This window comes from Diaphorina citri, unplaced genomic scaffold (assembly GCF_000475195.1).
Source record: "Diaphorina citri unplaced genomic scaffold, Diaci psyllid genome assembly version 1.1 scaffold1851, whole genome shotgun sequence".
Taxonomy (NCBI): Eukaryota; Metazoa; Arthropoda; class Insecta; order Hemiptera; family Psyllidae; genus Diaphorina; species Diaphorina citri.
In genome coordinates this window covers 1-59,931 of record NW_007379277.1, presented here as the reverse complement: position 1 = coordinate 59,931, position 59,931 = coordinate 1, and the positions used below count along the sequence as shown (strand labels likewise).

The following is a 59,931-nucleotide window of genomic DNA, read 5'->3' as shown; positions in this document are numbered from 1 at the left end:
TCTTTACTTAGGGCTCAAAACCACAGTCTACAACCATCCTACCCTTTTATATTATCAAGAAAAAGAGACAATATGAAAACAATTATGTTGGCACCATATGGACCAATTTTGTCTATTAGATTAGAGGAAGGTACCAAGGATTGTAATTTAAAGCAAAAATTTGCAACCCTGACTAACGTTCGTACCTAGATTAAACTTTGTTTTTTTTTTTTTTTTTTTCAGAGGTTTGATAGAGGGAACTTTAACATCTAAGGTAGTGAGGTCTTATCGTCTCGAAATTGAAGAGAGAAGAATGACAGGATAGGATAGGAGGATAGCCAGCTGCTCCAAGAACGAATTTTTCTTCTGAGAAAAATTTGCCCAGGGTGGGAATCGAACCCACGACCTAGGAGGTGCAGAGTGCTAGTACAACGCGCTAATGGCTGGCCCTTACGACGATACAGAGTGTAAATAATGTGGGGAATCGAACCCACGACCTAGGAGGTGCAGAGTGCTAGTACAACGCGCTAACGGCTGGCCCTTACGACGATACAGAGTGTAAATAATGTGTATACCTACCTAAAACTACCTAAGACCTGAGTAAACAGTGTAAGCAATGGGTGCATTTTACTAAACTTTAATAATTGGAGATTTTACGGTCGACATCGTCCATTACCACACTTTTTCCAATGTAAAAAAAAAAAAAATCGAAACTTAGATTACATACCTATTTACCTACATCTTCGGTTAAAGTTTGGTGAATGGTGATACGCACTATGTACCTTTATGTTTGTTAGAGGACGACAATAAAAATCCCATGTAATTTCAATCGTCCTCAGGGTATTTTTTTTAATGGTGGGATTTATAGCAAAATTCCCACAAAAATCTCGTCCTCAACACGCTCCCCTGTGCCAGATCCCTTTTCCTCACCCTTTTCCGATTTGATTTTTTATTTTTTTTCCCCACGAAGAAGAGTTTTGAGGAAGTACCATAACAGATGATCCAGGCGGTATGAGGGAGTGGACTATTGTAATAAGTGTACCACTTGTATTAAGTGCAGCCTATTTTTACATGTCCATTTTCTCTCATGGAGGCATCTTGTAAATTTTTCGTTAACTCCTCAGGGCTGAGGACAGTTTCGGATCAAATGGCAAGCTCCCGCCCAAAGGCAAGGAGCTTAAGGAGTTTTCAAGCTAAGGGCCCGATCATCATCATCATCATTCATAATGTTCAGTATGATAGTCTTGGATTGAGCATTTTAAGTGGTGAAATCCATGGGAAGTATAATAGTATATCTATCTATTTTCTAAAGGGAATAGACTGGAGAGACAGAAGGTTTATATTCAAACTATATAAAGATCAACTAACAGAAATAGATATAAATGGATCAAATTTCATACCTAATATGGTTTTCGTCAGAGCAGAGAGAGGAATGAGCGTGATTTCGACTGCAAATACACTGTCTGATAAAGTAGATGTGTTGGAAATAAACACCTCATGAGACGTATCATATTTGCTTTCCATTGAGTGTCTGTTGGAATGATTTGCAAGGTTCCGAGTCAGTTTACTGATATATTTTGCCTGGATCCCATATGCATCTAACAGGCCGTGTTTACACTGTTAATATAGTCTAAAGGCGCGTTTACACTATAGTTTGACCTAGTAGGTACATATCGACGATCGATGTCGAATCATGAGACGTATCATATTTGCTTTCCATTGAGTGTCTGTTGGAATGATTTGCAAGGTTCCGAGTCAGCTTACTGATAGATCTCACATTTCAGGTCCAAATGGGATTTGTTTACTCTTTTTTTCATCCTGAAAATTTTAAGCTTAGTTGATGATGGTTAAGGGTAAAAACGTTCAGAGAGTGTCAATTGTCAGAGCATTTAATCTGCTGTAGATTGTAATAAAGCTCTGATGCTTACAATTACAAAGCTCCAATGCTTTCTGAATGTATTATACTCTAAGGCTAAAAACAGAGTGGAGGGCATAGCACATAGAGCATCAAACACATACTTAAAGGTCAGTGACAATAGAGGTTTAGAGGGAAGCAACAAATTCAAACCACATAAAGTTGATAGCAAAAAACTCTGTGCTCTCAGCTTGGATCTGTGTTTAGTCTATGGCTTCTTACCCATGATTTGTCATGACATAGGCTTATTCTAAAGATGGGATTTGTTTACTCTTTTTTTCATCCTGAGAATTTTAAGCTTAGTTGATGATGGTTAAGGGTAAAAACGTTCAGAGAGTGTCAATTGTCAGAGCATTTAATCTGCCGTAGATTGTAATAAAGCTCTGATGCTTACAATTACAAAGCTCCAATGCTCTCTGAATGTATTATACCCTAAGGCTAAAAACAGAGTGGAGGGCATAGCACATAGAGCATCAAACACATTACTTAAAGGACAATAGAGGTTTAGACTTTTAGAGGGTAGCAACAAATTCAAACCACATAAAGCTGATAGCAAAAAACTCTTTGCTCTCAGCTTGGATCTGTGTTTAGTCTATGGCTTCTTACCCATGATTTATCATGACATAGGCTTATTCTTAAATAGGGCCCCAATTAGTTTAACTATGTAATGACTGGACTAGAAGAGGCTCGTAGGCAGTCCAGAAAACCCCAACAGAAGCCAGCAGCTTTACCAATACTTGTCTGTCTCAAATCAACCATAGCGGAAAACAAATAAACCATGTTGTTAAACACAAGCAAAAAATGAACCTTCAAGCTAGTCAACTTGGTTATACAATTTAGTGACCCATAACTCACATAGATAAACAGATCTTATGGGCCTCATTGAGCCAAAAATCTTTTTTTTTTTCCTCTGTAATGTGTGGAACAAGTTTGCCAGATTTAATCAAAATTGAACTAGTTGTTCCAGAGTCATGAAACAAACAAACATACAGAGGTAACTCACTTCCTTTGTTCAAAAAGACAATAGGAAAGGATAAAATCCGCCCCGGGTGGGAATCGAACCTGCGGCCTAGCGCTTACAAGGCAGACGCACTACCAACTAAGCTAACTAGGCTGGCTGACATAGGCTTATTCTAAAGCTAGGGCCCCAATTAGTTTAACTATGTAATGACTGGACTAGAAGAGGCTTGTAGGCAGTCCAGAAAACCCCAACAGAAGCCAGCAGCTTTACCAATCCTTGTTTGTCTCAAATCAACCATAGCGGAAAACAAATAAACCATGTTGTTAAACACAAGCAAAAAATGAACCTTCAAGCTAGTCAACTTGGACAATTTAGTGACCCACAACTCACATAGATAAACAGATCTTATGGGCCTCATTGAGCCAAAAATCTTCTTCTTCTTTTTTTTTTCCCTCTGTAATGTGTGGAACAAGTTTGCCAGATTTAATCAAAATTGAACTAGTTGTTCCAGAGTCATGAAACAAACAAACAAACATACAGAGGTAACTCACTTCCTTTGTTCAAAAAGACAATAGGAAGACAATTTAAAAACATGTCTAGGATTTTGAGATTGATACAAAATTGTGTTTTGAAGTACCTACTTACTTAAACCAAGTGAATAACCATGTATAACATAAAACAACACACTTCCTTTGTTCAAAAAGACAATAGGAAGACAATTTAAAAACATGTCTAGGATTTTGAGATTGATACAAAATTGTGTTTTGAAGTAGGTACCTAAGTACTTACTTAAACCAAGTGAATAACCATGTATAACATAAAACAAAGCTATTTACTTAGAATTCCAGTCTTCTCCATTATAAAGAGGAAATTGAAGTCATGTCAGAGGAGACATTTCCTTGATACATTTACCTACCTAGAAACCTATCCAATATAGTCTAATTTCTAGGTATGTCTAAGTAGAAGTGTAAAAAAAGTGTTCCACCACCATTTTTATTTTGTAGCAATGAAACAACTGCTACATTAGACTCATGTGGTCTGTGTCATAGCATGTGTATCCCATAGTATGTCCCTCATCAGATGGGTGAGAAGAGACACATTACCTACTTCCCTTTTAAGTGCTGGGTCAACACGAGAGCACCAGAAAGTAACCTGCTCAAGTATTTTCGATGGACATATTTATGAGTGCAAGTATTTTGTCATTGGTGGGGTTCGAACCCAGGACCTTCTGTATGGCAAGCAAGTTGCTGGGGTTAAGCAACTTTTCAGTCCTGAGAAGATCCCAGGTAACAAGGTCTCTAATAGAACAATCTCGACATGTCACACTTGATTAGACATCCTAGGCAAAGTTGCAAAACATCATAATCATTCTATAGGTGTTTTGGACAATAGGTAATATGGTTTATATTATAATATTATGTACTATCAAATACATAGACCATTTCCTCTGCCAGATATAATAGTAAAGTGGGGTAACAAGTAACATTGGATTCAGACACATATTTTTTTTTTTTTTTAAGATATTTGATTGAGGAAACTTTAACAACAAAGGTCTTGTTGTCCTGAAGAGATGAGGACAGGCTGGACAGGATAGGAGAAAGCCAGCTGTTTCAAGGACGAACTTTATTTGTTTAGGACAAAGTTCTCTCTGGGCAGGAATCAAACCCACAATCTAGTATTTACAAGGCAGGCATGCTACCCTCTAAATTAAGCATTTTTCCCTCAAGGCTTATTGTGAACACAATTAAGCATACTTACTTCAATGTTAATTTTATTGGGAATAGTTCAATAGATTTTTTTTTTTTCAGTACCTACCTAAGTACTCATTGTTGCTATGAAGTCTCAACAATTTCTTAAATATTTTCTATGCTGGGTCAAATTAGTTTAATACCCAATTACTTAAGTATGTCACTCACTAGAGCTTACAAGGTTACAACATAATTATTTACCCAAGTACCTAAATTACATACCTATACTTTGTGTTTTGAATAAGTAGTTCCATAGACCTTCCCTCTGTGACCCAGCAGTCCCAACACTAATAACTGGGGCCACAGTCTGAGTTTGTACTTAGTTAGGTAAATAGGACACTTCTTCCATCATACTGTTTTGAGGCAATGCTCCCATGGTCGAAGTTGCATTGCCTCTTTGATAGAGTAAAAAAATTGGACTGATTGCAATACTTTCATTACTAGTATAGCTTGCTATACTGTAGTAATAGAAAGTAAAAATTTACAATCAAATCAAACAGATTGGTTAATCCCAAAGTTGAACCTTAATTTTATTGGGGATAGTTCAATAGATTTTTTTTTTTTTTTTTTTTTCAGTACCTACTTTACCTAAGTACTCATTGTTGCTATGAAGTCTCAACAATTTTTTAAATACTTTCTACACTGGATCAAATTAGTTTAATACCCAATTACTTAAGTATGTCACTCACTAGAGCTTACAAGGTTACAACATAATTATTTACTCAAGTACCTAAATTACATACCTATACTTTGTGTTTTGAATAAGTAGTTCCGTAGACCTTCCCTCTGTGACCCAGCAGTCTCAACACTAATAACGGGGGCCACAGTCTGAGTTTGTACTTAGTTAGGTAAATAGGACACTTCTTCCATCATACTGTTTTGAGGCAATGCTCCCATGGTCGAAGCTGCATTGCCTCTTTGATAGAGTAAAAAAATTGGACTGATTGCAATACTTTCATTACTAGTATAGCTCGCTATACTGTAGTAATAGAAAGTAAAAATTTACAATCAAATCAAACAGATTGGTTAATCCCAAAGTTGAACTAAGTTTAAACTTCGAACTTGGATTGTGGTTGAAGCCCTAGATTCGTATAAGCGTAACCTAAGCCTCAGAGTGAGCTAAGTTTAAACTTCGAACTTGGATTGTGGTTGAAGCCCTAGATTCGTATAAGCGTAACCTAAGCCTCAGAGTGAGCTTTTTGTGTACTGTCCAGGTCCAAATAATGTGAGCCAAAGATACACAGTGACTCAAGTCACCCCACGGTACAGTACAATGAGTAAAGTGTTCTTCCTATTGAATTGAAGTTTTTATTATCAAGGCATCAAGGTGTGTCATTTAGTCTAGCATTAGAGTGCTGGGTTGTGGTACCAATAAATTGTGCCAGCAATGAGCAACATAAAAAAAAAAGTGTTGCATCAATAGATTTGAGTCTTGTTGTCTGTGTCTTACTGTCATAGTATGCCCATATTGTATGACATTGCCCACTGTCGTAGTATGCCCAAATGCCCATCGACTTGTGGTCCTAACAAATTTTGCCAGCAAATGAGCATCTTTTTATATTCTTTTCCTTCTCCTCCTTCTTTGAAGTTCGAAGTTTTTATTTTTATTATGTATTATAGGTTTCACTTAGGCAATAAAATAAATTTTGATTGTATTTTTTAATAGCTAGTACTTAAAGGAAGGGTCCGCCCATCTATTGATGTAAAAAAAAAGACAGGAGGGCGTGGGTTCAATCCCAGCCGAGGTATGGAATTTTATCCTCAATATAATTTGAGAATTTGACCACAATAATTGTAGTAGCCCACTGCGGGAGTAAAGGGACTTTTCAGTCCTATTCGAGCAGTATAAATAAGCACTAGGTATTATAACATAGTGTATAAGTAAATTCCACAGTAATATACTTATTTGAATTTCATACTTATTGAAAATTGACCAAGTGATGTGACTACCAGGGATCAGGGATCTTAGTTTGGAAGATAGCAAGCACGCCTGCCTTGTAAGCCTTAGGTTACGGGTTCGATTCCCGCCCGGGACGAACTTTATCCTAAACAGATAAGGTTCGTTCTCGGAAAGGCTGGCTTTCTCCTATCCTGTCCTTCTCTCTTCCCTTTGGGGGGGATAAGACCTCCGTAGTTACGTTTCCTCCTATCAAACCTCTTCAGGAGGGGGGAAAATCTGTACCTTTAAGGGAAAATCCCATGTTACTTTTTTTAAGGTTTGACAGAGGGAACTGTAACTGCTAAGGTCATATCGTCCCAAAAGCGAAGAGAGAAGGAAGACAGGATAGGAGAAAGCCAGCTGTTCCGAGAATGAACATTATCCTGATTATCCCATCAGGATAAAATCCGTCCCGGGCGGGGATCGAACCCGCGGCCTAGCGCTTACAAGGTAGATGCGCTACTAACCAAGCTAACTAGGCTGGCAATCCTAAGGGGAAACTACGGAATAATCGTAAGTTAGTTTGTTTGTTAGTTTTTTTTTTCTTTGAAATTCACTTGACGAACATTATCCCATCAGGATAAAATCCGTCCCGGGCGGGAATCGAACCCGCGGCCTAGCGCTTACAAGGAAGACGCGCTACTAACCAAGCTAACTAGGCTGGCAGTCCTAAGGGGAAACTACGGAATAATCGTATGTTTGTTTGTTTGTTAGTTTTTTTTCTTTTTCTTTGAAATTCACTTTGTTTGTTATGTTATGTTTACGCCACTATTGATGTGCAGATGTTACCTATGTATTTATGCAGCTTATACATAGTGGTTCTGATGGTAATCAATGGTATGATGACGTCATTGTTTAATATCCATAGAGAATATCGGAAATGTAAATTATAAATTCTTTATCATCAGTATCATACATTAATACTTTATTTACCTTATACCATTGAGAAATTGTGTATAATGTACTTACCCAATAGAGTAACATACCTCCTCGGTGGTGTAGTGGTCAAGGCGCTCGCCTGGTAAACAGGAGGGCGTGGGTTCAATCCCAGCCGAGGTATGGAATTGTATCTTCAATATAATTTGAGAATTTGACCACAATAATTGTAGTAGTCTACTGCTGGAGTAAAGGGACTTTTCAGTCCTATGCGAGCAGTATAAATAAGCACTATTAACTATTATTATTTATTACCTTTAAGGGAAAATCCCATGTTACTTTTGAGACAAACATTGGAACTTTATTTTTCTAAGTGGTCAAGGCACAAATGACACATTCAGCTAGCAGTTTATTTATCACCCAGTCTGATTGATTCGAGAGGTGCCCCACTTCTCAATGTAATTATAACAGCACCGTATCCAATGTAAACTGATGCTCAATGAAAATCTATTTACGTTTGTCATTAGCCTGATGAGAAACGTCAATTCAACGTAAGGTAACTAACTTCAAGGATTTATGATTATTATGAGGTGATCATTTATTTCATTTTCTTTTTGAAATAAACATTAGAAGGGACACTTCAGTCCAATTCATTCATTTTTGAAGAAACGTTGATCTGAGTTTGAATCTCAGTTTATTTTTTATTGGAACTAATATATATAATTGTAGATCTGTCAAGAGACAGGTTTCAGCAAAACTTTTTCCAGCTTCCTCGGTCTTGGGCATCATTCTTCATTTGTTCATAAGTCCTTCGTCTTAAGATGTCGTCTCTCTCTTTCTCTCTCTCTTTCTCTCTCTCTCTCTCTCTCTCTCTCTCTCTCTCTCTCTCTCTCTCTCTCTCTCTCTCTCTCTCTCTCTCTCTCGCCCATCATGTACACGAGTTTGTGGTCCGAATTTACCTCGGCCATTTAATCAAAATTGAGTGAGTGAGAGAGAGAGAGACAAAGGGAGAGAGAGAGAGAGGGAGGGTGGGGAGAGAAAGAGAGAAGAAATGGAAATATGTACCTATCGTGAAAATTATCTAGAGGTGAAGAGAAAAAGGAATAGACGCATAGAATGTGAGGGGAAGAAAGGGGGGGGGGAAGGAGGAAAAATAGAGAGAGAATGGCAAATCTGGAGACGATAGGAAAAGAAGAGAAGAAGACTAAGAAGAAGGGAAGGGAGGTAATGGGAATGGAGTCTTTGTAAATATGGAGCCAGTAGGGAAAGAGGAGGAAGAAGAAACAGGTAAAACCTGAGACGGCAGAGAAGATTTAGATGGGTGGGGAGAGAAAGAGAGAGGAAATGGAAATATGTACCTATCGTGAAAATTACCTAGAGGTGAAGAGAAAAAGGAATAGACGCATAGAATGTGAGGGGACGAAAGGGGGGGGAGAAGGAGGAGAAATAGAGAGAGAATGGCAAATCTGGAGACGACAGGAAAAGAAGAGAAGAAGACTAAGAAGAAGGGAAGGGAGGTAGGAATGGAGTCTTTGTAAATATGGAGCCAGTAGGGAAAGAGGAGAAAGAAGAAACAGGTAAAACCTGAGACGGCAGGGAGAGTTTGAAAATTTCTCAGTTCCAACTACCAAAAAATGGGGACTGACAGTCAAGTGGTTCGCAAAAAATTGGTTCTGTTACTAATGGTCCGCCTCTTCAAAATTTTTAAGAACTCCCAAGCTGCATAACTCCGTACACAAAAAGCCCAATATGAGGCTTAGGTGGAGCAAGAACAACTTTAAAAGATGGGTTAAGCTTATACGAATCTACGAACTCCTGAGCTAGAGGTCCAAGCTACGAATAATATGAATCTAGGAACTCCTGGTCTAGAGGCCCCCTTTCGTCTCCCCCTCTGGTTGAAATTCTCACCACACCACTGACCGAACTCATAACGTACGCTTGGACAATGGCATACTAAATGGAATATTAAACACTCCACTACAGCAACTCCACATACAAGTACACGCCCACTTTATGAACAATGTGTTCACGATCATAGTATGGAGAAGAAGAGAAGTTGGAATCTGTTTTCTGTTTCGAACTGTAGATCAGAGAATGCAGAGATTGTTTGGAAATTTATAATGACGAGAGATTGGGAGGTTTGGACATTTATTATAATAATTTTTAGGTATTTGATCTAATTACTTCAGAATATTTCATAGAAATAATAATTGGAATAGCTAATCATATGCGTATGATTCCAAGTACAGATTCCGGGCCAAGGATATTCATGTAAAACAGATGGGAGTTGAGAAGTGAACGTTCGATGTTTCCAAAATGGACTGTCCATTTCCTTTTTATTCGCGCTAGGCCGCTGAATGAACCTTCAAGCTAGTCAACTTGGTTATACAATTTAGTGACCCATAACTCACATAGATAAACAGATCTTATGGGCCTCATTGAGCCCAAAATCTTTTTTTCTTTTTTTCCCCTTTGTAATATGTGGAACAAGTTTGTTACTTAGATTTAATCAAAATTGAACTAATTGTTCCAGAGTCATGAAATAAACAAACATACAGAGGTAACTCACTTCCTTTGTTCAAAAAGACAATAGGAAGACAATTTAAAAACATGTCTAGGATTTTGAGATTGATACAAAATTGTGTTTTGAAGTACCTACTTACTTAAACCAAGTGAATAACCATGTATAACATAGAACAACACTATTTACTTAGAATTCCAGTCTACTCCATTTGAAAGAGGAAATTAAAGTCATGTCAGAAGAGACATTTCCTTGATACATTTACCTACCTAGATAGGTACCTATCCATTATAGTCCAATTTCTAGGTATGTAAGTATAGAAGTGTAAAAAAAAGTGTTTCACCACCATTTTCATTTTGTAGCAATGAAACAACTGCTACATTAGACTCATGTGGTCTGTGTCATAGCATGTGTATCCCATAGTATGTCCCTCATCAGATGGGTGAGAAGAGACACATTACCTACTTCCCTTTTAAGTGCTGGGTCAACACAAGAGCACCAGAAAGTAACCTTTTCAAGTATTTTTGATGGACATATTTATGAGTGCAAGTATTTTGTCATTGGTGGGGTTCGTGTCCCTCATCAGATGGGTGAGAAGAGACACATTACCTACTTCCCTTTTAAGTGCTGGGTCAACACGAGAGCACCAGAAAGTAACCTGTTCAAGTATTTTTGATAGACATATTTATGAGTGCAAGTATTTTGTCATTGGCGGGGTTCAAATACAACCTTCTGTATGGCAAGCAAGTTGCTGGGGTTAAGCAACTTTTCAGTCCTGAAAAGATCCCAGGTAACAAGGTCTCTAATAGAACAATCACAACATGTCACACTTGATTAGACATCCTAGGCAAAGTTGCAAAACATCATAATCATTCTATAGGTGTTTAGGACAATAGGTAATATGGTTTATATTATGCCTTCTGTATGGCAAGCAAGTTGCTGGGGTTAAGCAACTTTTCAGTCCTGAGAAGATCCCAGGTAACAAGGTCTCTAATAGAACAATCACGACATGTCACACTTGATTAGACATCCTAGGCAAAGTTGCAAAACATCATAATCATTCTATAGGTGTTTAGGACAATAGGTAATATGGTTTATATTATGTACTATCAAATACATAGACCATTTCCTCTGCCAGATATAATAGTAAAGTGGGGTAACAAGTAACATTGGATTCAGACACAGATTTTTTTTTTTTAAAGATATTTGATTGAGGAAACTTTAACAACAAAGGTCTTGTTGTCCTGAAGAGATGAGGACAGGCTGGACAGGATAGGAGAAAGCCAGCTGTTTTGAGGACGAACTTTATTTGTTTAGAACAAAGTTCTCTCTGGGCAGGAATCAAACCCACAATCTAGTATTTACAAGGCAGGCATGCTACCCTCCAAATTAAGCATTTTTCCCTCAAGGCTTATTGTGAACACAATTAAGCATACTTCAATGTTAATTTTATTGGGGATAGTTCAATAGATTTTTTTTTCAGGAGGTACCTAAGTACTCATTGTTGCTATGAAGTCTCAACAATTTCTTAAATACTTTCTACGCTGGGTCAAATTAGTTTAATACCCAATTACTTAAGTATGTCACTCACTAGAGCTTACAAGGTTACAACATAGGTAATTATTTACTCAAGTACCTAATTTACATACCTATACTTTGTGTTTTGAATAAGTAGTTCCGTAGACCTTCCCTCTGTGACCCAGTAGTCCCAACACTAATAACTGGGGCCACAGTCCGAGTTTGTACTTAGTTAGGTGAATAGAGTCTAGAAAGCTCAATATCTCCTGGAGGTCGTCTTCCTCCATAGGGTCTTACCTAAATCACAGCCTAACTATTTTTACAAATAAATCAGGTCTAGAAAGCTCAATATCTCCTGGAGGTCGTCTTCCTCCATAGGGTCTTACCTAAATCACAGCCTAACTATTTTTACAAATAAATCATAGAATAAATACTTAAGAACATGAACTATGTAATCAGCAGTGTTCATTTTGTGTTTGGGGAAAATAGATGGTTTCAGATCTTCCTAATATTGCTCGGTTTGATCCGGATGTTAGATTACCTGGTTTTCCCATGGGATGATACGCCAGTCAACCCCATTTCCTGTTTCTTTATAGACAATTACTGCCTGTCCTGTTTCTTCCAGAATGGAGAATAGAATGGACTAAAAAAATCTGAAAAAGACACCACAAGACTGTTTTGAGGCAATGCTCCCATGGTCGAAGCTGCATTGCCTCTTTGATAGAGTAAAAAAATTGGACTGATTGCAATACTTTCATTAGGTACTAGTATAGCTCACTATACTGTAGTAATAGAAAGTAAAAATTTACAATCAAATCAAACAGATTGGTTATTCCCAAAGTTGAACTAAGTAAGTTTAAACTTCGAACTTGGATTGTGGTTGAAGCCCTAGATTCGTATAAGCGTAACCTAAGCCTCAGAGTGAACAATATTTCAAAATTTAAATTTCGCGGGCTTGATTTGTAAACAGAACAAAGCGCTCGTGGTGCTAAAATGATGAACTAACAAACGTCCCCGAGATAATACAGGGTGTAAAAGAAAAATTAGTAATTTTGGTTTTTAATTTTTTCTTCCTGAGAAGAAAATCTATACCTATCTTTCATGCTAAACGGAGTATGTATGAAAATAAAGTTTCTACGATTCGCTTTCCCTTATTTCTGTAAGCTTTACCTGGATTTCCATCTTAATCCGATTTTGAAATAATGGGTAAAAGTTTTTTGAATGTTCATTGCACCTGAAAAATCCTGGAGGACAGATAAGAGTGGATTTTATAGATTTTTCTTTAAAAAGTGCAGCCGTGACCAACTGGGGCCTATTCCACGAATTCCTCACTTTTGTCGATGTGTTTTGTTTTTAAAAACATTTTTTGACCTTTCTTAGGGGTAAAAGTTTTTTGAATGTTCATTGCACCTGAAAAATCCTGGAGGACAGATAAGAGTGGATTTTATAGATTTTTCTTTAAAAAGTGGAGCCGTGACCAACTGGGGCCTATTCCTCGAATTCCTCACTTTTGTCGATGTGTTTTGTTTTATTGTTTTTAAAAACATTTGACCTTTCTTAGAAAAAAAAAATGCGATTGGACCTCTGGAGCGTGACTTGTAGACCGCATTTTATTTGCTATCTCGTTTTACTTTATTCTTTCCTATCGGGCCCTTGAAAAAATGAAATAACAAAGAAGAGTGCCATTTTCATATTACCATACATCTCATTAGTTCATGAGAAGTACCAGTCTTTAGCAAAGGCTGCAGAGGAGTTCAAATTCTATCTTGAGGAATATGCTGGTGTGAAAGGACAATATCCACCAACAAAGAGACAGTTGAATAAGAAAAGCATTTATATTTGCACTATAGAAAAAGGTTCTAAACTGATTGGGAGTTTGATACAAGAAAATAGAATTGATGAAATAGGTCTCATTGTGATAGATGAGTTCCATATGTTAAATGAACCACAGAGAGGTCCAATACTAGAATGTGTTGTATCCAAAGTGCTGTACCTGAAAAAGAGCATTCAAATATTTGCTATGAGTGCTACAATAGGGAACATCAATGCTCTATCTACTTTCATAGAAGGTATTACATATGTAGAAAACTCAAGACCTACAAAACACTCTGAATATGTCACTGTAGATAAAAGAGTGTTTCAATCATTTGATGGAAAATCTCTTACTGAAATTTATGCTGACAATCTAGGTGAATCTAATAGGGAAATATTTAATGCCTGTGTTAAATGTAGAAAACTCAAGACCTACAAAACACTCTGAATATGTCACTGTAGATAAAAGAGTGTTTCAATCGTTTGATGGAAAATCTCTTACTCAAATTTATGCTGACAATCTAGGTGAATCTAATAGGGAAATATTTAATGCCTGTGTTAAGCACGGGCCTGATGCTGTATTGCATCTAGTGCAAGGAAATCTGATGGTGCTTATATTCTGTTCATCAAAGATGGCATGCTCCAACTTGGCACAAAGATTACAGTTTGACAGGTTCCGGGCCTGATGCTGTATTGCATCTAGTGCAAGGAAATCTGATGGTGCTTATATTCTGTTCATCAAAGATAGCATGCTCCAACTTGGCATTAAGGTTACAGTTTGACAGGTTTCCTGGTACTAAAGAATATAAGAAGCAAGAGAAGGAAGACTTGATTGAAGCTTTAAAAGAAGAAAATGATGGCAAATTGAGTACGAATCTTGAAGAGTGCATCTTGTATGGTGTAGCTTATCATCATGCCGATCTTACTGCAGGAGAGAGGAGACTGATAGAGGAAGCATACCTGGCTGGAACCCTGCAGATCATCTGCTGCACGTCTACATTAGCAGCTGGTGTTAATCTACCTGCCCAACGAGTCATCATACGTGACTCTTATGTAGGAAGAGATTTCATCTCCCTCAACATGTACAAGCAAATGGTAGGACGTGCAGGAAGGACAGGGCTGCAGGAGAGTGGGGAGAGTATTATGTTGTGTAAAACCATGCAAGATTTCCTCAGGTTCAGCTCTATGATGAATGCCGGTCCCGAACCTATTTCTAGTCACATGGATCCGCCTACACTAGTAGATCTAATACTCGAGGTAGTTGCTGCCAATTTGTGTTCAAGCTTGGAAGATGTGAAGACGTTGATCAAACACACACTGTTCTATCAACTGAAAAGTCCGGAAGATCAGCAGACCTTCCTAGAGACGACTTTATCCGAGATAGTCGCTAGTTTGTTGGCCTCGAAAGGTACGATGCTCACGATGAACGAGGCTGGTCACCTGTCATTAACCTCGATAGCCAAGGCGGCTGTACAGGCAGGTCTCAGCCATGACGTCTGCTTGATCATCTACTCGGATCTTCTTCACAACAAGCTGAATTTCTGTCTCCTCAACAGTCTCCACATGTTGTTCCTTGTTATTCCGCTGGAGTATCGTATTCCTAGCGATGGCATTCTTCTCTCGCGTAGTAAAGTGTACGACAGGTACACCAAGTTTCATCCTCAGACACTGCGGGTTGCGGAGGCGCTAGGCGTTACTGAGAATTTAGTCGCACTCAATGTCACTGGGAAACTCAAGGATGAGAAGAAGGCGCTCCTGTGTCGATTCTTCCACGCGTGTATCCTGTACGATGTACTCAACTTTGACAATCACCAGAAGGTGGCCAAGATGTACGGCATACAGAATAGTCACCTGCAGAACTTCCTCAACGTAACGTCCTACTTTGCGTCTAAAGTATATCGGTTCTGTGAGGAGCTACCAGAGTTGTGGTGTTACAAGCAGCTGTTGACTGATTTACCGCAGACCCTGATGTATTGCCGAGCGCCCAACTTAAGAGCCCTCATGGATCTCCCGGGCGTTAAGATAGGACGCGCCAGACAGCTGTTAAACGCGGGCTACTCCAGTCTAGAACTGATAGCGCGGGCTGATGCCAAAGAGATGGTGGCGAAGATACGACACCTACCATTGAGGTCTGCACGGAATCTTATTTCGGCTGCTAAACTTCATTTCATTACCAAGATGGACAAGGTGGAAGCCATGAAGAATTTGATTCAAAATCTACAGAAGAACTATGACAATATTGTGCATAATACAAAGTAAAGGTAGAAACACACTATCATGTCACGTCAGCTCATGGGGAGTCAGAAGGATGTAGTTCAAAATTTTCCCATAATATTGTAGGTAATTTCATTCATGATAATCACGTGAGCGCGCGTGATACAAAGTAAAGGTAGAAACACACTATCATGTCACGTCAGCTCATGGGGAGTCAGAAGGATGTAGTTCAAAATTTTCCCATAATATTGTCGGTAGTTTCATTCATGATAATCACGTGAGCGCGCGTGACGTGAGGGCAGTATGGCTATCATGAGCGAAATTACCAATAACCTACAGTGTGCATAATACAAAGTAAAGGTAGAAACACACTATCATGTCACGTCAGCTCATGGGGAGTCAGAAGGATGTAGTTCAAAATTTTCCCGTAATATTGTAGGTAATTTCATTCATGATAATCACGTGAGCGCGCGTGACGTGAGGGCAGTATGGCTATCATGAGCGAAATTACCAATCACCTACAATATTATGGGAAAACTTTAACAAACTTTCTGACTCCCCATGAACTCACGTGACGTAATAGTAGTGTGTTTCTACCTGAACACTTGTGATCAATTTAGTGAAATACTTCTCATTCCAAACTTCAGCGAAAATTGCACGTTTTTTTTTCTTTTTTACTTTCTTTTTTTTCGCGTGTAGTGATAAGTCCGGAGTAAAAAGTCTTCATGTAACAGCACTTCTTTCTCATACAATAGGAACCTATTCTTGAAAACTTTCACGCCCAGAGGGTGAAAAATCAAATTATTAGGTTCCTATGAAATAAATTAGATTACACTTAACATGTGATCATGTTGGTGAGTTTGTTTCAAATCTCTCATAAAAATCTAGTCAAATCCACAAAATGTATTAAATGAAGGCTCTGTAAGTCTGTATGTAATCTTTAGTATTCACGCCCAGAGGCTGAAAAATCAAATTATTAGGTTCCTATGAAATAAATTAGATTACACTTACTTAAGTAACATGTGATCATGTTGGTGAGTTTGTTTCAAAACTCTCATAAAATCTAGTCAAATCCACAAAATGTATTAAATGAAGGCTCTGTAAGTCTGTATGTAATCTTTAGTACTTAAGTACATAATTTGTGGGGAAATATTATGTTTTCGGTTTTCATACTTCGGTATTTCCGGGTTTCTTCATAGAGAATAAAGAGAAATTATCTACAAGTTCAAAAAAATCTTGATTTTTGATAGAGGAATCTATTTGTGGGGAAATATTATGTTTTCGGTTTTCATACTTCGGTATTTCCGGGTTTCTTCATAGAGAAATTATCTACAAGTTCAAAAAAAAATCTTGATTTTTGATAGAGGAATCTGGGGGAAAAAAATTGAAAATGAAAAACTGCAGACTTGTGATAAAGTATAAACATTTTGTTAAAGTATTTTTAATCATAGAAATGTCCACAAATACACAATTTGTATGTACTTCTGTATAGGGGTATAGGTATTTGAAAGAAACAAATTTACTCTTTTTTTTATCAATAATAAAATTTGCACAGAGGGTTTTTAAGTATATCTTAATTATTATAATATAAATTAACACAGAAATTACAACTTTTTTTTTTATATAGCCAGTGTCAAAATTGTAGTTTTTAAAAGATAAAAGAAAAAACAAAAGAATAATAAAATTTGCACAGAGGGTTTTTAAGTATATCTTAATTATTATAATATAAATTAACACAGAAATTACAACTTTTTTTTTTATAGCCAGTGTCAAAATTGTAGTTTTTAAAAGATAAAAGAAAAAACAAAAAGGTTGATTAAAAAAATACCATTTGTATAGGGTGGGTTGGGGTAATTATGATCCAAAAATTAATCTTTCGCCATAACTTTTTTCTTGTTCTCCTGGGAATCAGTAAGTGAGTAGTTACTCATAGACATTAGTATTGTTTCAGTTAAGTCTCATTTCAACAACAGAAACAGTAAAAAAAAAATTAAAGCAGAAATTCGTGGATCATAATTGCCCCATGATTTGGGGCAATAATGACCCACCCATTTATTCTAAGGGTTTAAGCCCCTAAATTTAGGGACTTAGAGGCCACAATAGATTAGAAGGTTAAAACCTATATTTGGCCTAAATTTCCTTTCTTTAGAAGCTCTCACTAAGTTTTAACAGAGAGCTATATGGGTGGATCAAAAGGCCTAAATTTCCTTTCTTTAGAAGCTCTCACTAAGTTTTAACAGAGAGCTATATGGGTGGATCAAAATTACCCCAGGAGAAATCCACCTTCTTTTGAAGAGGTTTAGAACTTGATTGAAAAAGACATGAAAGAAATATCCGAAAGCTGTGGAATCTTCATTTTCAAGCAATTGAAGTTAAGAGATTGTCGTTCTTTAAAATATCTGTTTAACTGATTCTCCAGGAATAGTCTAAGTGGGCTAAATTTGGGTGGATCATAATTACAGGGTGTTTGCAGTCAGCCAATATACAGGGGGACTCAAATTTTAGACAACTTTAAGGCCCGTTCCCACTTGTCTTGAGTTTCATCCTTTTTTTTTTTCGAATGTCCTGTAGGTAATGTATTTTAAATGAGTGTTCCCACTTACGCACTACACTTTTTTTTCGAACACGTGGGAACGGGCCTTTAGGAACTTGGATGTCATAAATTTCCTTCAATTTCAATAAAACATTCCCACTTAAGTCGATTACTCTAAACAACAATACTTTTAGGTTTCAAATTTCGATTAATTTTATAAGCGAAATCCACCTTCTTTTGAAGAGGTTTAGAACTTGATTGAAAAAGACATGAAAGAAATATCCGAAAGCTGTGGAATCTTCAAGCAATTGAAGTTAAGAGATTGTCGTTCTTTAAAATATCTGTTTAACCGATTCTCCAGGAATAGTCTAAGTGGGCTAAATTTGGGTGGATCATAATTACAGGGTGTTCGCAGTCAGCCAATATACAGGGGGACTCAAATTTTAGACAACTTTAAGGCCCGTTCCCACTTGTCTTGAGTTTCATCCATTTTTTTTTTTTTTTTTGAGGACATGTCCGCCGAAAAGCGGACGTCTGGTAAGCCTACCGGGTTCGAATCCCACCATCAACAAAAAAATCGATATATCGAAATGTGCGATTTCCATATATCGTTAAAATTTATCGATATTTACTACTCCTTAAGAAAGAGGGGAAAAATGTGTTTTCTCAATTCCTTTAGCCTTCAGATACCATTAATGGTAATGAAAGGCTAAAGAAATTGAGAAACCACATTGATCTCAGGTGGTTAAGTACAATAAATTTTTGTACAAAAAAAGTGCTCATTTATACTGCTCGCATAGGACTGAAAATTCCTTTTACTCCGGCAGTAAGCTACTACTGTTATTGTGGTCAAATTCTCAAATTATATTGATGATCAAATTCCATACCTTGCCTTTTGTTATTACTATCGTAATAATAAAGACGGACGGGCTAAAAATCAACGATAAAACTTTTTAGTCTCATTTGAAGTGACTTTTTGGCCTTATTCAAGCAGGATAAACAAGGTTATTTTCTATTCTATCTTACCTCAGTGGGGCAAAGTACAAAGGCGGCCTCCAATCATGTCACGTCAGCTCATGGGGAGTCAGAAGGATGTAGTTCAAAATTTTCCCATAATATTGTAGGTAATTTCATTCATGATAATCACATGAGCGCGCGTGACGTGAGGGCAGTATGGCTATCATGAGCGAAATTACCAATAACCTACAATATTATGGGAAAACTTTAACCAACTTTCTGACTCCCCATGAACTCACGTGACGTAATAGTAGTGTGTTTCTACCTGAACACTTGTGATCAATTTAGTGAAAAACTTCTCATTCCAAACTTCAGCGAAAATTGCACTTTTTTTTACTTTCTTTTTTTTTCGCGTGGAGTGATAAGTCCGGAGTAAAAGGTCTTCATGTAACAGCACTTCTTTCTCATACAATAGGAACCTATTCTTGAAAATATTCATTCGAAAACAAAGTGACAGCATTCTCCAAGAGCTTTTCCATTCAACCCAATCTTTTTTCAAGGGACTTTTAAAAGGAGGCGTGGGAGCTCGAAGCTTTCTTTTGACGTCACCCATTTGATTTACTCAGGCCAGTCTTTCTTTAACTCTGGATTCACTGAAAACTCTGTCGTAAAATTGGGCATAAGAAGGTGAGGAAGAGCATCCAACCCAATGTTTTTAAAGGGACTTGTACAGCTTCAAGAAGATGGAGACCAAGACAATCCAACCTTTTGACGAGACTTTATCGATTTTAAGAAGATGGAGATGAGGAGCTCGAGCTTGGAGGTGGCGGTGGAGGTAACGAGGGAAGGAGACGATTCTCGTCATCTCCATTTCCCTCATCCATAGCTGTACCATCTCCCTGGGGGTCGTAGGGTAACGTGTTTGTCTCATAGGGAAGAATATTGGCCGTGGAAGTGTATGGTATAGTCGGCTTGGCAGGTGTATCGTACGGTAATGGATTCTCCTGAGGGTTATTATCGTACGGTACGGGATTTCCAGATGAATTATTATCGTAAGGAGGATTTCCAGGTGAATTATTATCATACGGCAGGGGATTTCCTATAGATGTAGAAGAATTTCCCCGAGACGAATTATTATCGTACGGCAAGGGATTTTCCGAGTTATTATGATACGGTATATGGAAGTGTATGGTATAGTCGGCTTGGCAGGTGTATCGTACGGTAATGGATTCTCCTGAGGGTTATTATCGTACGGTACGGGATTTCCAGGTGAATTATTATCATACGGCAGGGGATTTCCTATCGATGTAGAAGAATTTCCCCGAGACGAATTATTATCGTACGGCAAGGGATTTTCCGAGTTATTATGATACGGTATATTATTTCCTGGTGAAGTATTATCGTACGGCACAGGATTTCCTTGCAAATTATTATCGTAAGGCACAGAATTTCCCGAATTATTATCGTACGGTACGGTTTTTCCAGGTGAGTTATCATTGTACGGCAGGGGATTTACAGGTGAATTATTATCGTACGGAGGATTTCCAGGTGGATTATTATCGTACGGCACAGTATTTCCCTGTGAATTATTATCGTACGGTAAAGGATTCCCCTGAGAATTATTATCGTACGGCACAGGTTACAGGTGAATTATTATCGTACGGAGGATTTCCAGGTGGATTATTATCGTACGGCACAGTATTTCCCTGTGAATTATTATCGTACGGAGGATTTCCAGGTGGATTATTATCGTACGGCACAGTATTTCCAGAATTACTATCGTACGGCAAGGTATTTCCCTGTGAATTATTATCGTACGGCAGGGGATTTGTTGTACTTTCCCCCGGTACGGATTCGTATGGGAGAGAGCCAGTGTCGTAGGGTAGAAGGGGTGTGGGGTGAGAGGGAAGGGGTTTGAGAGAGGAGGTAGAGGGGGAGGGAAGTGTGGTCGAGGGGTAGCCGTAACGATCCATCAGGTACAGTTTGGATCTGGAAATAGAAACAAAATTATGATAATGGAGCAGTTGCATTTGAGTAAAAATTATTAATAAAAGGTCGATTCCTAACTAAAAAGTTGTAAAAAAAAAATCCAAAACCCAGGTCTAAACTCCGAAAAAGTCACTTTAAAAAGAAATGGAGCAGTTGCAATTAGGTAAAAATTGTAAATAAAAAAGCAACTAGGCTTGCACTCCGGAGGTCCTGGGTTCGATTCCCGGCGGGGCCGAAGTTTTTTCGGCTCTGTGCTTGGAGTTCGGGGTGCACTCAGGCTCGTGAGGCCAAATGATTAGCTACTTTAATCGAGTAGCGACCAGTGGCGGCATTACAAGTCAAAAGAAACGAGCGATGATAAATATGATGCTTGAGTAAATGAAAGACTTGTAATATTGTGATACCCAAAGTTGTGAAAAAGCTCTGCTTTACCACAAATATCTATTTTTTTTTGCTCTGTGCTTGGAGTTCGGGGTGCACTCAGGCTCGTGAGGCCAAATGATTAGCTACTTTAATCGAGTAGCGACCAGTGGCGGCATTATAAGTCAAAAGAAACGAGCGATGATAAATATGATGCTTGAGTAAATGAAAGACTTGTAATATTGTGATATCCAAAGTTGTGAAAAAGCTCTGCTTTACCACAAATATCTATTTTTTTTTAAAAATCTAATCTAAATCATGATTTATTTGTGGTGAAGCTGAGAGCTTCTTCACAATTTTTGTTGATATCACAGCATTACTAAGAGTCTCCTTGACTGTTTCTGACATATCTCATTTTCATTTTTCATTTTTCAAACATAGCAAAAGGTGCTCTCATTTATTTTTATATAATTACAATAAACAAGAATACAACACATTAGGTACAAACATAAGGTGGTGGTGGTGTTGATGATGATATCTATAGGTGGATCTATATTTTTTTTTACTCTGGTAATGCCACCACTGGTTATCACAAAATTTCATGATTTCATTTTTCTATTCTTTAGTACGTACTTGCCGAAGCCTTGAAAACTCTTACGTCTCCTGACATTCCTGTGCTCTCGGGAGTGTGTATTCCAATTCTCTCCCTCCATGTCCTCACCTCCCATGTCCTCACCTCCAGTACTGTCCTCATCCGCCTCCTCATCCGAAGACACGTCCGTGGCTTCCCTCTCCGTCACATCCTGGGGAAAAATAGGTTAGTCCCGTGCAGAAGGTCCCGGGTAGGGTTACCAGACAAGAAATTTCAAAAGGAGGACATTTTGGCTAAAAAAAAGGCGGACGTTTCAACCAAAAGGAAGACGCAGAAAATAATCAACACAAAAACCACCAGTAGATATGATAATGATTTTTTTTTTTTTTTTATGTAGTGTACCTACATATCTACCACCTATTTAAATATACATACTGAATGTTCGTACATTGTATATAAGGACTTAATTGCACAAAAATTGCATTTATGCTTTTTAAAAGTTCTTAACGGAAAACGATACATTACGTAATTTAGGTTTTTGAGGCCGAAACTTCAAAAAAGGCGGACATTTTGCTATATTTTAAAAAGGCAGGCAGACGGAGGACAAACGTATAAAAAGGAGGACATGTCCGCCGAAAAGCGGACGTCTGGTAAGCCTACCGGGTTCGAATCCCACCATCAACAAAAAAATCGATACCTATATCGAAATGTGCGATTTCCATATATCCTTAAAATTTATCGATATTTACCACTCCTTACGAAAGAGGGGAAAAATGTGTTTTCTCAATTCCTTTAGCCTTAAGATACCATTAATGGTAATGCAAGGCTAAAGAAATTGAGAAACCTGAGGACATGTCCGCCGAAAAGCGGACGTCTGGTAAGCCTACCGGGTTCGAATCCCACCATCAACAAAAAAATCGATATATCGAAATGTCCGATTTCCATATATCGTTAAAATTCATCGATATTTACCACTCCTTACGAAAGAGGGGAGAAATGTGTTTTCTCAATTCCTTTAGCCTTAAGATACCATTAATGGTAATGAAAGGCTAAAGAAATTGAGAAACCACATTGATCTCAGGTGGTAAAGTACAATAATTTTTTGTACAAAAAAATGAGCACCATTTATACTGCTCGCATAGGACTGAAAATTCCTTTTACTCCGGCAGTAAGCTACTACTGTTATTGTGGTCAAATTCTCAAATTATATTGATGATCAAATTCCATACCTTGCCTTTTGTTATTACTATCGTAATAATAAAGAAGGACGGGCTAAAAATCAACGATAAAACCATTTAGTCTCATTTGAAGGGACTTTTTGGCCTTATGGGGTAGGTATCTGCTGTATTGTATTGTAAAATCTGTGGGGAAGGGGCATTTGACCTAGGGAAAAATCAATCACCTCCCCTATTTTAGACCTACCTCCTTTATTTTAAGCAAAGGAAAATCCTTCAACTTGTTTCGTGAAGCGTGAGACATCGCCTCTGAAAAAAGAAAATAGAATAGAATATAACATGCTGGCATTGGACTAAAACACCTTTACTCCCGCAGTCTAACCAAGATCTTATACATATACTAGCTGAATCCCGCTAGTTCATCCCGAGGCATGGCCAAACTTGTAGAAAATAATGAAAAATACGGTCGCCCTGCGCGCTCCCTATTAGCTACATAGTTATCAAACTAAAAACATAAACGAAACTCAAAATGTTGGTCGAGAGCGGAACATTTCTCTCCCGCAGTCTCTGCACTCTGTGTATTTCTTATGGGGATTTTAGCGATCAAAAATTGATATCTCAGGATCGGTTTAGATTTTCGCAAAATCCTTTCTTACTGCACACCTAGACCATAAAAGAATATTCCTACCAAATTTCAGCTTTCTAGATGTTGTGGTTCAGGAGATAGAGCGATGTGAATGAGTGAATGGATCTTGATTTTATAATATAAGATTATTATTTATTTTTTAAAATTCTTTATTTATTTGAAGGAAAAAAAACTAAGCTTATCAAGTAGGTATGTTAGAACACATACTTTAGGCACAAGCCTGGTTTAAGGCGTCTTTTGCCACTTTAAAATTCATCACCGACTGGTTAAGAAACCAGCAACCCAGAGGTGCTGGGTTCATGTTCCGGGCAATTTTCCGTTTCTAGAAACGGTAAGGTAGCATTCTGTGGCATAGAGGTGCCTTGAAGCGAAAGCGGTTTGAAAGTCATAGGAAAAATGTTCATTTTTACAAGAGTAAAACAAGAATTATGGCAAATTTCTTCACAGTTGTTAAAATTGTCAAGTTCGAGTAAATTTTACAACTAGATATGTGACAATAGTGAGTGAGTTACGAAAACGAACTACTCAGTCAATGAGTTAGATACTAAAGCATGTAACTCTTCAACTCCCTATAAGGGAGTAAGGATCTGACTCACTGACTTAGTTCACCGAAAAGAGTAATTCTTTTTAACGACTCACTCACTCTTTCCACATCTCTACTCTTAACAGTAGCAGTCTCTATTGGGTTTACACTCTGTTATATTAGACTAGATTATTGTTTACCAATATTGTGTAAGTGTAAGATAATAAGCATTTTGTTCAGTTCAAATGTTTAAAATAAATTCTATTGATTTAAATCTTTCCTGTTGTGTATAGCCGACCTTATGGCCAGAACCACAGATTTCAAACTTCGTTCCTTCTATCCTTGAATTTTTATTCATTCAGTGGTTCAGGAGATAGAGCGATGTGAATGAGTGAATGGATCTTGATTTTATAATATAAGATTATTATTTATTTTTTAAAATTCTTTATTTATTTGAAGGAAAAAAAACTAAGCTTATCAAGTAGGTATGTTAGAACACATACTTTAGGCACAAGCCTGCTTTAAGGCGTCTTTTGCCACTTTAAAATTCATCACCGACTGGTTAAGAAACCAGCAACCCAGAGGTGCTGGGTTCGTATTCCGGGCAATTTTCCGTTTCTAGAAACGGTAAGGTAGCATTCTGTGGCATAGAGGTGCCTTGAAGCGAAAGCGGTTTGAAAGTCATAGGAAAAATGTTCATTTTTACAAGAGTAAAACAAGAATTATGGCAAATTTCTTCACAGTTGTTAAAATTGTCAAGTTCGAGTAAATTTTACAACTAGATATGTGACAATAGTGAGTGAGTTACGAAAACGAACTACTCAGTCAATGAGTTAGATACTAAAGCATGTAACTCTTCAACTCCCTATAAGGGAGTAAGGATCTGACTCACTGACTTAGTTCACCGAAAAGAGTAATTCTTTTTAACGACTCACTCACTCTTTCCACATCTCTACTCTTAACAGTAGCAGTCTCTATTGGGTTTACACTCTGTTATATTAGACTAGATTATTGTTTACCAATATTCACATCTCTACTCTTAACAGTAGCAGTCTCTATTGGGTTTACACTCTGTTATATTAGACTAGATTATTGTTTACCAATATTGTGTAAGTGTAAGATAATAAGCATTTTGTTCAGTTCAAATGTTTAAAATAAATTCTATTGATTTAAATCTTTCCTGTTGTGTATAGCCGACCTTATGGCCAGAACCACAGATTTTAAACTTCGTTCCTCCTATCCTTGAATTTTTATTCATTCGAAAACAAAGTGACAGCATTCTCCAAGAGCTTTTTTTGTTTTTTTTTTTTTTTTTTTTTTTTTTTTTTTTTTTTTTTTTTTTTAAGAGGTTTGACAGAGGGAACTTTAACTGCTATGGTCTTATCGTCCCGAAATCGAGGAGAGAAGGAAGACAGGATAGGAGAAAGCCAGCCGTTTCCGAGAACGAACATTATCCCATCAGGATAAAATCCGCCCCGGGCGGGAATCGAACCCGCGGCCTAGCGCTTACAAGGCAGACGCACTACCAACTAAGCTAACTAGGCTGGCAGTATCTAATCTAAATCATGATTTATTTGTGGTGAAGCTGAGAGCTTCTTCACAATTTCTGTTGATATCACAGCATTACTAAGAGTCTCCTTTACTGTTTCTGACATATCTATATTATTACTATCGTAATAATAAAGAAGGACGGGCTAAAAATCAACGATAAAACCTTTTAGTCTCATTTGAAGGGACTTTTTGGCCTTATTCAAGCAGGATAAACAAGGTATTTTCTATTCTATCTTACCTCAGTGGGGCAAAGTACAAAGGCGGCCTCCAGGACTTTCTTGGCGCTGTTGGATCTCTCCAGGAAATAACCATTGGCAGTTTCATTGGATTGAATAGCAGGCGGGGACCAGTTGCTATAGCTATACTGGGTGTATTGAGCGGAGGGACGCTGGAAATATAAATACATTGGATTGAATAGCAAGCGGGGACCAGTTGCTATAGCTATACTGTGTGTACCGAACGAACCTTATCTAATTAGGATAAAGTTCGTCCCGGGCGGGAATCGAACCCGCGACCTAGCACTTACAAAGCAGACGCGCTACCTTCCAAGTTAACTAGGCTGTGCAGACATTGAACACAGTAGAAAATGAAAGATTCTCTTTCAGCTAGCCTAGTTAGCTTGGTTGGTAGCGCGTCTGGCTTTAAGCGGGTTCGATTCCCCCCCGGGGCGGATTTTATCCTGAACAGACAATATTCGTTCTCAGAACGGCTGGCACTCTCCTATCCTGTCTTCCTCCGCTCTGCGATTTCGGGACGATAAGACCTTAGCAGTCAAACCTCTTGGGAAAAAATAAATATAATAATAATATAAAAAAATATATATATAGGTCCTCTTTAACACTATGGATGGACAGAAAAGGGGTAAGGTGGTGTAAGATTCCCTTTCAATACTCGCGGGACTCTTACCCTCTCCAGCTCCTTTCTCAGCCAATAGGCGGCCAGCATCCACTTCTTCTTCAAGTCGTCCTCTTTGAGCAGAAGCTCGTAGGCCAGGGGACACTTGGAGTACAAGGCCACCAAACATTTGATGCACTGGTAGGCACGCTTCTGGTAGTGGGATTTGGACTTCTGTATCGTGTCGAATAGGCCGTCCCTTTCATCATCTATGCCTTTCACTGGAAAACAGAAAACAAGAAGTGAATATACTTGTAATTTATTGTGCTCAGAATCAATTGACATCAGTCTGGCTAGGGGACTGAAACCAGAGAGGATATTAACCTGAAATTTCCCTTGCTAAAGAAATAGCCACGGTTGAATGCGAAGGGCATCCACTCGTAAATTTTTTTGTAGCAGGCACGCTTCTGGTAGTGGGATTTGGACTTCTGTATCGTGTCGAATAGGCCGTCCCTTTCATCATCTATGCCTTTCACTGGAAAACAAAAAACAAGAAGTGAATATACCTGTAATTTATTGTGCTCAGAATCAATTGACATCAGTCCGGCTAGGGGACTGAAACCAGAGAGGATACCAACCTTAAATTTCCCTTGCTAAAGAAATAGCCACGGTTGAATGCGAAGGGCATCCACTCAAATTTTTTGTAGCCAAATCCAAATTGAGGGGCTGACGAAAAATGCCGACCCCGTCTGAACACGGGAAAAGGTGAAGAAGAAGGTAATCAATTGACATACCGACTTAGGATAACGATCCGCTATTTTGGGCCAAGAGTGGAAAAAGCTCAATGGGAATTCGCGGTTCTCAGGACTTTAGATTTCACCTCAGATCATCAAGGAAAGAATATTGGTTTTCGGTTCTAAAAATGTTATTCATTTATTAACAAGCTGGGCCCGTCCCTCCGAGAATTTCTTAGCCCCTAGTTTATTCGATCGTGATTAGATAAAATCAGTACTTATGTACCTACCTAATTTAATTAATATTCAGTTTATTATCATTGTTGATTTGATTTTTTGATTTTAATTTCATGTAGGTAATGATTTAAAATCAAGACTAGAGCCCGTTCTCCCTTTATTACAAATATAATGTTTAAGTCACCCATCCATTTATTGGCCTTCCTTGGCGTAGCCTAACATAGGTAAGTAAATTATGTAGATCAAAAATGTCCTGGGGCCGGTTTCCAGAAATGTACGGTTCAGCCGCTATTCGCCCTCAAAATTGCCTCATTTTTCCTAATTTATTTGAATGTTTCACACATGGCCTTGTTAAAGCAACAATAAATGAATAAATTTTAATGTTTTAAATTATGTAGATCAAAAATGTCCTGGGGCCGGTTTCCAGAAATGTACGGTTCAGCCGCTATTCGCCCTCAAAATTGCCTCATTTTTAGTTCCTAATTTATTTGAATGTTTCACACATGGCCTTGTTAAAGCAACAATAAATGAATAAATTTTAATGTTGAACTTACTAGCCAGTAGAATGCGTTGTGTTTGCCACGAGTCCTGCATGATGAGTAAACCTAGGAGTAGGTCGAAAAAGTGTCTCAGTTCATGGCAATACGCGAACGCTATCTGTTGGAGAAGATCGGAAATGACCGTCTTGGACATTTGGGGATTCTCCCAGGACAGAAATTGGAGGAACTTGAGACAATCCTCAGATACCTGGCTGTCTTCTATCAGCTTCTTGATGTAACTGGGAACAGGAGAGGTTTTATGTTAGTCTCATTTAAATTGCATTGCCTACAAGGAAGATCACCCAAACTTTCCAGTGGGATTCGATAAATTATGTAGATCAAAAATGTCCTGGGGCCGGTTTCCAGAAATGTACGGTTCAGCCACTATTCGCCCTCAAAATTGCCTCATTTTTCCTGATTTATTTGAATGTTTCACACATGGCCTTGTTAAAGCAACAATAAATGAATAAATTTTAATGTTGAACTTACTAGCCAGTAGAATGCGTTGTGTTTGCCACGAGTCCTGCATGATGAGTAAACCTAGGAGTAGGTCGAAAAAGTGTCTCAGTTCATGGCAATACGCGAACGCTATCTGTTGGAGAAGATCGGAAATGACCGTCTTGGACATTTGGGGATTCTCCCAGGACAGAAATTGAAGGAACTTGAGACAATCCTCAGATACCTGGCTGTCTTCAATGAGCTTCTTGATGTAACTGGGAACAGGAGAGGTTTTAGTTTAGGTTAGTCTCATTTAAATTGCATTGCCGACAAGGAAACTTTGTGTCGTTCCGGAAAAAAAAAACATCGTGTCGTGTGTATTGAAAATAGGGAGCTCTCATTTAAATCACATTGCCTAGAGAGGACATTCCAGGGGGAAAAAAATCGGATGAAACTCACAAATAGGAACGGACCATTCAGCTATTTTAGCCAACCCAAATACTCATTGCCAGCCTAGTTAGCCTGGTTGGTAGCGCGTCTGCCTTGTAAGCACTAGGTCGCGGGTTCGAGCGCTAGGTCGCGAGGGCGGATTTTATCCTAAACGGATAATGTTCGTTCTCGGAACGGCTGGCTTTCTCCTATCCTGTCTTTCTTTTCTCTTCGATTTCGGGAGGACCCTAGCAGTTACCAGTTACAGTTCCCTCCATCAAACCTCTTTGAAAAAAAAAAAATGATAATAAAAAAAACTTACTGGTTTCTATTGAACAGCAAATCGCTCGTATTCACATCGAGCGGCTGAATATAAGTCATTTACCATCTTATCACTATTGTGTGACTGATGCGGGCCTATGTTACACATGGCCAGTTGTTTGATAAACATAAAATACTCGATACTGAACTGATTTCTATCGTGTGTGAATTTGATGTTCTGTCGCCACACACTCCGCTCAATGGCAAGCGGTAATTTGACACACGACTGATCTGAAATATCGAGACAAAATATGCTTTACGTTGCTCACTGGGCATGGGCACAACTGTCTGACTGAACATCTCCATAAAATCAACCTTAAAGACACTCTGTGGTTTATGTTCCTCAAAGGCCCACGCCCCTTTACTAAAACACTAGTTGGATTTAGAAAGATGTTCGGGAATCCAACTCACCTGACAGTGACATGCTCTGCATGTTGGTCACCAGGTCACGGTCTATCACGTCATGCCGCGTGTAGAACAACATGTACGCGTTCCACCATCGCTTCTGCTTCCTCACGCTGACACGCTTGGAGATATGGTCGTAGATTTCGCCCACGTAATCTCCGCCGAAGCATTGTGCTTTCATCTCTTCATCGTCGTCCATCTTGCACTCGGACACATCTCCGTCATCAAACTTATACCTGTGGGGAAGCAATAAGACGTATTAATAAATAGAAAAATTTGGACTGATTTAGATTACAGATCGTCGTCCATCTTGCACTCGGACACATCTCCGTCATCAAACTTATACCTGTGGGGAAGCAATAAGACGTATTAATAAATAGAAAAAAATTGGACCAATTTAGATTACAATACTTTCTCATTACCTTGTATAGGTTCCCTATACGTAAGGGTAATAGAAAGTAAAAAGAATGCAGATTTACTTTCTCCTATTTATAATAATAATAGACTCTTGAGTGGGTGGTTTTTTGGCTTTATGGTTTTCTGGACAAAATTTGCACCACCATTTTCGTGATCCTGGTAAAAAGACCTTTAATTTGATATATAGGTCGACTAGGTTTGGATAAGTCCTTCTATGGGGACAGACTGACAGACAGACCGACACCGAAGCGAATACAATAGTCCGTCCACTATACCTTTTATTATTAGTAATAATAAAGGAAGGACGGACTAAAAATCAAATATAATCAAATATAAAAGAAAAAACTAAAGCAGCTTCTACACTATGTCGATGGAGGATCGAGTTGAGTGTAAGAATGTAACCCAAATAAAGTGGATTTTTTTGTCGAGTCGAACGAATATTACACAGTACTCGACTACTCACAGACTCAGTGACATTCGCCTAGTGTGGACGCTGCTTAACAGTTATACGAGGGTGTCAAATGCGTTTATAAAAGTTACTTTCAAGAGTTGCGCTTCCTATGTCGATGGAGGATCGAGTCGAGTGTAAGAATGTAACCCAAATAAAGTGGATTTTTTTGTCGAGACGAACGAATATAACACAGTACTCGACGACTCACAGACTCAGTGACATTCACCTAGTGTGGACGCTGCTTAACAGTTATACAAGGGTGTTAAATGCGTTTATAAAAGTTACTTTCAAGAGTTGCGCTTCGTTGCGCTACCTACCTTGAGGAGTTGCGCCGGACACTGGTACTTGATGGGCGGGCCCGGGCCTTCGTCCAGAGCTATGAGGATGAACAGAGTGGGCACATTCAGCTGAAATAGAGAATAGAATAGAAAATGGGTAAAAGAGCTTCTTTAAAAGAACCCTTAGCCAGCCCCCTGAAACCATTTCTGTAGCAAGGGAAATTTCAGGCTGTTTAAGGTCCCCCAGTCAGCCTAGTTAGCTTAGTTGGTAGTGCGTCTGCCTTGTAAGCGCTAGGCCGCGGGTTCGATTCCCGCCCGGGGCGGATTTTATCCTGATGGGATAATGTTCGTTCTCGGAACGGCTGGCTTTCTCCTATCCTGTCTTCCTTCTCTCTTCGATTTCGGGACAATGAGACCATAGCAGTTACAGTTCCCTCTGTTAAACCTCTTAAAAAAAAGAACCCTTAATTTTTCATTGTATTTATTTTAATTTTTTAGTGGTTGGTTGAAAAGCTCCTTTAGGAGAACCCCGCCACCTAAAAGAAAGCAAGAAAAAAATACAGGTACCTTATTTATACTGCCTTTCAAAATATAATAATAATAATAGTAGTGCTTATTTATTTGCTCGCATAGGACTGAAAAGTCCCTTTACTCCAGCAGTAGGCTACTACTATTATTGTGGTCAAATTCTCAATTTATAATAGGACTGAAAAGTCCCTTTACTCCAGCAGTAGGCTACTACTATTATTGTGGTCAAATTCTCAAATTACATTGAGGACAAAATTCCATACCTCGGCTGGGATTGAACCCACGCCCTCCTGTTTACCCGGCGTTTCCATATTTGTAATACTAATACATTAGTATTACAAAGATAAGTGAGAGAGGTAATGGAGAGGAAATATGTAACCCTTTAAGAGAACGTTGTTATTGTGGTCAAATTCTCAAATTATATTGAGGACAAAATTCCATACCTCGGCTGGGATTGAACCCACGCCCTCCTGTTTACCAGGCGTTTCCATATTTGTAATACTAATACATTAGTATTACAAAGATAAGTGAGAGAGGTAACGGAGAGGAAATATGTAACCCTTCAAGAGAACGTTAGAGATAAATTAAAAAGTCTACCTACAGGACTGTAAACGGACAAAACCTGGCTGAGGGACTATGAACAAGGAGAAGACCAGCAAAAAAAAATGAAACCTATCTCCAATACTCTCGGTAAATGAACTCCCCATCCGTGGCACAAGCTCTGCTTATACGGGTGGGTATACCATTTATAAGAAAAATGTATGTTCTGAGTTTTTTGTCAATCAAATATATCCCCATCCGTGGCACAAGCTCTGCTTATACGGGTGGGTATACCATTTATAAGAAAAATGTATGTTCTGAGTTTTTTGTCAATCAAATGTAAAAATCAAATATAATCAAATATAAAAAAAAACTAAAGCAGCTTCTACACTATGTCGATGGAGGATCGAGTCGAGTGTAAGAATGTAACCCAAATAAAGTGGATTTTTTTGTCGAGACGAACGAATATAACACAGTATTCGACTACTCAGACTCAGTGACATTCACCTAGTGTGAACGCTGCTTAACAGTTATACAAGGGTGTCAAATGCTTTTATAACCGGGGAAAAAAAAATGAATAGGTTTATGTTTATGGTAGGAGTACCAAACCTGAACATGGGACTCACCTATGAGGATGTTTGAACAAGATATGGTAGGCGAACCAACAGCGGACGGTCCGGTAGTATCGGAAGTGATAGTTGAGGCATTCGAACCAGTCGGAGGCGGTACCTCGCAGTGACTTCTTGGTGTGAAAGCCAATGGTGAACAGAAACTTGGAGACTAGTTGTACAGTGAGCAGGGAGAGGGCTTCGGAGCCCTGGGTCTGAAAACATAAAGAGAATAGAATTAGAAACATAAAAAAAATACACACACACACAAGGGTCACACTACACAATGACATCACATTCCACATACAGAATACCAGGGATGTACACCTTAAAAATCCCCTATTGTGGCAGCTATGTCTGCATACAATTCATTAGAAATAAAGCCCAACATAACAACCTAATAAACGGGCCTAGCGTCAGGTGTTAAGTTACACAGGTAACTTTTTAAGTTACCTGTGTAACGTGTAGACGCTAGTAAAAATAAAAAAAAAGAAACTTGGAGACTAGTTGTACAGTGAGCAGGGAGAGGGCTTCGGAGCCCTGGGTCTGAAAACATAAAGAGAATAGAATTAGAAACAAAAAAATACACACACACACAAGGGTCGAGTGGAATGGAACACATCACATTTTTCTTACAATGTTGTGGTTTTCCTGGACTTAAAGTTGATACCTTCCTTACTTTGTACGGGACGTTTCGGGTCTAACTTCCAGACCCGTCTTCAGCAGATTGTCACAATTATTTAATCCGCGAACTTTTCAATTAAGACATAAAAAAATGTGATGTGATGTATCAATAAACACATCACATGCCTTCCTTACTTTGTACGGGACGTTTCGGGTCTAACTTCCAGACCCGTCTTCAGCAGATTGTCACAATTATTTAATCCGCGAACTTTTCAACTAACACATAAAAAAATATGATGTGATCTATCAATAAACACATCACATGCCCTCAGGCACACTCCATTTGTCAAGGGTGTAGAGTTGTAGACTCTAGGTATTTGCATTGAGGTAAAACTTATGAATAAAAGGTTAATTTCTAGGGAAGAGATGTGAAAAATACATATCTGAGGTCAAAACTTCGAAAAAGTAACTTTTAGGTCGAAAATTCAATTATTATTTGCCGTTCTAATGAAAAAGTTCAAAGACTTGTGACGTCAGAGTTTAAAAAATGCACAGAAACGCATGCGCACAAACACATTCATGTGTTGCCTGTGCCAGTCGTGTTTGCTTTGGCCAGTTGGTATGACGTCATCGTGTACGGGAGCGTATGCCGTTACGTCAGTAAATAAGATTTACCGGCATTAGATTTCTGGTTCATCGAGCCATAAGCCCTTTTCTGAGTGAATTCTAAAGTTCAGTGGATCACAACGACTTACCATCTTATCACTATTGTGTGACTGATGCGGGCCTATGTTACACATGGCCAGTTGTTTCACAACGACTTACCATCTTATCACTATTGTGTGACTGATGCGGGCCTATGTTACACATGGCCAATACTTTGTACGGGACGTTTCGGGTCTAACTTCCAGACCCGTCTTCAGCAGATTGTCACAATTATTTAATCCGCGAACTTTTCAATTAACACATACAAAGAAATGTGATGTGATGTATCAATAAACACATCACATACCTTCAGGTACACTCCATTTGTCAAGGGTGTAGAGTTGTAGACTCTAGGTATTTGCATTGAGGTAAAACTTATGAATAAAAGGTTAATTTCTAGGGAAGAGATGTGAAAAATACACATCTGAGGTCAAAACTTCGAAAAAGTAACTTTTAGGTCGAAAATTCAATTATTATTAGCCGTTCTTATGAAAAAGTTCAAAGAACACATTCATGTGTTGCCTGTGCCAGTCGTGTTTGCTTTGGCCAGTTGGTATGACGTCATCGTGTGCGGGAGCGTATGCCGTTACGTCAGTAAATAAGATTTACCGGCATTAGATTTCTGGTTCATCGAGCCATAGGCCCTTTTCTGAGTGAATTCTAAAGTTCAGTGGATCACAACGACTTACCATCTTATCACTATTGTGTGACTGATGCGGGCCTATGTTACACATGGCCAGTTGTTTCACAACGACTTACCATCTTATCACTATTGTGTGACTGATGCGGGCCTATGTTACACATGGCCAGTTGTTTGATAAACATAAAATACTCGATACTGAATTGATTTCTATCGTGTGTGAATTTGATGTTCTGTCGCCACACACTCCGCTCAATGGCGAGCGGTAATTTGACACACGACTGATCTGAAATATCGAGAAATAGAGGGGAAAGAATATTGGTTTTCAGTTTTAAAAATTTTCATTTACTAAAAAAGAGAACACTACCAATGAAAATGTTATCTTCCCGAACTCAAAGAGAGAATTTAAAAAAGAGATTTGATAGAGGAACTGTCTGTAAGTGCTTTAAGGTCTTATCGACCCGAAAGCGAAGAGTGTTTTTCTGAAATATCGAGAAATAGAGGGGAAAGAATATTGGTTTTCAGTTTTAAAAATTTTCATTTACTAAAAAAGAGAACACTACCAATGAAGGTGTTATCTTCCCGAACTCAAAGAGAGGATGACAGGATAGAATTTAAAAAAGAGATTTGATAGAGGAACTGTCTGTAAGTGCTCCAAGGTCTTATCGACCCGAAAGCGAAGAGTGTATTTCTATCGTGTGTGAATTTGATGTTCTGTCGCCACACACTCCGCTCAATGGCGAGCGGTAATTTGACACACGACTGATCTGAAATACCGAGAAATGGAGGGGAAAAAATATTGGTTTTCAGTTTTAAAAATTTCCATTTACTAAAAAAGAGAACACTACCAATGAAGGTGTTACCTTCCCGAACTCAAAGAGAGGACGACAGAATAGAATTTAAAAAAGAGATTTGATAAAAAGAGACTGTCTGTAAGTGCTCCAAGGTCTTATCGACCCGAAAGCGAAGAGTGTTGGTCTTCTTCTTCTTCTTCTTCTTCTTCTCCTCCTCCTTCTCCTCCTCCTTCTTCTCCTCCTTCTTCTCCTCCTTCTTCTCCTCCTTCTTCTCCTCCTTCTTCTCCTTCTCCTTCTTCTCCTTCTTCTCCTTCCCCTCCTTCTTCTTCTCCTTCTTCTTTCTTTCTCTCTTTTATATACAAAATATGCTTTACGTTGCTCACTGGGCATGGGAACAACTGTCTGACTGAACATCTCCATAAAATCAACCTTAAAGACACTCTGTGCTTTATGTTCCTCAAAGGCCCACGCCCCTTTACTAAAACACTAGTTGGATTTATCTTCTTCTTCTTCTTCTTCTTCTTCTTCTTCTTCTTCTTCTTCTTCTCCTTCTTCTCCTTCTTCTCCTTCTTCTTCTCCTTCTTCTCCTTCTTCTCTTTCTTCTCTTTCTTCTCCTTCTTCTCCTTCTTCTCCTTCTTCTCTTTCTTCTCCTCTTTCTTCTCCTCCTTCTTCTCCTTCTCCTTCTTCTTCTCCTCCTTCTCCTCCTTCTCCTCCTTCTCCTCCTTCTTCTCCTTCTTCTCCTTTCTTTCTTTGATATCTGTTTACCAGGCGTTTCCATATTTGTAATACTAATACATTAGTATTACAAAGATAAGTGAGAGAGGTAACGGAGAGGAAATATGTAAGAGAACGTTAGAGATAAATTAAAAAGTCTACCTACAGGGCTGTAAACGGACAAAACCTGACTGAGGGACTATGAACAAGGAGAAGACCAGCAAAAAAAATGAAACCTATCTCCAATACTCAGACCTGATTTAAAAAAAAAGACACACAAAAACAAAACAAAAGATGAGTGTTTCACCGCCGTTTTTATTTCGTAGCAATGAAACAACTGTTACATTAGACGCATGTGGTCTGTGTTGTAGCAAGCCCATCGTGTAGTATGTCTCTCATCAGACGGGCGAGTTAGATGCTGATTCAACACAAGCCTGAAGGACAAGCTCTGCTTATACGGGTGGGTATACCATTTATAAGAAAAATGTATGTTCTGAGTTTTTTGTCAATCAAACAAAAGATGAGTGTTTCACCGCCGTTTTTATTTCGTAGCAATGAAACAACTGCTACATTAGACGCATGTGGTCTGTGTTGTAGCATGTCCATCGCGTAGTATGTCTCTCATCAGACGGGCGAGTTAGATGCTGATTCAACACGAGCCTGAAGGTAGTTTTACCCGTTGGTTTACCTGTTTTACGGGTCACTTACCATTTGCACACATTATTAGGGCCCCGATGTAGGATATAACTGTAGTAGTGTCCGCCACTGGCCTGTCCTGAATGTACCACTATGCCAGTCAGTTTGTATTTGGTGCACGAGTCTCCGGCACTGGTCTCACTCTCCATTTCATCCTCGATCATTTCACCTTCGATTTTGGCCAGACCTGATGAGAAAAATAGTGAAAAAAGACGAAAAATTAAAAATAATATATGCTTTGTCACACATGGACCCTGCTGCTTAGCGTATAAATTGGAAAAAAAGTATTTGGTGCACGAGTCTCCGGCACTGGTCTCACTCTCCATTTCATCCTCGATCATTTCACCTTCGATTTTGGCCAGACCTGATGAGGAAAATGGTGAAAAAAAGACGAAAAATTAAAATAATATATGCTTTGTCACACATGGACCCTGCTGCTTAGCGTATGAATAAATTGGAAAAAAGGTGTGAGATCTTTCACAAAAACACAAATGTGAAAAAAGGCCAAGTTCCTATCCAAAAATGTCGGCCTATAAAAGTGGTGAGGTCAGGAAATGAAGGCCAATTATAAATGCTTTGCTTTACGTGGCCGTGAGATAGACATGATACCTATCTCACGGTGTTGGAAGGTTTGTGGGGTTTAAAACCCCCATAGACACCCAGAAACAATACCCGAGCTCCTTCCGTGTCCCTCATGTTTGTATACAGAGAATACAAAAAAAATCACATGACTTCACTTGGACTCGAACCAGCAAACTCCAGATTCAAAGTCCACTGTGTTAACCACTACCCAATTGAGGAGATCCCTTACCTTTGACAGTGTAAGGCTCCATGTCCAATTGGTGAAAAAAAGACGAAAAATTAAAATAATATATGCTTTGTCACACATGGACCCTGCTGCTTAGCGTATAAATAAATTGGAAAAAAAAGAAGTGAGATCTTTCACAAAAACACAAATGTGAAAAAGAAGGCCAAGTTCCTATCCAAAAATGTCGGCCTATAAAAGTGGTGAGGTCAGGAAATGAAGGCCAATTATAAATGCTTTACTTTACGTGGCCGTGAGATAGACATGATACCTATCTCACGGTGTTGGAAGGTTTGTGGGGTTTAAAACTCCTGACATCCAGAAACAATACCCGAGCTCCTTCCGTGTCCCTAATGTTTGTATACAGAGAATTTTGAAGCTGAAAATGTTGTCTGTGCGTAAATCAAAAATTTTCAGTGTTAATTTAATTAAAAATATCAAATAGATACCTCGGTAAAAAAAAACAATAAAAAAAAAAATAAGACAAAAAAATCGCATGACTTCACTTGGACTCGAACCAGCAAACTCCAGATTCAAAGTCCACTGTGTTAACCACTACCCAAATGAGGAGATCCCTTACCTTTAACAGTGTAAGGCTCCATGTCCAAATGTCGAGGGAACTCAAAGTAATCGTTGAACTTGATTGCACACAGCCGCTCGAAATCATACTCGAACCTTTTCAATTGAATTCCTGAAATATTGAGAGAGTAAAAGGAATTTTAATTGTGTTAAGCATAAATGCTTGTCACAAATGTCGTTCCCTGCTTAATGCACTACGCTAAATTCTATGACTTGACTTGAACTCGAACCACCAACCTCCAGATCCGAAGTCCACCGCGCTAACCACTACACCACACCACTGAGGTAGGTGTAAACATTGAGAGAGTAAAATAACACTAGTACTAGTAGATTTCGTCTTTCCGGGGTAACTTCAGTTGAGCAACCCGTGAAAAGAGGAAGAAGTAAACCTTGGGATTGAGAAATCTTTAATAGGTAGACAGATTTTGGAACACACTCGAGAAAAGGAACCTCTGCGAAGGTTTGATTTTTTCCCCAAATATCTTAATAATCCAGCGCTTAATGTTTACCTACCATGCTGGCACCGGTCGCTATGCGCATTTATTACATAGCTACTCATTTTAATAACACTAGTACTAGTAGATTTCGTCTTTCCGGGGTAACTTCAGTTGAGCAACCCGTGAAAAATGGAAGAAGTAAACCTTGGGATTGAGAAATCTTTAATAGGTAGGCAGATTTTGATTTAATGGTTTAATGAGCAGTAGAACACACTCGAGAAAGGGAACCTCTGCGAAGGTTTGATTTTTTCCCCAAATATCTCAATAATCCAGCGCTTAATGTTTACCTATCATGCTGGCACCGGTCGCTATGCTCATTTATATTACATAGCTACTCATTTACCTCACGAGGCTGAGTGGGCCTCGCAACAGCCAGTCACGGAATCAATCATTTAAAAGGCCCATATTCACCGAACTTGAGCAAGGGCATTTATTTACAGTAAACTGCAAATCAATCATTTGCATGATGCAATTTTTTTTTACCCCACCGGGAATCGAACCCGGGTCTCCCGCGTGCAAGACGAACGCAGTAACCACTACGCCATGGGAGCTGACTCACCTAATATAGGAGGTAACTTTTTCACACATAGCCGCTTCACAGTGACCACTTTTTCGTTGAATGAAATTTCACCTGGAGATATGTCAGAGAAAAGAGAATGAAATAAGCCGATTACTTTCCTGCCTATAAGAATATGGGATAAGGAAAGAATATACTTTTTACTTTCCTTATCCTATAGGAAGGAAAGTAATGTAATCGGGTCAAACTTTCGATGGTCAGTTTTTAGTGCCAAAACACATTTTTGGCGGTTTTCAGCTATATCGACTAAACGGTTAAGTAGAGGTATTGTAGAAGTTAGGGTAAAAGAACACTCAAATAAGTATCATTCCATAATAGGATAAGGAAAGTCGTGTGATGTTCACACCAGATTTTTTTCTTCTAAGAAAAAAAAAAAAACAAGGCTGTGGAATTTTCTTCATAGGGACATAACGGACTAAGTCTGGGACTATTGAAGACTTCCCTAGCCCTTACATTACTCAAAGAAGGTCACAGCGTCCAGCTAAGTTTGACTCTGAAATCATCTTATGTAGTAAGTACCCATTTTTTTTTTTTTATCCCTCTTTTTCTCTACTGTGGTTGGGTGGAAGAGCTCCCTAAGGAGAATCCTAAAACATTAAATAAATGACAAAAAAAAATGTTTCGGTGGCGTAGTGGTTAATGACCACTTTCTTGCTGCATTTATCACACATATACGCGTCTGCTCCCTCCAGCAGTTCTCCCTTTACATACTGTTCCAGCGAGTCCAATAGTGAACATTGGTTCCGAATATCCACACTGAAAATTAATAAGAATAGAATAGACAAGGTCTTGTGTATTTGGTACAGAATGGTTGTGAATTTTTTTTTTTTATGACCACTTTCTTGCTGCATTTATCACACATATACGCGTCTGCTCCCTCCAGCAGTTCTCCCTTTACATACTGTTCCAGCGAGTCCAACAGTGAACATTGGTTCCGAATATCCACACTGAAAATTAATAAGAATAGAATAGACAAGGTCTTATGTATGTACAGAATGGGTGTTGTTTGTTTGTTGTTTGGTTGTCACCCTGTATAACCACGTGACCCCCCACCAATAGTATGATCTTTATGTGGTAACCTATATTATTATTCGAACCAATAGCATATTGAGAGTAGCTCACTAGCATATTATGATAGGACGTTTAGCCCTTCGCAATCAACCTTTACTATTTCTGTAGCAAGTCCCCCAGCCAAACTAAGCTGGTCTACTCCCTGTTTAACGTCCCCCATCCAGACAATTTATTCTTACCCGATATTTCTCACTATAAACTCGTTCGTACAGGTGGGCAGAGAATGGTGGAACGCCTGTTTGAGAAGAGAGATGGCTGTCTCTAGTTCCCCTGCCTTCATTTCATCCGGTTCCTCAAGACGGGATAGTTCTAGCAGGCTAATCTTAATGTGAAAAGTATCGAGCATATAGAGGGAAGAAACCGCATTCAAACCGTATTCAACTCTTCTTCCTTTTCTTCGCCTTTTCCCGTGTGCAGACGGGGTCGGCGTTTTTCGTCAGCCTCTCAGTCAGCCCTAACTAGGGTGATTGCTTTGGACTGACATTTGGTTTTGGCTACAAATTTTACGAGTGGATGCCCTTCGCAATCAACCTTTGCTATTTCTTAAGCAAAAGAAATTAGGGCTAGTATACTCCCTGTTTAACGTCCCCCAGCCAGACAACGTCAATCAACCCTTCCATCAAACCTCTAGATCCCTCTATTTTTTTATTATTATTATTTTTTTTTTTTTAATCAAATCAAATTATTTGTGGTAAAACCCTGCAAATAAACGAAACAAAGGGAGTAGTATAGAAAATCAAAAACCTAGTTAGAATGGTTGGTCTGTAGCGCGTCTGCCTTGTAAGCCTTCCTTCTCTCTTCAATTTCGGGACGATAGGACCTTAGCAGTACAGATCCCTCTATTTTTTTTTTTTTATCAAATCAAATTATTTGTGGTAAAGCACACAGCTTTTTCACAACTTTTGTTTGTAGATAAGTAGATATCACAACATTACTAAGTGCCTCCTTTGCAGTCAATTCTCATTTTTTTATTACGTAGGACGTATTCGATCTGTTTTAATTCGATACATGTGAATTGCATTCCTTCCTACCTTCGTCTCAGCTTGGACAAAAGAGGCTGAGTGAGATCTACAGGTCACGGACCTACTGGTTTATTTTTGAAATGAAGGGAAAGTAACTGATACAATTCACAAGGATTGTTTGTAGGTATTTCATTTTTTTATTACGTAGGACGTATTCGATCTGTTTTAATTCGATACATGTGAATTGCATTCCTTCCTACCTTCGTCTCAGCTTGGACGGACAAAAGAGTCTGAGCCAATCTTGTAGAAAAGGCATGGCCGAACTTGTAGAAAATAATAAAAAATACAGTCGCGCTGCGCGCTCCCTATTAGCTGCTTAGTTATCAAACTAAAAACATAAACAAAACTCAAAATGTTGGTCGAGAGCGGAATATTTCTCTCCCGTAAGAAAACTGACAAGAAAACTACTAGTTTCACCTCTTTTTATTCTTACCTGCAGCAGAATATCTCGTTGTCCGGATTTCTTCGCTCCGACGCGAACGCAGTGACCACTAGGGCATGGGAGCTGACTCACCTAATATAGGAGGTAACTTTTTCACACACAGCCGCTTCACAGTGACCACTTTCTTGCTGCATTTATCACACATGTACGCGTCTGCTCCCTCCAGCAGTTCTCCCTTTACATACTGTTCCAGCGAGTCCAATAGAGAACATTGGTTCCGAATATCCACACTAAAAATTAATAAGAATAGAATGGACAAGGTCTTATGTATTTGGTACAGAATAGGTGTGAATTTTATACATAAAAAAACATTTATCACACACATTTGGTTCCGAATATCCACACTGCAAATCAACAAAATAAGTTTTTAAAGTTCAATCCTTTTCTTTTTCTTCGCCTTTTACCAGTTCATTTAAACAATAAATCATTGTAAATTTCTCTGTACATTCCTTAGGATCGTTAATTTTTTAGTTATTCTTACTCCTTATTAATCAAGGATCCCAAAAATCATATTAGAAAAATTCTGTCTGTTACACTGATGGTCCTCTTTTCACGAGAAAACGGATCAACCGATTTTGATGGAATTTTTTTGTGGTTAAGTACAGTACTGAGGGTGACATGGGCTACATAAAATTGTCACATTCCATCCTGATTCAAAATGGCGGCGCTTCAAAGTCATGCCTCTTACGCCGTGCTGATCCGGTACAAAGAACGGGTCAACCACTAGTTTACCAAATATTTACCTGATGACAGAGAAGGGTTCTTCTTTCGAATATCGATGGGGACACTCCTGGCAAATCTTCTGGTCCGAATACAGTCCGCCCAATATCCTGGCCATGATCTGATCCTGAGATAAAGACTTGAGGGCCTCATCCAGAGATTCGATCAGATTCATGAAGAATTCGACCGCATCTTGCTGCTCTCGCACGTTCACTGGCTCTCCTGGAATAGAATAGAATAAAATTAAATTAGAATAGAATATACAGTGTTTATCCTACCAGAATGAGACTGAAAAGTCCCTTTAGCAGTCTAAACAAGGTCTTGTTTATTTTATGGGTTTAATAACATAATACATAGTGTTTACATCAAAAGATGAAAAGAGGTTTAAATTATGTAGGTTGATTGAATATTTATTCCTCTGTTGTTACAATTCGAGACGATAAGACCTCCTCTATCAAAGCCCTTCAAAAATAAAATGAAAATTCAGTACAGAGCACCTATCTTACCTTGAAGTTTGAAATGCCGCCACAGACCTTTGGGTATGTAATATTGCAACTGACTAAACTCCAGATATCCGAATATGATCTGAAACAAAGAAAAAGGCAATTGTTAGTTTTATTGATTGTTAGCTCTTGAAGCAGACCTTCTGCTCATAGGCCAGTCACACACTATCAGGTAGACCTAACAGGTACGGTTAAAAAGGTCCGCCTGTCAGATCTACCAGATACCTGAGGAGCACAAACACTATCAGGTAGACCTGACAGCCTGATAGTAGTGAGTGGCGGGCCTTATTTAGGTAAGGTTTTCACATTGAAGAGTTTGAAATAATAATGAACTAGGCATTTTTTTTCTACGACTTCTAGATCCAAATTTTTCCTATGCTTCCCTACGTCTGGACATACCTTATCTATGTATTACCTGTATTTGTTTCAATATCTCAATATTGTACTCTCGTCTGGACATACCTTATCTATGTATTACCTGTATTTGTTTCAATATCTCAATATTGTACTCTCGTCTGGACATACCTTATCTATGTATTACCTGTATTTGTTTCAATATCTCAATATTGTACTCTCCTCTGGACATACCTTATCTATGTATTACCTGTATTTGTTTCAATATCTCAATATTGTCACTCTCGTCTGGACATACCTTTTCTATGTATTACCTGTATTTGTTTCAATATCTCAATATTGTACTCTCGTCTGGACTCGCCTCCCAACTCCATCTCCGTCATATTGTCACTCTCGTCGCTGCTAATATCTTCGTAGTCGTCGGGAATCGAACCCTCGGCCCCCAGGATACCGTACCGGATCTGATCCACCATGAACAGCTGCTGCAGGACGCTGTTCATGTAACAGGTCGCTCCTATGGGGAAAAGAATAGAATTCAATTGAACAGTTGCATTTGAATACAAAATATGAATAAAAGGTCGATTCCTACGTAAAAAGTTTTGAAAAATAATGGGTAAAATTGAACTTGAAAAAGGTCTCCTCCTTCTCCTTCTTTTTCTACTGCACCTTTTCTCAATTTTATTTGGGATAAAAGGTCGATTCCTACGTAAAAAGTTTTGAAAAATAATGGGTAAAATTGAACTTGAAAAAGGTCTCCTCCTTCTCCTTCTTTCTCTACTGCACCTTTTCTCAATCTTATTTGGGGGTCGGCGTTACCCTCCTTTATCCTACCCCTCCATACCCTCCTATCTAATGCCTCCTCCCTCCTCCATCCCTTTTCTCTCAAGTCTTCCTCAATCTTATCCCGCCACCTCAGTTTTGGGGTACCCTTCTTTCTCTTTCCGTGTATCAGTAGTTTCTCAACATTTTTACTTTCTCACCTATGTAACTCTCGTTTCTCGTAGGAAACCACTGCTCTAGGTCCTTTATGTAAATGTAATGTAAAATTAACAATTTCTTTGTTGTTATTATGTCACAACTTTGGTGCTCACTGCAGCATTGTAGGATTTTTCCCAATACATATCTCAATAATCCTAACAACCAATGTTTATCTACCATGCTGGCACCGGTCGCTATGCGCATTTACATGTCATTGCTACTCATTTTCCTCACGAGGCTGAGTGGGCCCCGCAACAGCCAGTCACGGGATCAATCATTTGATAGATACAAATTTCTTGACCCCGCCGGGAATCGAACCCGGGTCTCCCGCGTGCAAGGCGAGTGCAGTGACCACTACGCCAACTTGACCCCGCCGGGAATCGAACCCGGGTCTCCCGCGTGCAAGGCGAGTGCAGTGACCACTACGCCATGGGAGCTGACTCTAGGTCCTTCAGATTCAATCAAAACTCACCAGCATTTTTGAGTCCGACAAAGCCTTTCGGCGGCTTGGGGCCGATGGGGGGCAAATAGTCCCACTCGGTCAGCGGTTCCGCGCAATCCGGATAGAACATGTCCGTCAACATGGCCACCAGGAGTTTCAAATTGGGCACTGATCCGGTACACAGGCCGATGAGGAGGGAGAATCCCCTGCTGCAGGACGCTGTTCATGTAACAGGTCGCTCCTATGGGGAAAAGAATAGAATTCAATTGAACAGTTGCATTTGAATAAAAATAATAAAGAAAGGACGGACTAATGAATAAAAGGTCGATTCCTACGTAAAAAGTTTTGAAAAATAATGGGTAAAATTGAACTTGAAAAAGGTCTCCTCCTTCTCCTTCTTTCTCCACTCCACCTTTTCTCATTCTTATTTGGGGGGTCGGCGTTACCCTCCTTTATCCTACCCCTCCATACCCTCCTATCTAATGCCTCCTCCCTTCTCCATTCCTTTTCTCTCAAGTCTTCCTCAACCTTATCTCTCCACCTCAGTTTTGGGGTACCCTTCTTTCTCTTTCCGTGTATCTGTAGTTTCTCAACATTTTTACTTTCTCCCCTATGTAACTCTCGTTTCTCGTAGGAAACCACTGCTCTAGGTCCTTTATGTAAATGAAATGTAAATGCAATTTCTTTGTGTTATTATATCACAACTTTGGTGCTCTAAAAAAAAAAAAAAAAAAAAAAAAAAAATAGAATGTCTCCTTTATCTTACTCGAATGAGACTTTCAATTCAATATATTTATATTGAAATATATATTGAATATTGAAATATATTGAATAAATATTGAAATAGACCAAAAAGTTCCCTGACCCCAGCAGTCTGTGTTGACCCAGCACCTAAATGGGAAGTATTGTGTCTCTTCTCGCCCATCTGATGAGAGGCATACTACGGGATGGGCATGCTCCGACAGGGACCACGGGAGTCTAAGGTAGCAGTTGTTCCATTGTTAGGAAATAAAAACGGCGATGAAACACTTATCTTGAAAAAAAATAGAATGTCTCCTTTATCCTACTCGAATGAGACTTTCAATATAATATATATTGAATATTGAAATATATTGAATAAATATTGCAATAGACTAAAAAGTTCCCTGACCCCAGCAGTCTAAAAAAAAGGAAATAAGACATGGAGGGAGCTATTGATTCTGGGAGTGTAAAGGTTTTCAAGTTTCAAACCCCTCAAGAATTACAAAAGTAATTTGTTAAGAAAAAAGAAAGGTGTGTATGTGACAGGGTGACAGAAAACAATGCTTACCTTTGGTATTATCACAGTCAATATTGAAGTTACTGGGTGGTTCAGACGTAGGGGGAGGGGTGCTGGGGACATTATGACACAGGTTCTGGCTGGAGGGGGACCGACACAGTTGAGACGTCAGACACACCTGGGACAGTTTCACCCTGAAATAAAATACAAGATGGGATTATTAAAACGAAAAAAATCTTACATTAAACCTGAGCAATTTTTATTCGCAGAAAAAAATAATAATAATAATAATAAACTAAATCTAAAAACAGAGTGGAAAGGAAAGTATCGAGCATGTAGAGGGAAGAAAGCGCATTCAAACCGTATTCAACTCTTCTTCTTTTTCTTCGCCTTTTCCCGTGTACAGACGGGGTCGGCGTTTTTCGTCAGCCTCTCAATGAGCCCTAGCTCGGGTGATTGCTTTGGGCTGACATTTGGTTTTGGCTACAAATTTTACGAGTGGATGCCCTTCGCAATCAACCTTTACCATTTCTTTAGGCCTCTCAATCAGCCCTAACTAGGGTGATTGCTTTGGACTGACATTTGGTTTTGGCTACAAATTTTACGAGTAGATGCCCTTCGCAATCAACCTTTACTATTTCTTTAGCAAGTCCCCCAGCCAAACTAAGCTGGTCTACTCCCTGTTTAACGTCCCCCATCCAGACACTTCAGACGGGGTCGGCGTTTTTCGTCAGCCTCTCAGTCAGCTCTAACTAGGGTGATTGATTTGGACTGACATTTGGTTTTGGCTACAAATTTTACGAGTGGATGCCCTTCGCAATCAACCTTTACCATTAGCAAGTCCCCCAGCCAAACTAAGCTGGTCTACTCCCTGTTTAACGTCCCCCAGCCAGACACTTTATTCTTACCCGATATTTCTCACTATAAACTCATTCGTACAGGTGGGCAGAGAATGGTGGAACGCCTGTTTGAGAAGAGAGATGGCCGTCTCTAGTTCCCCTGCCTTCATTTCATCCGGTTCCTCAAGACGGGATAGTTCCAGCAGGCTAATCTTAATGTGGCCCAGAATGGTGAGCAGAAACTTGGCTATCTTCAGAATGATCAGGTACGCCGATCTGCAAACAGAAGGAGAGGATTTAAAACCTTAGCCGTATTTTACTATTCCTCTCTGTGGCACTTTCAACATTTTTCAACTTCTACACCCTGGGGTTATTGAAGGAATGATTGAAGGCAAAAACACAAGAGGAAGACAACCAGTGGACTAAATCGAACAAATAATGGAGGATATGAACGTCACGATCTACTATGATCTCAAGAGGAAGGCAGAAGACAGGGAAACATGGCGTACATGAGCAGAAACTTGGCTATCTTCAGAATGATCAGGTACGCCGATCTGCAAACAGAAAGAGAGGATTTAAAACCTTAGCCGTATTTTATCATTCCTCTCTGTGGCACTTTCATCATTTTTCAACTTCTACACCCTGGGGTTATTGAAGGAATGATTGAAGGCAAAAACCCAAGAGGAAGACAACCAGTGGACTACATCAAACAAATAATGGAGGATATGAACGTCACAATCTACTATGATCTCAAGAGGAAGGCAGAAGACAGGGAAACATGGCGTACTGCAGCAAACCAGCTTTATGGCTGTTAACCAATGATGATGACACCCTGGCTGTCAAAGCATATTTCATGGTGTTGACCCACAGAAATTCATGTATTAAAACATCTCCCTAAACATGAGAGACAGACTCTTCAATTATTGGAATTATTTCATTAAAAAATGGCAAAATTTCACTCAGAGGCTCTCTTTCAGATAACCATTGAAAAAACATAAGTTTCCTGTGACAGCAAGTGTGGACTTCTAAAGCAGAATCTCTTTGGTTGAATCACGATGAATAATAAATAAAAAAAAGTCACTTACTTAATAAAATACGGCTAGACTCAAAGCGAAATCTCTTTGATTGAAACACGATTTAAAATAAAAAAAGTCTCATAATTTTCTCGCTCATCTGATGAGAGGCATACTACGGGATGGGCATGCTACGACACGGACCATAGAAAAAGGACACTTAGGAATAAAAATGAGAAAATAAGCCGGCCTAGTCGGCTTGGAGGCTTTGTCATATAAGCATTTTAAGCGCTAGGTTGCGGGTTTCTGCCCGGAGAGAACTTTATCCTACACAGATAAGGTTTGTTCTCGGAACGGCTGGCTTTCTCTTAAAATCGAAGAGAGAAGGTTCTCTCCGATTTTGGGACCATTTTTTCTCTCTTCGATTTCGGGACCATAAGACCTCTATCATTTCAGTTGCCTCCATAAAAGCCCATTTAAATTATTAAAATAAAAATTCCTCCTAAAATATTCTGATGCTTTTTTCTGTCTGTTTTATAGCAAAAGGATTTATAATCTAAATTATTTGTAGGGTAAAGTGTTAAGCTGTGTCCACACATAGTTGACATCGTCGACTGAAACCGTACACTGCCTCGACAGCATAGATTCACTTCTTCACCTCCATCAGTCCGGCTAGGGGACTGAAACCAGAGAGGATACCAACCTTAAATTTCCCTTGCTAAAGAAATAGCCACGGTTGAATGCGAAGGTAAATTTTTTGTAGTCTTCATCGTCGTCCATCTTGCACTCGGACACATCTCCGTCATCAAACTTATACCTGTGGGGAAGCAATAAGACGTATTAATAAATAGATAAATTTGGACAGATTTAGATAATTACAATACTTTCTCATTACCTTGTATAGGTTCTCTATACGTAAGGGTAATAGAAAGTAAAAAAAAAATGCAGATTTACTTTCTCCTATTTGGTATTTGTATAAGTAAGCTCATTGGCTATTCAAGCCCTATGTCACTGCGACCTGATTAAAAAAAAAGACACACAAAAACAAAACAAAAGATGAGTGTTTCACCGCCGTTTTTATTTCGTAGCAATGAAACAACTGCTACATTAGACACATGTGGTCTGTGTTGTAGCAAGCCCATCGTGTAGTATGTCTCTTATCATACGGGCGAGTTAGATGCTGATTCAACACGAGCCTGACGGGAGTTTTACCGGTTAGTTTACATGTTTTACGGCTTTCTATTTCTTTTCAAATACCTACGTATTCTGCAAATGTAATAGAAAGTCGTGTGATGTTCACACCAGATTTTTACCTATGTAACTCTCGTTTCTTGTAGGAAACCACTGCTCTAGGTCCTTTATGTAAATGAAATGTAAATGCAATTTCTTTGTGTTATTATATCACAATTATTCACATTAGCCATCTTTAATTGCAAAACATTGGGTTTACACAGTTTTATTTTGTGTGAAGATTTTACACTTAACTGCACCTGCAGCATTGTAGGATTTTTCCCAATACATATCTCAATAATCCTAACAACCAATGTTTACCTACCCACTGGCCTGTCCTGAATGTACCACTATGCCAGTCAGTTTGTATTTGGTGCACGAGTCTCCGGCACTGGTCTCACTCTCCATTTCATCTTCGATCATTTCACCTTCGATTTTGGCCAGACCTGATGAGGAAAATGGTAAAAAAAAGACGAAAAATTAAAATAATATATGCTTTGTCACACATGGACCCTGCTGCTTAGCGTATAAATAAATTGGAAAAAAAGGTGTGAGATCTTTCACAAACACACAAATGTGAAAAAAAGGCCAAGTTCCTATCCAAAAATGTCGGCCTATAAAAGTAATGAGGTCAGGAAATGAAGGGCAATTATAAATGCTTTACTTTACACTATGCGCATTTACATGTCATAGCTACTCATTTTCCTCACGAGGCTGAGTGGGCCCCGCAACAGCCAGTCACGGGATCAATCATTTGATTTTTTCTTGACCCCGCCGGGAATCGAACCCGGGTCTCCCGCGTGCAAGGCGAGTGCAGTGACCACTACGCCATGGGAGCTATAGAGTTACATATTGGGTATTTTGTATTTTAAAACTTGTGTTTTTGGGTTGTGTTTCAGATTGTAGATATCAACTGTTCTACGGGTATTCTAGGCGGATCTCTAATCAATGTAAGTACCTGTTTTCATTTCATGTTTTGCCTTGTTAAAAGATCTTTTTTCTTGACTTGAACGTGGATTTGACCCCGCCGGGAATCGAACCCGGGTCTCCCGCGTGCAAGGCGAGTGCAGTGACCACTACGCCATGGGAGCTGACTCTAGGTCCTTTAGATTCAATCAAAACTCACCAGCATTTTTGAGTCCCACAAAGCCTTTCGGCGGCTTGGGGCCGATGGGGGGCAAATAGTCCCACTCGGTCAGCGGTTCCGCGCAGTCCGGATAGAACATATCCGTCAACATGGCCACCAGGAGTTTCAAATTGGGCACTGATCCGGTACACAGGCCGATGAGGAGGGAGAATCCCGCACTGATAGACTCCGGAGACTGACAGACGGCCGGCGCTATTTCGTTGAATGAAATTTCACCTGGAGATATGTCAGAGAAAAGAGAATGAAATAAGCCGATTACTTTCCTGCCTATAAGAATATGGGATTTTGGCGGTTTTCAGCTTGTTAGAGGTTTTGTAAAAGTTAGGGTAAAAGAACACTCAAATAAGCATCATTCAATAGGATAAGGAAAGTCCTGTGATGTTCACACCAGATTTTTTTCTTCTAATGGAGAAAAAAAAAGATGTTCACACCAGATTTTTTTCCTCTAATGGAAAAAAAAACAAGGCTGTGGAATTTTCTTCATAGGGACATAACGGACTAAGTGTGGGACTATTGAAGACTTCCCTAGCCCTTACATTACTCAAAGAAGATCACAGAGTCCAGTTGAGTTTGACTCTAAAATCATCTTATGTGGTAAGTACCCATTTTTTTATTTTTTTTTTTCATCCCTCTTTTTCTCTACTGTGGTTGGGTGGAAGAGCTCCCTAAGGAGAATCCTAAAACATTAAATAAATGACCAAAAAAAAAAAATGTTTCGGTGGCGTAGTGGTTAGGACACTCACCCGTTTTTTCCAGTTTGAGCATAAGTTTGGACGTGGGGAACAGATAATCATTGATAAGGTCTCGGATCAACCCATTGGTAACGCCAAACTCCATCTTCTTCTCTGAATTGAGGAAACACACCAGCTCCTTCACAATGCTCAGATGTCCCTGCAAATAAACGAAACAAAGGGAGTAGTATAGAAAATCAAAAACCTAGTTAGAATGGTTGGTCTGTAGCGCGTCTGCCTTGTAAGGCTTCCTTCTCTCTTTAATTTCGGGACGATAAGACCTTAGCAGTACAGATCCCTCTATTTTTTTATTATTATTATTTTTTTTTTTTTAATCAAATCAAATTATTTGTGGTAAAACACACAGCTTTTTCACAACTTATGATTGTAGATAAGTAGATATCACAACACTAAGTGCCTCCTTTGCAGTCAATTCTCATTTTTTTATTACGTAGGACGTATTCGATCTGTTTTAATTCGATACATGTGAATTGCATTCCTTCCTACCTTCGTCTCAGCTTGGACAAAAGAGTCTGAGTGAGATCTACAGGTCTGTACCTACTGGTTTATTTTTGAAATGAAGGGAAAGTAACTGATACAATTCACAAGGTTTGTTTGTAGGTATTTATTTATTGTAGACATGTTTCGCCTGTGAAGGCATTTTCAGTATACCAGATTTTCGCAAAATCCTTTCTTATTGCACACCTAGACCATAAAAGGAATATTCCTACCAAATTTCAGCTTTCTAGTTGTTGTGGTTCAGGAGATACAGCGATAAGTGTGTGAAATGTGAATGAGTGAATAGATCTTGATTTTATAATATAAGATTTATTGTAGACATGTTTCGCCTGTGAAGGCATTTTCAGTATACAATAAAGAGTGGAAAACTGACAAGAAAACTACTGGTTTAGCCTCTTTTTATTCTTACCTGCAGCAGAATATCTCGTTGTCCGGATTTCTTCGCTCCGACAGACAGCCGCTTGAGTACTGCCAACTCCTGAGTAAGATACTTCTCTACATCGATCCCTGTACTCAACACGGACCCCGCGCCTATCCACACACTACTAGATACGAAGTTCAGCGTACGACAGAACAGCTGAAATTAGGAATAACATGAAATTAAGACATTAAGGATTTAAAAATAAAAGAGATTTGAGAGTAAAAATAATAAAATGGAAAATTTAAAAAGGACACTTAGGAATAAAAATGAGAAAATAAGCCGGCCTAGTCGGCTTGGAGGCTTTGTCATATAAGCATTTTAAGCGCTAGGTCGCGGGTTTCCGTCCGGAGAGAACTTTATCCTAAACAGATAAGGTTCGTTCTCGGAACGGCTGGCTTTCTCCTATCCTCTTTTCTCTTCAATTTTGGGACCATTCTTTCTCTCTTCGATTTCGGGACCATTCTTTCTCTTTTCGATTTCGGGACCATTCTTTCTCTCTTCAATTTCGGGACCATTCTTTCTCTCTTCGATTTCGGGACCTTAAGACCTCAATCGTTTCAGTTCCCTCCATAAAAGCCCATTTAAATTATTAAAATAAAAATCCTTCCTAAAATATTATGATGCTTTTTTCTGTCTGTTTTATAACAAAAGGATTTATAATCTAAATTATTTGTAGGGTAAAGTGTTAAGCTGTGTCCACACAGTTGACCTCGTCGATCGATCGTCGACTGAAACCGTACACTGCCTCGACAGCATAGATTCACTTCACCTCGTCGATCGATTATTTATCGGTCGACTATGTAAGTGGATATAGCTTTAGACAGCCCAGACTCACCTGAAAATATTCGGCCGACTTCGTATAAACTCGGGTTTCGAGCGCGTCGGAAGTGAGCAGCGGGAACAGCAGCTGAAGGAACGCGACTAGACAGGCCTGTTCCGCGTTCGACGCATACGCGTAGCTTAGCGTCACGGACAGGGTCAGCTGCTCTTGTACGCATGCGCGAATAATCTTCTCGTCACACAGGAGGAGTGTATCGCAGAGGAAGTGCGCGAAAAGGCGCTCCTTAGGCTCCTTGAGGAGTGCCTTCAGGAGGGAGTTGTTAAGGAGGAAACAGACTGTGAGCAGTTCTAAGGCTTCCTTACAGACGAGGATGTCGTCTAGATCGATGTCTTTGGTGTCACCTGCAAAATGGGTAGGAGTAAAAATAAATTCACTTGAAAATGGGGACTACTAGCTCTGTTTTTGGTATTACCTGCAATATGAGGGTCAGTGAAAAGCTCCTGAACAGATATAATGTTCGTTCTCGGAACGTTTAGCTTTCTCCTATCCTGTCCTTTTTTTTTTTTTTTTTTAAGCAAGAAGAATCTACGATTGTCTTCCTCTGTAATGTAGCCAAAAAATGTCCCGAAAAAGGACTTTGCATTTTTCGGGACTTTAGTTTAGGCCCATGTCACTCGAACTTTGAAAAGAGGTTCTTTTTAAGATGTAGATCAAAAGTACGGCCAAGGTCCGCGAAAGAAATAGTTCATCCGTTCTTAAGGGCAAAAAAAAGCGTTTCTGAGGGCTTTAGACTGTGAGCAGTTCTAAGGCTTCCTTACAGACGAGGATGTCGTCTAGATCGATGTCTTTGGTATCACCTGCAAAACGGGGAAGAGTAATAATAAATTCACTTGAAAATGGGGACTACTAGCTCTGTTTTTGGTATCACCTGCAATATGGGGGGTCAGTGAAAAGCTCCTGAACAGATATAATGTTCGTTCTCGGAACGGCTGGCTTTCTCCTATCCTGTCCTCCTTCTCTCTTAGATTTCGGGACGATACGAACTTAGCATTTACAGTTCCCTCTATCAAACCTCTTTTAAAAAAAAGCAAGAAGAATCTACGATTGTCTTCCTATGTAATGTAGCCAAAAAAATGTCCCGAAAAAAGACTTTGCATTTTTCGGGACTTTAGGCCCATGCCATGTCACTCGAACTTTGAAAAGAGGTTCTTTTTAAGATGTAGATCAAGAGTAGGGCCAAGGTCCGCAAAATAAATAGTTCATCCGTTCTTAAGGGCAAAAAAAAAAGCGTTTCTGAGGGCTTTAGGGCTCAGAACAGAAATGGAGTAATAAATACCTTGCGCATTATCACCGCCAGGGGCGCTGCTATTCTCTTCCCCATCCAATGCGAACATCTCATTCGTCCTCCTAGTAAACACCTCCACGGGGGCCGCCTTCATTTCGAAATCTCCGCGCGAAGCTGCCCAAATGATTTTGATGAGGGAGAGCACCGTGTCGAGGTTCGGCGATATGCTGAGGACTAGAGAGTGAGTTGTGATGTCACTCGGAGACGAGGTGGCTATATTTGGGCCCGTGGTAATATTTGGACTTGTTGGGGCGGTGTTCACATTTGGACTTGTTGACCCTGGTTTCACATTTGAAGTGTTCTTGATGAGGGAGAGCACCGTGTCGAGGTTCGGCGATATGCTGAGGACTAGAGAGTGAGTTGTGATGTCACTCGGAGACGAGGTGGCTACATTTGGGCCCGTGGTAATATTTGGACTGACTGGGGCGGTGGTCACATTTGGACTTGTTGACCCTGGTTTCACATTTGAAGTGTTTGATATGCTGAGGACTAGAGAGTGAGTTGTGATGTCACTCGGAGACGAGGTGGCTATATTTGGGCCCGTGGTAATATTTGGACTTGTTGACCCTGGTTTCACATTTGAAGTGTTCATATTAGGACTCGCTGGGCCAGTGGTAATATTTGGGCCGGTGTTCATATTTGGACTGATAGGCCCTGTGTTCTTATTTGCGCCCGTAGAGCCAGAGGTTACGTTTGGGCCGCTGTGGTAATATTTGGGCCGGTGTTCATATTTGGACTGATAGGCCCTGTGTTCTTATTTGCGCCCGTAGAGCCAGAGGTTACGTTTGGGCCGCTGTTCATATTAGGACTAGTGGGGTCGGTATTTGGGCCCTCAGAGTTCCCAATATCTTGGGCAATACTAGGTGCAGGACTAGTGGGGTCGGTATTTGGGCCCTCAGAGTTCCCAATATCTTGGGCAATACTAGGTGTTATAGGGTCGAGAGGCCCTGGTCGATTGGAAAGGAGGGTGTTGAGACGATTACTCGATAGAACCGTGGCGTGAAAGACGTTGGTGGATGGCGGAGGATCGCTGGGAATAATTCCTGTGAAGGGGCAAGAAACAGGGAGAGATGGCGGAGGATCGCTGGGAATAACTCCTGTGAAGGGGCAAGAAACAGGGAGGATAATAATAATAGACTCTTGAGTGGAAGGCAACCTCTAGGCGAGGTTAACGCCTTAGGCGTTCTCTACCACCTAACCCTTAGAGCTCCATTATTACGAGATCAAATTCTCAAATAAATGAGGATAAAATTCCATACCTCGGCTGGGATCGAACCCACGCCCTCCTGATTACCAGGCGAGCGTCTTGACCACTACGCCACCGAGGAGACTCTTGAGTGGAAGGCAACCACTAGGCGAGGTTAACGCCTTAGGCGTTCTCTACCACCTAACCCTTAGAGCTCCATTATTACGTGATCAAATTCTCAAATAAATGAGGATAAAATTCCATACCTCGGCTAAGATCGAACCCACGCCCTCCTGATTACTAGGCGAGCGTCTTGACCACTACGCCACCGAGGATAAAAGGTTTTAGAACAAAGAAGGTTAAGGTAATCAAATTCTAATCGGAAATAGGGGCACGGTTAGTTTCGATTCCCACTATCGACAAAAGTTTGTACTCGTTTTTCGATTGCAAATATTCCAACGGGTTACTTTCTGGTGTTCTCATGCTGACCCAGCACCTAAATGGGAAGTATTGTGTCTCTTCTCGCCCATCTAATGAGAGGCATACTACGGGATGGGCATGCTCCGACAAGGACCACGGGAGTCTAAGGTAGCAGATGTTTCATTGTTAGAAAATAAAAACGGCGATGAAACACTTATCTTAAAAAAATGAAATAAAAATAGAATGTCTCCTTTATCCTACTCGAATGAGACTTTCAATATAATATATATTGAATATTGAAATATATTGAATAAATATTGAAATAGACTAAAAAGTTCCCTGACCCCAGCAGTCTAAAAAAGGAAATAAGACATGGAGGGAGCTATTGATTCTGGGAGTGTAAAGGTTTTCAAGTTTCAAACCCTTCAAGAATTACAAAAGTAATTTGTTAAAAGCTGGTCTACTCCCTGTTTAACGTCCCCCATCCAGACACTTTATTCTTACCCGATATTTCTCACTATAAACTCATTCGTACAGGTGGGCAGAGAATGGTGGAACGCCTGTTTGAGAAGAGAGATGGCTGTCTCTAGCTCCCCTGCCTTCATTTCATCCGGTTCCTCAAGACGGGATAGTTCCAGCAGGCTAATCTTAATGTGGCCCAGAATGGTGAGCAGAAACTTGGCTATCTTCAGAATGATCAGGTACGCCGATCTGCAAACAGAAAGAGAGGATTTAAAACCTTAGCCGTATTTTATCATTCCTCTCTGTGGCACTTTCATCATTTTTCAACTTCTACACCCTGGGGTTATTGAAGGAATGATTGAAGGCAAAAACACAAGAGGAAGACAACCAGTGGACTACATCAAACAAATAATGGAGGATATGAACGTCACAATCTACTATGATATCAAGAGGAAGGCAGAAGACAGGGAAACATGGCGTACTGCAGCAAACCAGCTTTATGGCTGTTAACCAATGATGATGACACCCTGGCTGTCAAAGCATATTTCATGGTGTTGACCCACAGAAATTCATGTATTAAAACATCACCCTGGCTGTCAAGACATATTTCATGGTGTTGACCCACAGAAATTCATGTATTAAAACATCTCCCTTAACATTGTGTAAATGACCTAGTAGTCAAATAACCCGACATTTGCAAACAACAACAACAACAACAACAACATGAGAGACAGACTCTTCAATTATTGGAATTATTTCATCAAAAAATGGCAAAATTTCACTCAGAGGCCCTCTTTCAGATAACCATTGAAAATACATAAGTTTGTCACAGGACAGCAAGTGTGGACTTCTAAAACAGAATCTCTTTGGTTGAATCACGATGAATAATAAATAAAAAAAAAAGTCACTTAATAAAATACGGCTAGACTCAAAGCGAAATCTCTTTGATTGAAACACGATTTAAAATAAAATAAAAAAAAGTCTCATAATCTTCTCGCTCATCTGATGAGAGGCATACTACGGGATGGGCATGCTACGACACAGACCACAAGCGTCTAATGTAGCAGTTGTTTCATCGCTACGAAATAAAAACGGCGGTGAAACACTCATTTTTAAAAAAAAAATAAAATAAAAATAAAATAAAAATACGGCTACACTTACCGTTTGGTGGGTAAATCCGCATTGGACAGGAAGTTGGTTTTGGTGAGTATGTCCAACACTATAGAGACGTGTTCTGAAGATAGAAAGCTATGCTGAAACTCCAGGGCCTTGTCACTTAGAGTATCCACTGCTGGCATTAACATAGCGTACATCACCTGAAATACAATGCAATATGAATTTTATCATCATAGGCACAATGTACTTCGAGCTGAATCATCCTCGACTTGAACTACGCGGAATAGCTTAAGTTTTTGTCGACTGAGGAGGAAAGAGATCAGTCTTCACAATGGAGGAGTTGCAATTGGGAAAATGTTATCAATACAAGGTCAATTCCTACGTAAAAGAAAAAAAAAAAAAACCTGAGTCATCTTTAAAGTGGACATGTATGGTCTGTGCCATAACATGCCCATCCCGTAGTACCTGCTCTAGTAGTAGTACCTCAGATGAGCGAGAAGAGACACAATACTTCCCATTTGGGTGATGGGGCAACATGAGACCACCAGAAAGTAACCTGTTGAAATGATTTAAAAAATACCGATAAATCGTGAACTTCGACGTCACGGCATACGCTCCCGTAGGCGATGACGTCATAATTCATGACTCCCGCTTGGTTTATTTGTGCGCAAACGTTTCTGCGCATTTGGACGTGAAATCTGACGTCACAACTCTTTGAACTTTTTCATTAGAACGGCAATTGAAAATTGAATTTTCGACCTTTTAAACTTTTTCGGAGTTTTGACCTCATATTTGGATTTTTCACGTCAATCAGAGAGAGACCTGCAAACAGAAAGAAAGAAGAAATTTCAATGGAGGAGTTGCAATTGGGAAAATATTATTAATAAAATGTCAATTCCTACGTAAAAAGTTGTGAAAAAATCCAAATCTGAGGTCAAAACTCGGAAAAAAATTCAATTCTCAATTGCCGTCCTAATGAAAAAGTTCGAAGAGTTGTGACGTCAGATTTCACGTCAAAATGCGCAGAAACGCTTGCGCACAAACAAACGAAGCGGGAGTCATGAATTATGACGTCATCGCCTACGGGAGCTAGCGATGATACACCTTCAACAAGTACATTGTACTGACACCCTAAGTCTTTGTCGTAGCATGGTCATTCCGTAGTATGTCCCTCATCAGACGGGTGAGGAGAGGCAGAAAGACACTACTCCCCAGTTAGGTTCACACTATAGAGACGTGTTCTGAAGATAGAAAGCTATGCTGAAACTCCAGGGCCTTGTCACTTAGAGTATCCACTGCTGGCATTAACATTGCGTACATCACCTGAAATACAATGCAATATGAATTTTATGACCACTTGAACTCGAGCCAGCAATCTAAAGATTTGAAGTTCACCATGCTAACCACAACACCAGAGGTTGGGTGAAAAAAAAAAATAAAAGGAAAACTATTACTTAAAGTTCGCCTCAGGCGGGAATCAAACCAAGTTATCTGTGTAATCAATTCATCATACGCACTATGTACTTAGAGCTGAATGGTCCTCGACTTGAACTACGCGGAATAGCTTAAGTTTTTGTCGACTGAGGAGGAAAGAGTCTTCACAATGGAGGAGTTGCAATTGGGAGTCTTCACAATGGAGGAGTTGCAATTGGGAAAATATTATTAATACAAGGTCGATTCCTACTTAAAAGATTGTGAAAAATCCAAATCTGAGGTCAAAACTCGGAAAAAGTAACTTTAAAAGGTGGAAAATTCAATTTTTAATTGCCGTTCTAATGAAAAAGTTCGAAGAGTTGTGACGTCAGATTTCACGTCAAAATGCGCAGAAACGCTTGCGCACAAACAAACGAAGCGCGAGTTATGAATTATGACGTCATCGCCTACGGGTCTACGGGAGCGTATGCCGTGACGTCAAAGTTTACGATTTACCGGTATTTTAAAAGTCGTAAGAAAAGAAAAATTCCGTTGGTCCCCATTTTTCCTGCTCTATGACTTTGAAACATCACCCAAGTAAGCGCAACTGATCTATTCTTGGTAAATCTGAATTTGCTCATTTAGTTTTGGTTCTGCTTAGGCCATTGAGACCCCATTAAGAAAAAAGTTGATGCAGAAATGTCTGTACTCACTTCTAAATTGTAAAGCACTTGCGAGGGAGAGGGAGAGAAGAAAACTTCATTGACTGGGGAAGTTATGTGAGATCCTCCTAGCACCTGGGTTGAAGAAGACTTAGCGAAGGCAGTCTGGAACAAAGAAAGAGGAAATAATATAACCTGTTTGATAAAAAAAAAGGAATTTTAATTGTGTTAAGCATACATGCTTGTCACAAATGTCGTTCTCCGCTTAATATACTACGCTAAATTTTATGACATGACTTGGACTCGAACCACCAACCTCCAGATTCAAAGTCCACCGTGCTAACCACTGCAACACTGAGGTTGGTTATAACCTGCTTGATAAAATAATAATAAAACTAAAAAAATAATAATAAACAGTTTAACCAGCCTAGTTAGCTTGGTTGGTAGGGCGTCTGCCTTGTACGCGCTAGACCGATTCCCGCCCGGGGCGGATTATATCCTTAATAAGAAAAGTGTACCACATTTGTAACTGACTTTGTACCATGTACCTATTTTGTGTATTTATGTACAATAAAAATTTTTTTTTTTGTATCGTATCTATTTGAAATAAGAACTGTGTATACACCGCGTTCTGGGACATGAGAACACCAGGCAGGG

At 39.3% G+C, this 59,931-nt stretch overlaps 2 protein-coding genes and 2 long non-coding RNA genes across 4 annotated transcripts; 1 reads left to right on the top strand and 3 right to left on the bottom strand.

Moving 5' to 3' along the window:
• Nucleotides 1–13,117: 13,117 nt before the first annotated feature.
• LOC103517448 (helicase POLQ-like) lies at nucleotides 13,118–15,640 on the top strand (the record flags this gene model as incomplete). The annotated part of the gene is made up of 2 exons (XM_008482481.3): nucleotides 13,118–13,685; nucleotides 13,943–15,640. Coding segments are annotated over 2 exons (2,154 nt in total), but the record flags the coding sequence as incomplete, so codon positions are not given.
• A 1,248-nt stretch (nucleotides 15,641–16,888) lies between these two features.
• On the bottom strand, nucleotides 16,889–17,663 carry LOC113470818. Its single transcript, XR_003393735.1, has 2 exons — nucleotides 17,233–17,663; nucleotides 16,889–17,093 (listed from the first exon to the last, which is right to left on the bottom strand). It is a non-coding gene; the product is annotated as an uncharacterized LOC113470818 (long non-coding RNA).
• A 1,802-nt stretch (nucleotides 17,664–19,465) lies between these two features.
• LOC103517446 (probable ubiquitin carboxyl-terminal hydrolase FAF-X) lies at nucleotides 19,466–59,439 on the bottom strand (the record flags this gene model as incomplete). Its single annotated transcript, XM_026829543.1, is given in 25 exon segments — nucleotides 19,466–19,934; nucleotides 20,165–20,595; nucleotides 20,720–20,962; nucleotides 21,956–22,125; nucleotides 26,048–26,197; nucleotides 26,716–26,924; nucleotides 28,169–28,392; nucleotides 29,343–29,401; nucleotides 29,403–29,572; nucleotides 29,753–29,982; nucleotides 36,754–36,928; nucleotides 38,127–38,237; nucleotides 41,807–41,964; nucleotides 42,478–42,676; nucleotides 42,961–43,039; nucleotides 43,626–43,825; nucleotides 50,198–50,434; nucleotides 50,962–51,109; nucleotides 51,878–52,045; nucleotides 52,725–53,071; nucleotides 54,007–54,716; nucleotides 54,761–55,045; nucleotides 56,126–56,332; nucleotides 57,245–57,399; nucleotides 59,326–59,439. Coding segments are annotated over 25 exon segments (5,352 nt in total), but the record flags the coding sequence as incomplete, so codon positions are not given.
• On the bottom strand, nucleotides 33,084–34,828 carry LOC113470817. The gene is made up of 2 exons (XR_003393734.1): nucleotides 34,657–34,828; nucleotides 33,084–33,114 (listed from the first exon to the last, which is right to left on the bottom strand). It is a non-coding gene; the product is annotated as an uncharacterized LOC113470817 (long non-coding RNA).
• Nucleotides 59,440–59,931: the final 492 nt, after the last annotated feature.